The sequence below is a fragment of the Peromyscus maniculatus genome, chromosome 6 (assembly GCF_049852395.1).
Source record: "Peromyscus maniculatus bairdii isolate BWxNUB_F1_BW_parent chromosome 6, HU_Pman_BW_mat_3.1, whole genome shotgun sequence".
Classification (NCBI taxonomy): Eukaryota; Metazoa; Chordata; class Mammalia; order Rodentia; family Cricetidae; genus Peromyscus; species Peromyscus maniculatus.
In genome coordinates, this window is record NC_134857.1 from 41,280,308 (window position 1) to 41,341,255 (window position 60,948).

The 60,948-nt window shown below is 43.2% G+C and overlaps 1 protein-coding gene across 1 annotated transcript; it reads right to left on the reverse strand.

The window, feature by feature from the left end:
* Positions 1 to 9,081: 9,081 nt before the first annotated feature.
* On the reverse strand, positions 9,082 to 44,832 carry Mindy4b (MINDY family member 4B). Its single transcript, XM_076573765.1, has 12 exons — positions 44,726 to 44,832; positions 44,466 to 44,499; positions 42,592 to 42,759; positions 34,228 to 34,347; positions 32,751 to 32,842; positions 30,158 to 30,323; positions 29,475 to 29,540; positions 26,240 to 26,310; positions 24,117 to 24,189; positions 23,295 to 23,456; positions 10,924 to 11,104; positions 9,082 to 9,358 (listed from the first exon to the last, which is right to left on the reverse strand). The coding sequence occupies exons 1-12, from the start codon at positions 44,830 to 44,832 to the stop codon at positions 9,216 to 9,218; spliced, it is 1,383 nt and encodes a 460-aa protein (XP_076429880.1). The 3' UTR covers positions 9,082 to 9,215.
* Between the last annotated feature and the right edge of the window lie 16,116 nt (positions 44,833 to 60,948).

A 60,948-nucleotide genomic window follows, 5' to 3' on the forward strand; every position in this document is an offset into this window, starting at 1 on the left:
GTGGCTTTACCCAGCAGGTCCGAATAGAGGATGATCAGGACCACGGGCCTGAGTGCAGGTGTCTGAGATGGTCTGCACTTGGCTGTGCTGGGGGAGGAGGTCTTTTGCTCCACCCCTTGGCGTCTCTATAAAAACCCTGGACCAGAGACAGTCCGGGCCCGTTGGAATAGGTTCCAGGCCCTCTCGAGGCTATCCTTTATTTTCTATCTGTTTATCTCCGCAACATTCTCTGCTATAAATCCTTCTATCTAATATTTCCTGCTGCTCGCACTCAAGAAAACTCTGGGAAGCTGTGGGGGTGGTGGGTAAACGCCCCACAATAACCCAATTTTATTTTATTTTTCCTGTTACATATACTTTAATCATGTTTTCCCAAAAGTAGCCAGCCACTGTCCTCAGAGGTCAATAACTACAACCAGTGTACAAAGGGGAAAATAGCCCTAGACATTGGCATGGAATGTTGCCCTGCGATTCTTCTTCCCTCTCTTTCTTTCCTATGTGGTCTGATGGCATATGCCAGCTTCTTTCTTCTCTTCAAACTGGTGCAGACCCATGTCTGCGCTGTGCTTGCTGCTTCAGTCTCTATGAGTTCACGTGAGTCTTGCTCAGTTTTTCTTTTTTTTTTTTTTTAATAGAGATTTGCTCTCCTGGTGTTCTCCTCCTCTCTGGCTCTTACACTTTCCTCCTTCTCTTCTGAGGGATTCCCTGAGCTCTGAGGGGAAGGATTTGATGGAAACATCCCATTTAGAGCTGTACATTCCAAGATATTTGGTTTTACCCTAGCCCTCTGGGCTACCTGGTCTCTGGTTCTTGGTGTCAGGTATGGGTTCTTGTAGCATAAATCTTAAAAATTCTTATTAATAAAATCACACCTGAGGCCAGTTATTGGGGTGAATACTGGAAGGTCAGAGAGACAGAACAAGCCATAACTATCTCACCTCGCCGGATCCTCAGTTGGTATTGTCTCCTCAGACTGGAGGCCTCTGAGTTCTCATCTGGAATGGGTCTCAGCTGAACTGCTGCTCAAAAGCCTGAATGCTTAACCAGCCAAATGCTTAACCAGCCAAATGCCTCTAGTTTCTGGTCCTCACGCCTTATATACCTTTCTGCTTTCTACCATCACTCCCTAGGATTAAAGGCATGAGTCATCATGCCAGGCTGTTTCCAATGTGGCCTTGAACTCACAGAGATCCCAGATGGATTTCTGCCTCTGGAATGCTAGGATTAAAGGCGTGTGCTATCACTGCCTAACTAGTGGCTTTTCTGTTCTCTGACCCCAGATAAGTTTATTAAGGTACACAATATTTTGGGGAACGCAATACCACCACAGGTTCTGTCTTGTGGTTCATGCGGTGTCAGATATGGGTTCTAGATCATGGAGTAGGCCTCAAGTGATTGCTTGATTACTCCCACAAGTTTTGTGCCGCCATTGCCCTAGCATATATTTCAGAAAGGACAGATTATGGATGAAAGGTTTTGTGGCTGGGTTGGTATTTACATTTCTCTTTTGGTAACCTTCAGAGTACCTTCCTGTACCAAAGACATTAAAAGATGGGGTGAAGGTTCTATGTAGGCAGCAGCTCAACCTCTCCATGTTTGATGGATTGTGTGGGTGTTGTCTTCAGCAATGGGGCCTTGCTGTCCATTTGTGAAGAAAATTCTATAAATGTTGGCAATGACCTGGGTTGTTTACAGGAATTCCATGAGACCCTTTGGCAAACAACTCAACTGGATGTAACCCAGTTATGGTACCGGAGGCTCCATTTAGTGACAAGGGATGGCCAGCCGGGACTCTATCTCCCCCATTATTTGGAGACTTCATTATGATTGTTTTCATAGATTTTAGGAGGTTTCTACTGCACTAGGATTCCATTAGCACTCCTCAAATGCCTCTCAATTCCAGCTGTCTTTCCCCACATTCCGGAATCTCCCTCAACTTCATCTTTCCTCCCTGCCTTCTGTTCCCCTTACTCCTGTCCATAATCTACACATAAAATCTATTCTAATTCCCCCTCTCAGGGAGTTTCATGTGTCCTCCTAGTTCCTTCCTCTATTCCTGACCTCTCTGGGACTATGGATTGTAGCTTGGTTATCATTTATTTATGAGCTAATATCTATGTATAAGTGAATGTACATCGTATTTATCTTTCTGGGTCTAGGTTACCTTGCGTAGGATTGCTTTTTTTTTTTCTAGTTCCATCCATTTGTTTGCAAACTTCTTGATGTCATTATTTTTAAGCAGTTGAGTAATAGTACATTGTGTAAATGTGCAACATTGTTTTAAATGCAGTCTTCTGTTGAGTAACATCTAGGTTATTATCCAGTTTCTGGCTATTATGAACATGGTTGAGTAAGTGTCCTTGAGGTAGGATGAAGCATCTTCGGGTATATGCCCAAGAGTGATAAAGCTAGATCTTGAGGTAGATGATTCCCATCTCTCTGAAGAACCACCACATTAATTTCCACAGTGGTTGTATGAGTTTGCACTCCCACCAGCAATGGATGAGTGTTTCTCTTATTCCACATCCTTGCCAGCATGAGCCGTCTATCACGTGTTATTGATCTTAGCCATTCTGACAGGTATAAGATGAAATCTCAAAATAATTTTGACTCCAAGTTCCCTGTTATTAAGGATATATTGACCATTTCTTCAAGTGCTTCTCAGCCAACTGCATTTCCTCTATTGAGAATTCTGCTTAGATCCGTACCCCATTTTTAAATTGGATTATTTGTTTTTTGATGTCTACTTCCTTGAGTTCTTTATATATTTTGGATATTAGCCCTCTATCAGATGTGGAATTGGTAAAAATCTTTTCCCATTCTATAGGCTGATGATTTGTCTGAATGATGGTATGCTTTGATATGTAGAAGCTTCTCAGTTTCTGAGGTCCCATTTAATAATTGTTGATCTTAGTGCCTGCACTAACAGTGTTCTGTTCAGAAAGTCCCCTGTGCCAATGAGTTCAAGGCTATTCCCCACTTTATTTTCTATCAGGTTCAGTGTATGCAGTTTTATGTTGGGGGGGGGGGCTGGAGTTAAGGAAGGAAGTTGGGAGGGGTAGAACTGTGGGATCCACATGATATGGGGGTAAGGGGAAATGGAAGCCTGGAGTGGGTGCTTTGCTGCAGAGCTTGGGGTAAGATTGAGAGACTGGGTCTGGAGGGACAGAGGGAGAGGTGAAGGTCTGCAGTCGGTCTACCTGGTTCCCTGGCAGGGGTGGCTTTTGGGTTAGCTGGGAGAGCTGCTGGGTTTGGGTCACAACCCAATTTTAGAACATCATGATCATCTCTCAAAGAGGCACTACCTGTCCCCATTTTCCCGCCTTTACATCTCTGAGCACCCTCTAGACCTAGGAAACAGCCAATCAACTCTTATCATCCACTTTTGTCTGTTACAGTGATTTGCTATACACTAGCTTGTGTAATGTGTGAACTTTCACTTGGTGTAAGTTTTTCAAGTACATTTATGGGATATCCAACTATGATGTGGTCATCTATGTATGTTATTCCTTTTTATTTCCATTGCAGATTCCATTGTATGGGTACATTGCATTTTAAAAAACATATTTATTGCACGTGTGTGCATATGTGTGTTTGTGTTTGTGTGTGTGTGTGTGTGTGTAACTTTCCCACCTTTACTTGGATTTGTTAATACAATTGAAAATGTCACTCTTACAGCTCCACCTCGTGGACAGTAGTGAAAATACTTTCTTTATTGTTTGGTTCAGTCACTAAAGGGAAGAAAATGATACGAAATTTTGCAGACATTTATCATATACCGGCCACCCCAAGTCCTTCTTGGACAGAGGTTTGAGATGGACATTTTAAATACAGCTCAGCTATGGGGTGCGGTGTATCTCGTTGGTAGAGCGCTTGCCTAGCATGTGCGAAGCCTTCCATGCTCTCCGCTGTAGGATCCGAAGCTCAAGGCTATCCTCAGCTACAAAAAGATCAAGGCCAGCCTGGGATCCGTGAGACCCCACACCTCATCAACAAATAAGTTAGTAAATGAATTGAGTGAAACTGGATGCTCTGAAAATAACTGGTTGAATCCACTCAAACTCGGTCCTCTCTGATTTGCAACACAACCATTCACTAAAATACCTTTTATTTAGATTCTTTCTGGTGACTACTGCTAACACCTTAGGGTTTTATGACAAGATACACTTCTGCAGTTCAGTTTTTCATTTATTTTCTTGAGATCAGGCTCTTTTAGTTTTCCCTGAGTGCTGGGGACTGAACTCCAGGCTGAATTCATGTGAGGCGAGTGGTCCACTACTGACCTACACCTCAGACCCAGTTCAACACGTTTTTTTAATAGCAAGCCAGATGGGAAACACCTGGAAGAGCGTGGCTGCTCACTCGGGCTTTGCTGACCTCATCTTGGGTCTGGGCTGCTTTTCTCCATCTTGTTTTCTCTTTGACTGGTGCCATGTTCTCTAGGTGGTCACTCACGCTCTGTTCTTCAGACTGGCTTCTGTGGGTACCTGGGAAGTGTTTTCCCCATGTGAAATTGGTCAACCTCCTTTCCCCCTCCTTCCTTCTCTTTCTCCCTCCCTCCTTCCCCAAAGAACAGCAGACCAGAATATCTAAAAATTTAAATTTAAGCACAATGCAATCAGCATGCAGGAAATGCCCATATTCTACTTGAGGTCTGTCTTCCTCTGAGAGGTCCCTTGGATTTCTTACATCAGTGCAGGTCCCCATGACTTGATCATGTCCCCCAATGTTGGTCCAGGCCCCGTGCAGTCCAAACCAGTTCTGGCCAGTGGGGAGAGCTTCTCTCTCCCCCTCTCCTTCTCTCCTTGCCTATATCCACCTCCCCCTCTTTGGGGAGGGAGCAACCTTTCACCAGTTACCAAACCAGAAACTTAGAAGTCAACCCTCTTGCATCTTTCACTCCTTCCCCTCCCAATGCAGTCTACCTAGCTTACTCTTTCTCTGTGTATTCCTCGAGGGACCCACTCCAGTCTCCTGTGACCGCCCTCAGTCGGCTCTCATCATCCTCACCCATGAAGCCCTAGCCAACAGCCAGCCAGCCAGTCTCGGCACGCACTCTGGGTTCTTGCCAGTCTGTTTTCACACCAAGGCATTTGTTCAAAATGTAAACGCTGCCAGGCCTATTAAAAATCCTTCAGGATTCTAATGCCCCCTAGTGTAGAATGCCATCTGGTGGGTCCTCGCCTACCAGTCCAGCTGTTTCTCACCCACTCTTCACCTTGTCCTCTGCCCTTCAGCCCTGCTGGCTTCTCTGTTCTTCTGGCAACCCCACCACAGAGCTTCATACCCACATGTTCATCTTCCACTCACCCAGTTACCTCTGCTCAGCCTTGCCACCTCAGCCTAGCTGACTCTTCCTCAGAGATACCTTTCCCCAAGCTTCTTGTAAGACTGGCACAGCAGACTCCCTTCCCTGTAAACACTGACCTCAGTTCTCAACTTGGAATCATTATGGTGGGTTTTTGACTCATGCCACCTCCTCAGGGATGTCTCAGTCCTTGAGAGGTGGGAGGAGGGAGGAGGCTTGCTGATCTTGCTGTGTGTTTGGTGCTGCTATTTGGGGATGTTCTAGAAACTTTGGGAATTGAAGTCTAGGTAGATGGACTGGGTCACTGAGGATGTATCCTTGAAGCTACACATTGTCCTACCCCCCTACTAGTGTCCTGTTCACCATGATATGAACTACTGTGCTCTGGTCCACCACCCCCCCCACACACACACCAAGATTGAAACCTATGAGCCAATGAGCCAATAGAAAGAATTCCTTTAAGTTGTTATCAGATATTTTGGTCAAAGTGACAGGGATACTAGAAGTTGAATGAATGAGTGAATGAATGAATGGATGGATGAATAAAAGATGATGTCTCAAAGGCAATTATGACAGGTAATAATATTGTTTGCCATTCATGTGTAAGTAAGATCAGGTCCAGGTGTGACTGAAGGTTGCATTTGGTCGGGACAGCTCAACACAATTCTGATCCAGTTGCTTTGGGTTATTTCTGCAGGATAAGGTGCAGGAAACCCAGGCTTGCCCATCCCTTGCCTAGTCCTAGCTTGTCTAGTGACATCAGTAAGCTTATACTTGAAAAAAAAAATAACTGGTATTTTCCTTCTGATAGTAAATTATTATTCTGAGGGATATTCTAGTCTAGGTTTCTCTTAATTAGGGCTTATATCGCTGTAATAAAATCATAAGCATAAGCAACTTGAGGATGAAAGGATTTATTTTCATTTACAGCTTGTAATCCATCACCAAGAAGTCTGGGCAGGAACTCAAGTAGAAACCTGGAGGCAGGAGCTGATGCAGAGGCCATGGGGGAGTGATGCTTATTGGCTTGTATCCCATGGCTTGCTTAGCCTACTTTCACAGAGCACTCAATACTACCTGTTCAGGGATGGCTCCACCCACAATGGGCGGGGCCCACCCACATCAATCAGTAATGAAAAGAAGCCACTAATAAGTTGTGTACAGGCAAAGCTTAAAGAGATATTTTCTCAATTAAAGGACCCTCTGCCCAAAAGATTCCACCTTGTGTCACACTGACATAAAACTCACCAGAACAAGGTTGATATTTCCAAAAGACAATATCTCCATCTCCTCATCATTTCATTCTCACTTAAAGGCATGGTCAGTTTAGGTCACTATTAAGAAAAGTTAATATATTCACCTTCATGGAAACAGCCTTTCCCTTGTTTGAGAAGCTCATGGGCAAACAATAAAGTCATTTCCTTCAAAACACAAGATGTTTAAAGGTAAACTGATAGCTCAGGAAATGTAGGGCTTGTGGGGAGGGTGAGAAGCCTTGAGTGAATGGAGTCCCGAGTCACTGTGTGTTGTTGACATGGGCATGGTCATGTCAAGGACCATAGCTTTAGACCAGGAGAAAATGGCAGAGCCTCCCTGCCCCCTTAGGGTGAGGCTCAGAGAGATGGCAAAGTCTTTCTGGGGTTGGTGTGTGGATGTCAATAGTGCAGAAAATGTCCATCATGGGTTTTCTCCCCAGATACTTATGGCCTGAGATGGCTCCCCTACGGAGACTGCTCCTACCAAGATAGGCTAAACCTGTCCCCTTGACCAGCCGTATATCATAAACCTTGCCTTCTCATTTATCAGGGCACAATAATCCTGCCTCCTTGTTCAGCTGTGTAGAATAACCCCACCTCACTACTTTCCTGAATGTAGCAAATATGCTGAGCTTCCATGCTATTGAGGCTTCCATCCAAGAGCCCAGTCCACCCATCCCAGCTTTTCTGTATGTCTGTGTGTCTGTCTTTTCTTCATTTGCTCACTACCACAGTCAGGTTCATCCTTGGAGCCATGCTGGGTGCAGCAACAGCTAATTCTCCATCTTAAAAACAAATCCAAATATGAGTGGGTGCTTCACTTCAAGATAAAATAAAAACTTATTTACACAGAATATTGACATGGATACAAAGTGAGGATACTTTTATGTATAACAATTGTTACCTTTATGTATAAACATAGGAACTTAATCTTTCCTTTGTTTATTTATTAAGAGAATTTTGTTCCAGAGATAGTTTAACATAAGTTACAACATATGAAATATGGCAAGCTAATATAGCTATAAAAAAGTAAAAATTCAAAGACCACGGGGAAAAAATCAAAGAATAAATAAAGTCAGAAGTAGAAAATAAAGGAATTGGGCTATTTCCAGCATGCTGTTGTAAGGAGCGCTTCGGGCGAGAGTTGCTGTATTTTCTCAGTCGTCATCACTGCTTTTTCCTTCTACAGAACCCTGCATCTGTTTATGTAGCAAGTGCACCTGTGCTCAGCCACACAGGAGGGACCACAGTTGATCTCAGAGAGTCATGAGCCCCTCGAGGACCTAGACTGTTCCTGGGACAAAAGAATGTCCTTATTGCTTGGGACTTAGCAGTGTCTCTTGGACTGGCTGCTTGCTGACAGAATACTTTCTAACATGCCTTCAAGCTTTCTAGTCATCAACCTCCAAAGAGACAACGTAATACTCTTAGAACAAACTCAAATTTGTTTTAGACCCAAACCTCCCCCCAAAATACAATATCGCTAATACCAAACGAGACTAGGCTCTGTAGGGTTCCACTTACTTGTCTAATGTATTTAAAATTCTGGATGAAAGCACCAATGATGAACATACCATGATCAGCAATCTGAGCCATAGGCTTCCTCTTTAAACACAATTTATTGCTTGCTCTGAAGTGTTCTTCTCCACATTCATCTCAGATTATATAATATTCTTGAGCCAAATGAAAGGGCATTTAATAAATTAATGTGGACACTGAGTGCAGAGACATTGTTCCTTGGAATCTGACCTTTGGTTTCCATATCCAAAGTGCTAAATCTGTGAGTCAGCAGAGAGGGTGTGTGATTGGGAAAATGTCTAGAGGCTTCTCCTGTACATCTTCTAGAAAGAATCTATGGTTAATCTGTGAATCTCTTCAGAAAATGTGCAGGCATTTAGCATAAGGGAGAAAGATCACATTCTTTAAGGAAGTTTTTCCCTCCCTGAATGCTGAGATGAGATTTTATTTTTGTAGACTCTTATTTTGTGTAGGAGCAAGACTGTCTCAACCTATGTTTATTGTTATAATTTATATCTAGTTCAGGAGAAAGAAACAAGCAGAATACTGGTAGGAAGAATGTGTCTCTCTGCCTGATGACTTGACCACTTGAGTCTTCAGCGCCCCCCACCCACCCGCCAGAGCTCCAGCCCACAGGGATTAGCCCTCTCTCCAAGCAGGAGGAAGCTCATTTCCACTTTCCTGAGAAGAATCAGCTAATGTGGCTATGTGAAGTATGTCCTTGGAAAGGAACACCACCCTTACCGGGAAGCCTTGAGGAGACTTGAGCTCTTGCCATTGCTAAAAGCTGATGATGTATTCCTGATGACTTCATCCCCAAATGAAAGTGAGCTCCCAGCTTCGGTCTTAGTGAAGTCTCAGAAAAAGAGCAGCTTGGAAAACATGAAGAGGAGAGACCATGTTTTCCCTTCTGAATTAAATGACAGAACCACTATTCAGACCCCGGGATAAAATCATTCTCAACAGCACTCATCATGATTGCAAAGGACAGCCAAGAGAAAAATGAGAAACTGCCAGTGGTATTTTTTAGTGGGGCTCATGAAAGGGGATTGTAGGAATTAAATGCTCACCCCTGCACTGGACCCTGTCATTCCATTTGTTCTGACCCTTCAGACAAGTTTCTAGTTTTCTTTTTAGAAGAAGGGAATCGTTCCATTCCAGTTGACAGTAGCCTCTCTCCATTTAGTTCTGACAGCCATTTCCACTGGAGAAAATCGTCTTCCTGATCCATGTTTATCCTCACGGTGCTCCCCTTCCCAGTGATGGGAGTGAGTGTCTGAGGATGGAATGGCAACATTGACATCCAGGCCCATTGATCTATTCCCAAAGACACCAGCACACGAGGAAAAGAGACAAGGTGGGTGGAGCCGGCCCAGGAAGCCTTAGGACTCAATGGAGGGAATTCTTGCAGATGGTGTGTCGAAATACCTATTCAGAATTCGTCTGTAGGAGCCAGGCTTGCTGTGTGTTGGGATGTGAATATTCATGTCATTTAATGCAGCATGATGTGACACATAAGATCAGGCATTTGTCACTGATATTATCAGGAAACAGGTGAAGGGAAAGCTCCTTGCTTTTTAAGAAGAGATGTTCACTTGGGGGTAGAGTCTAGGAAGGGAACCTGGAAGTTGTTTTCAAGGCCTAGGTTTGTCTCATGTGAGCCAAGTGACATTTGAGAAGTACTTCAAATACCATCGCCATGCTTCATTGATTCATTTAGTGGCTAAACATAGCAACTGTACAACTAAAAATAGATATTAGAGTACCCGCTTCATATGGATGTTTAATGCTTGTGTTACATACGCCCTCAACACAGTACTCAGAATAGAACATGGGGGATGTTTGTAAGCTGAAAAAAAATGGAGCTTACTTCATAGGTAAGATAAAGTAAAAATGATATAGATATAATGTGGCCAATGTCACACTAAAGTACATGAGTTAATATGCATTTCCCATAATTAAAGAAAAAATAGGAGCTACACAGACATGTTCTTAGTGCCATTTCTAGATGCAGTGAGAACAGCAGAAAGTGAGTTGACCCCAGGCTTCTGATGCTAAATGCAAAGTCAGTCATGGACAAAATCCCCAAAATGGAGCCGAGGTTGCTGGGCAGAAGTCAGGTTTGTCCACTGTTACAATCTTGTCAAAGGTGCCAATGTTTAAAGACACCTTAATATTAATCATTTTTCCTCATGAATTTAAGGAATGGGAATTGTAATTGAGACAAAAAAAGAAAAACAAAAGCAAACAAACACAAAAAAACCAGTCTGCCTGTCTGTGTTTCTCCCAGGACCTGCTAAAGGTTTGCTAGAACGTATGCGCGGGGGAGTCCCTGCATCTGGCTCATAGTTTGCCCTCAGAAGTGTCTTTTGAATTAATATGAGCAGAACTGCATTCTTACTTCAGCTGCTCATGTTACTGGATGATCGCCTTGTGTTTGCCTGTGTGCAGGATTGGCCAGGTGGAACTGTGTCTCCTTTGCCTCTATACACCTTTCTTGGGGCATTGGACACCTCAAACTTAAAGACAGGGCCCTGGAGAAAGATTTCTGGAAATCTGACTCCTCAACCTTTATTATCTTATCTAGAATTTATTTTTCTGTGTTCTTTCTAAGGCTAACACACACACACACACACACACACACACACACACACACACACACACACACACATTTTTAAGCCCCCCATGACAATGGATTTAGGCCTAGGCTGGGGCTTCATTCTAGAAACTGAGTCTGAGTATGTCTTGCAGTGGTAGCACAAATAACCACACAGCTGTTAAACAACGACAGCCACATCTCTGAGTGCACTAAAGCACACACTTGGAGTCTCAAGTGCTCACCTATTGTAAGTTGCACAGGCTTTTTCTGTGAGGGCTGCCCACTGTAAAAGTGCAGATCAAAGACACGCTCCATTTTCCAGTCTGATAAGAGCTGCCTGTTTGTGCAGAAAAGGATGCTGTAATTTCCACTGATGTTGCACAGCCAAATAGGAAATGTGGGAGTCTTCAGCATGCTGCCCACCTGGAATGGGAGAGGAGAATGCAGATGAGCATCTAGATCTTTCTAAATAACGAAAGATGCTGACACCTTCTCCCGTTTAAAAAGAAGTTCGGAGCTTCTTGTTGCACATGTAGCTTGCTGGCCATTGTATGTGGTATAAAATTCAAATCCAAGGCTTTATGGAGAATGACTTTACACCTACAAATGGTTTGGAAGAATAGCAATGCCTCACTTGGCTCTGAACAGACTGTACTTTTTAAAATGCAGTGGCCTCAGGGAGAAGGCAAAGCTTTTCTAGTTTGGCTTTAAGGTGAGGTAATGTAAAGTGAACTATAAATATAGATGTGGAAAATGAGAAAGCCAATTCTGTCTGTGTCATTGGCTAGTGTAATTGCTCCCAGTGTAATTCCCAAGATTGGGTGATGTTCCATGCAGCAGACGTCAACTTTCTGGTAACACTAACCATTTATATTGGAGGAAAAATCTTCTAGGAAATGTAAGAAAGACACACTTGTGCACACTTAGACCTACGAGTTGGCCTATAGATTAGATTACTGGTGAAGACACAGATACAGTAGAGTATATTGTTGGTGGGTTGGAATGGAGAACAGTGAAGAATTCATCCAAGTTAGGTGAAAGTAGAAAAAGGCAGGCTTAGTGCATGGCGGTGGGCAGAGCAGAGACAGAGTGGCCTGACACAGGATAACGGACTGGTCCTGTTTGTATGTGGGAGCCGCTCTCTTTTCAGTTTCCTCCAGCCTCCTGCTATGCAAATAAGGGACCAAGCATGGCAGTTCTTATTGGTCAATTCTTGGCTCTAGGGTTTACAGGATAGCAACTCTGTTATAAGGACATGGTTGATTTTGATTGTTTTTTTAAAGTGGTAAGATGGATCCTCCAGAGGTTGATACCAGTCGTAATATACGGTTCAGTAGACCATGACACTGTAGTATGTTGCACTGTAGATGGCCTAGAAAGTTTCCAGTTGTATTTTGTGAACTCAAGGGACTCCTATAGTGTCCCAGACTTGTTTGTTCCCCACATTTGTGCTTGATAGAACAGCAAGGCCAATCTTGGGTGCTGGGACTGAGGGTCTTTTCTTAAGGCTGAATAGGTTTGTATTATCACTGTTCTACTGACTGTAGCTGTTCTGTCAGGGCACCGTGGGAGGCAGTCATGAAGGGGAAGTTGGCTGGTCCACAAATAAATGTCTGCTGGCCTGTTCTAAAGGCCCTGTTGACAATGGATTGTCTGCTGGTATTTGCTGGAATCCATGCCAAAGCATCATCAGGACCTAGATTTGTTTCTATATTCTAGGGAAGACAAATTTGACAATTCAGTTAAAACTCTGGGCACCAGACACAGGGATCAGGTAGATGGCAGCCAGTGGTTTCAGAAGAAGGAGCAGCCAGAGGAGCTATTCAAAGTGTTTTTCCCAAGACAGCCAGCCCTGGGAGGCTCTCTTTCAGATTTTAATGGCTTGGCTTTTGAGTCTTTCTTTTTCACTACTTCTTAAACCGTTTTTGACTTGTGAGTACAGTCTAGAGCCAGACAGATGCCTCCTTGAGCAGCCATTACTAAATAAATACCATAGCAGTTTAGGGGGAGGATGGACCAACTCAGTCCTGTATGATTGGAGGACATTTGAGATGTAGTCTAGAGGGCAACTGAAGCCAAAGGCCAGAGACAGGTACCACAAAGAGTTACTAGGTCTAAGGTTCTGGACAGATAGGTTACAGGGCAGGTGGCTAGCCCCAGCACTGGGCAGTTCCCCTTCTTTCATGACCTGTAAGGAGAAGGGTTTTCTTAGGGCCAAGGGCAGTGGCTAAGGCCTGTTTGTGAGACTGGGAGCCTTATCCATACTGAGGCCTGGTTTAGAGATTGCTCTTCTGGACCATGTAGGGTCTCAAAAAGAGGTTTAGCCACAAGTCCAAACAGAAATACAGATATAGCAGTCAGTACCTGCCCTTACCAGAAAGGAACACAGTTGTTATTTATGCCCATGTCCGAGGTTGATTCCTTGACAAGCTGGACAAGTGTCACAGAACTGAGAATCAGGATGTACTTGGATAAAGAAGGCATCCGTGAAGTCAGGGACTAAACCTGGGTATTTGTCCTGAGAGAGTATAAGATTTGGTTCAACAAGATATGGAGCAGCCATGATGGCTCTACGTCTTGTCCAAGTTGGTTGAGGACCATCAGGCCTTTGTCTATGGGTGTTTCCAGGATTTACAGGGGCAGTGTAGGTTGGTGGCCTAAAGTTATGAAAGGAGGCTGTAGCCATCACTGGGCCTCAGGCTTGATGGGGTATTGGGAGCACCAAGGAAAGGAATTAAGAACCTCGAGAAAAACTTTCAGGGGTTTCAGACAGCATCATCCAGGCATAATGATGTCCCAGGCTTCAGGGGAAGCTTTTGAAAACAACTGTATTGCCGTTTCTGAGAAACTTCACATTCAAGATTATTAAAGTAACTTGGAGTCCTTGTTGAATCCAGGAAACTAGAAAGGGGCCACTGATGCAGGGGAGTGAAGCTGAAAGGGGGAATAATGGGGACGCAGGTTTAGGTGGGGAGAGGGATGGGAGGATGTGGTAGAAGGGGGGTGAAGGGGGTAATTAGGGATATTTGAAAAGGTCCATATGGAAAGTATTTTATAATATATGCCCATATATTATATGCTATATGTATATATATGTATGCTATTATAAATTGCTATTGGATATCTACCATAACTTAATGGTGAGAGCCTATTGCTTGAAGACACCACATACTTTGATCACAGGACATGAAAAAAATTAAGTTAGAACTGACAATAAAGCTTCCTCCCTGATGGCTAGCTTTTATAGTACTGGAAGGTGTTATGGAGGCTTCCAGTGGGATAGGGGTGGTCATTAACAGTTTTACCTAGATGTGAACCTGTGGGTTTCAGTAATGACTCAGTTGGCAAGATATCTCATGGGTATAATAGTGGCATGAGTGTTAAAGGGTTAACTAACTACTTTCTGATAGGATTTAAGGTCTGCTCCACAGGAGGAAACACATGTCTGGTACTTTAAATATGACCAAGAACCCATGTTTGGAAGCTCAAAGGCAATGGAGTGACCCAACTGCTATTATTTTGCTAAATGGCCATAGTATCAAACTGTCTTCTAAATTCGAAACTCTACACCCACAGACGAGTGCAAATCTCAGACATCATCTGAGAATTTCTTTGCACAGTGGTTGGTGGTTAATGCAAAAACTCACAACTTACCAAAGTATAGAAAATAAATGTCACTGGAGTGCTCAGACACCAGTGGGACATTTGTATCACCCCTCCCCAGCCAAGGCTCAGGGACCTTCTTTGAGGAAGGGGTAGAAAGACTGTAAGAGCCAGAGGTCAGGGAGGGCTCGATGGAATCAGTGTTATCTGGACACAGTAGGATTTCTGCACTTATGAACTGACAGCAGCAGTAGTTGCCTGGAAAAGATCTGCTGAAGATCAAGCCAGTTAACATTATAGCAGGGAGGAGCTCACAAGCCCCTGCCCCTGACTGAGAAGCTATTGATAGTTGATGGCTTCTGGGGGAGGGACAGCCAATTTTCTTTAAGGGTTTGGCCCCTAGTAGGTTGGCCATACTTCAGTGGGATTAATCAAAAACAATATCCAAAAAATATGTTTCCAAGGGCATAAATTTTGGAAAGTAAAAGTAAGTATGCTGTAGAATAATTCTTCTGTATACTGTAAAGATTTGTCACTGGAATTGGTTTAATAAAAAGCTGACTGGCCAGTAGCCAGGCAGGAAGTATAGGTGGGACAATCAAACTAAGGATAATGGGATGAAGATGAGTCAGAGGAGACACCACCACATGCAGAGGAAGCAGGACATGTAAAAAATGAGGTAACAAGCTATAAGCCATGTGGCAGAGGGTAGATAAGAAATATGAGTTAATTTAAAATGTAAGCATTAGCTAGTAGCAAGCCTGAGCTATTGGCTGATCATTTACAATTAATATAAAGCCTCTGAGTGATTATTTGGGAGCGGCTGCTGGTACAGGAAAACTCCACCTACATAAGTATACCCTCACATGTTTTCCCACTATCTAAACTTAGTTGTAGAATAGGTAACTTCATGGCCTTCCAATTACATACACAGCTTCTACAGAGATGCATAGTTGTGTTTAAGAACCTGGCTGCATCTGAGTCAGGCCTTCAAGTCTCATAACCTGCTGGTGGTGACCCTGCACCTTCAAAAGCCCCTGGGTGTCATAATATTATAGTGCATTTCATCAATGATGTCTATCATTTTTAAAGGCAGGGAAGCACATTTTTCAAAAGAAAGTTTTCCACCATTAAGGTTTAAATATTAAGGATTTTTTTTTAACTTGAGATGGTGGCTCATCAAGTTATAATTGTAGTACTCAGAAGGCAGAGGCTGGAGGATCACAAGTTCAAGATCAGCCTGGGCTGCACAGTAAATCCTAGACTAACCTGAACCATAGAACCTTGTTCTTAAAATAAGAACAAGGAAACAACAACAAAGTACCAAAGCATCTTTGTTTTTTTCCTATTTAAAGAGACAAACATGAGCTACTTAGAAAACACCATGATTTCTGCATGAAGTTGGGAAGAGCAACTGGCCTCAGAGCTTGTGTTCCTGGAGTGGAACAGTCCCACATTACCCTTCCCTTCAATCCTTCAGTGCTGTTTGTTCAGGAACCAACTCTATTTTACAGAAAGCAGGCTTTGTAAGATAATTACATGTGTTATAGACTCAAGTTTTACAGGCTAATAACTCAACACTTTCCCCCCCTCAATAGTTCTATTCAAATTGCTTCGTTTGCTTTAAATTCTTCCGTTGTGAGCAAACTGGAGTTAATTTTGTCGTTAAGTGTTTCACTTTTGGTTACCTAGAAAAATTTTATTATTGTTCTTAAAGTGAGGCTCCTTCCAGTTAATAAGTTAAGAAGGACACATCCCTAACCCAGCCAGGACACACTCACAGCACACGCTCTTCTATCGGCATGAGAATTGGTGCCTCTAATCTAAGGGTAACCTGAACGTGCTGGCTAGTTTTATGTCAACTTGACACAAGCTAAAGTCATCTGAGAGGAGGGAAATGCCTCCATAAGGTCAAGCTGAGAAAATGCCTCCATAAGATCGACCATAGGCAGGCCTGCAGGCATTCTCTTAATTAGTGATTGATGTGGAAGGATCCAGCCCATTGTGGGTGGGGCCACCCTGGGTTGGTAGTCATGGGTTCTACAAGAAAGCAGCCTGAGCAAGCCATGGGAAGCAAGCTAGTAAGCAGCTTCCCTCCATGGCCTCTGTATCAGCTCCTGCCTCCAGGTTCTAGCCCTGCTTGAGTTCTTGTCTCGACTTCCTTTGACGAGGAACTGTGATGTGGAGGTGTAAGCCACACTGAATAAATCTCCCTGTCTGCTTTCCCTGCCCATTTGGCTCTTTTAATGGGCTTACTGAGGATGGGTGGCTGAACCTGGCTTGAGCCACAGATGGCTGTGACCCCCAAGTTTGAAAACAAGCAAGGCCTGCAAAAAATCAAAACAAAGCACCTTCTGGTTGAATCTCGTCAGCCCTCACCCCAACCCCTGCCCTGTTCTTGGCATTCCACATGCCCATGTGACTGACATTTTTCAGTTCAAGCATTTTAATTGTTTTTTGGATAGACATGGTTTACCAGTCGCCCCTCCCCCTTCACAGGATTCTAAATATATTTTATTGGTGAGATTCCACCAGTTCTGAATCTGTGCATGTCGCCATGGTAAGAAGGAAATTACATTTGATACAGTGGTACTATAAATAAAATACCTTTCTCCTGAGGTTCACTCACTGTGTAAGAAGCCAAGTCGCTTGAGTACTACCTTCAGAAACCAAACCCTCTGTAACTCAACCCTTTCTTTAATCCAGTGAAAAATGATAAGGACCGGAAAGATGGACACATTCTGACACCAGAGAGCAAGAATTGAGTCCATGTAGGCTTTCTTTTTGTGCCACTGGTACAGAATTACTTAGGAAGTGCCTTTGCATAAGGCGCTTAACATTGCAAGTCCCAAGGCCCCAGTGTGGTAATATGAGTAAGAGAACAGTGTCAGAAATGTTGCGCGGTCTTCATTGAGCCCTGGTGATTTCATTGAGCCCGTGTCTAACTGTTAATGGCCTGGCTTTCCTCTCTGCCACCTGGAACCCACAGTTGATCTAACTTCTCTGGCAGAGTTTTCAGGTATGTTGTAAAAACAAATTAGATCACGCTTGCAGGGTGTAACCTTGATGACTTAGTGGCAGAGTGTAGTGAGCATCGCTTCATTGGTTATTTTCAAGGTTGGATTTCTTCCCATCAGGCTCTCCAAAGGGAAGATGTAAAGGGAAAAAAGGGTACCATTGGGATGGAAGCAGGCACTGCCAGGGCTGCTGTGGGGATGATTCTGGCAAGACCTAAATGACTTTAGTCCCTTCTAAAACTCAGAGTTGATTTCTCTTCCCACTGGCAGGTGTAATGATCACGTGAACCTCCTAAGGCTTTCCAGATGGTGTTAAACTCAAACTGCTTTATGTTCTCACTTAGGTATTGGAGCCTCACACTAAAACTTGTACCTTCAAATAGAAAAGTAACAGGGAGGCTTCAAAATAGTGCCTCGCCTCGTGGGGTGCTGGCTGCTTCCTGCAGGAAGGCCGGTGGGCTCTAGGGGGCTTGCCATGTCGTCTGATGAGAGCGCCATCCTTTTTTCTTTCTAAATCTCACCCACTGAGCTGTGACACTGGGACAGAAAGATGTGTGTGTTTCTGCAATCCCTGCAGTTTTATCACAGAGGAAGAAAAAGACTGACTTGGGAAGACAAAGGCAGAGCTACAGAATGGGTTTCTCCTCAGCCACAGAACCCAGCTGTCAGGCGGCATGCAAGCTGCCTTCTGAACTTAGAAGCCTTTCTTCTGCTAGGTTCTCCTCATCGGTGCGAACACATGCTATTCAGATCTATTGCATCCACCCCGGACAGGACCCACCAGATGCCCTGAAAGCAATACACACTCAGTTGCACAACTATGGGTCTCATGCAGCGCCATCATACCTTGGAGCAGAAAGGAAGGGCCCTGGCTGTGAAGGGTCTTTGAGCCAGCAGCATGGGTAACTATCCTGAAACCTTTTCATTTCCTTTCTCAAGCAAATGCCCGCTTTGCAAGGTGTTTCCATCCCAGGCTAGGATGTTGTGAAATATTTGATTTCAGGGTTGACTGGAGTCAGCGCAGGTGGGTACTTGGTAGGCACACATCTAATGAGGGGGGAAAGTGTTGATACCTGATAGCTGTGATCTACCTGTCCAGAAGCTGGATGGGGGCAAACACTGTAGAAAGCATGTGATTCATAAACTCATAACCTGTGATTCATAAACTCATAACAGCTTTAGCTTTAAACTACTCAGCTGTCATACATTTTAAACCCCCTGCCACTGTCAAAATGTTAGAGCCCACCACAGTGCATCTGTAGCAAATACTAAAGGTTGTGTAAGATCAATCTGCATTTCTAGCTGATTTTTGAAAGTGCTAATTATAGCATACAGTTCCAAGAACTAGTATTTCTACATTTATAATTTATTGGAAAATGACTGGTATGAAACAGCAGAGACCGTGAGCTTTGAGTGTAGATAGAATAGGACTCACAACCCTGCTCTGACATGTAACTAATCAAGGCTTTGGGCCAAGGTCTTCTAACTCCCTCTGGCCTTTCTAATCTCTTAACTGGAACTGCAACCAACTGGAGTTAGGATTATAGTTTTGAGTTATAAATGGAACAAGACGTCATTGCTAGGAGAAAGTCGGGCAAAACTAAGAGCTCTCTGCCCATGGCTCTCAGCACTACAAAGAATGAAGCCACTCCATAATATACCCCCTAACTACTATCCACCAGGGGTAGTGAGAAATATACATGAGTATGTGTGCAAAATTACGTCAATGCTTCATGAGCTGGGAATTGTTTTTGTCCTGATACAGGGAGATGCTATGAAAAGAATGAAAAAACAAACAAACAGACAAAAAAAACAAAACAACAACAACAACAACAACAAAACACAAACCAACACCCCCCCCAAAAAAAAACACTTAATGTAGAATCAACTGTGTAATGTGCATGTTTTGTATATCCATGTTTCAGAAGCTTAAGAAAGATGACTGTCAGCCTGTAGCTGCTCTATAGCACATTTAAAAAAAAAAAACCAAACTCCAAGTGCATGACAGCAACATCATCATAAACGTCCTTAGGGTTTCAAGCCATTAGTGTACAATTTGAGGCAATTTTCACTGAGGGCACATTTGCAGGCATCTCCCTGGGGAGAGAACACTGAGTCCAAAAACGAAGGATGAAAAGTCACATTAGTCACTTTCCCCAAAGCTGGAAGCATTTTAGATTTGATTTCAATGTAGATCTTAAAGTGACCCCAGGCAGTCTCCAGCCTCTGCCCTACTTGGAATTGGCAAGCAAGCCTTTGGATGGCGCCCTGTGGTCTCCTACATCGTGCCCTCTCCCCAGCAGGAAAGCTCTTATTTTTTTCCCCTATGTGCTGTGTGCGCTCAACTACCTTTAAGGTCCTTGAAAACATCCCCCTTCTTATTAGAGGATATTTTAGGCTCTGCAGGTAATTTTCTTTAGAGCATAGTTTAGTGCTGGATCCCTGCAAATTCTTCACTCTGATGCGCTCTACCTCTTCGTGGTGGCATTTTCTCTGATGTGGTCCTGTTCCTCAGACCAGCTTAGCAGCTGCTTTGCAAACACCTGTTCAATTTTAGCCTCAGATAAAGCCGGCAGCTTGTTCCCAAAGCCTTGTAAACGTTAAAAGGGAACAAAAGGCTGCCCACCTCGCCAGCACTGACGAGGCGAGGATATGCTGTTTCTTGTAGGGTCTGTTGAAATAGCTGGTCTCCCAGTTCTCCTCACACCATGGAGTTAATCACAAAGCCAGAAGATTTTATTTAATTTCCTCCTTCCTTTAGAATAGTAATTCTCATCTAGGGACAATTCTGCCCCTGCCACCCCCGGTGGACATCTGCAAATGTTTGGGGGTGTCATAATGGGGGTAGAGCACCTGGTATCTAGTGGGTGCCGCACAAGAACTTGCAATGCACAGCACAGCTCTACAGCCATAGACAAATATTCACAGTACCCAAAGATGAGAAGCACTACCTGGGACAGAGGTTTCTAGTCCTCACTGACTGTTAGGATCACCTGTGAGATTTGACTTCCTGTCCCAGGGTCCCTCAGATGAAGAACACTGTTTGGGGTCAAAATGGCTTTTCACTTATAGAACTCCATGCAAAATGAAAAGGCAGGTACTCTTGTTAAAAACTTAGCAATGCAGAGCTCTGTGTGACAATACAGGTGCCTTACTCATGAAGTTAGTGCTCATGAAGAAGTTTGAGGATATCCCAGGCATCAATAATTTCCAGAGCTTTCTGAATGGGCTTAGTATGCAGTCAGGTTGATATCATTGCTAACTAGCATTTATCACTTGTATTGTTCTAAAACAGCAGTTCTCAACCGGTGAGTCAACACCGCTCTGGAGGTCAAACAACCCTTTCACAGGGGTCAACTAAGACCATCGAAAAACAGATATTTACAGCATGATTCATAACAGTAGCAAAATTACAGTTATGAACTAGCAATGAAAATAATTTTATGGCTGGGGGTCATCACAACACGAGGAACTGTATTAAAGGGTCACAGCATCAGGAAGGTTGAGAAGCACTGCTCTAGAATAATCAGCATATGCTTCCTGTGGCCCACACAGGACTCATTTTTGTATCAGGACACAGATCCCCCCAACTAAGCGATGCTGAATAAGCCTAGCTCACTGAAGCATTAGAATGCTATTCATTGTCATCTGCCAAAAATCTCATATGTGCACAGAACATTTTGGCTTTCCATAGGGATTAAGATTCAAGACTCTGTTTGCTTCCCACCATCCTAGAGCTCAGAGATCGGGAGAGAGTCATCAGTCATCAGCTCAGAAGGATAAGACTGGGCAGGTCTTGCCCCTGCTGAGGGCTCCAATATCTTATTTTTCTACCTCTGTAGGAACTACCTTGCCTTTGCACCAAGGCTTCTAAACATGGGAGGGGTTGTCCACTGCTGGCATGTGACATAGAAGCCAGTGGCATGAGAGGAAACTTTTAAAATGAACATTTATTTATTTAAATGTATATGGGCCAAACAATTGCTTCGTTTGTCTCACCACAGAAGTAAAGGTTAAAAACGATCTTAAAACTGGGTTGATTTAAGAAAAAAACAGCAATAGTAGCACAAGTGATGTAGGGGCATGATGCAAGTTATAAACTACAATCCTGTGAAAGAGCTTTGTCATAAAAGACGAAGCCCGAAAATTATTGTCATTTTTGTGGTCCACCCTTGGAACTTGATCTAGCAAAATTTCTCCATGTTTTACAAAACAGAATCTTAGCACATTGCTGAGATCTGAGACATACAGAATGTTAGACCATAGACATGCAGTGATTATGTATGGCTAACAGAAAAGCAAAATACATAAAATGAACCCTTATTTCCGCCTGAGTTTTCTTCATTATATTTACTGAAGTCTAAAGTGAACCCCCAGCTTTTCTAGAAAATGTGATTAGGGACTTTATGACTATAATCCATCTGTTCTCATCCAGGATGTACCAAAGTTTAGTCTTTACCATTCATGTAGTGGTATTCTTTGCAGCCATTAAATGCACTAAGGGCTGGATTCTTACTATGTTGTGGATGATTGATTGATAATAAAACACTGATTGGCCAGTAGCCAAGCAGGAAGTATAGGCATGACTACCAGAGAGGAAAATTGAGAGAACAGGAAGGCAGAGAGGAGGAGACGCCAGCCTGCCGTCCAGGGAGCATCATGTAAAGGCAGCAGGTAAAGCCATGGAACACGTGGCAGTATATAGATTAACAGAAATGGGCTGAGTATAAGAGTAAGAGCTAGCCTGAGCTAATGGCCAAGCAGTTTAAATAATATTAGCGTCTGTATGTTCATTTTATAAGTGGGCTATGGGACTGCCAGGGCTTGGCGGGACCCGGAGAGAAAAATTCTAGCTACATTACTAGCATACAAAGATAAATGTGAGAAAGGTTCCAGGACAGTAACATAGGGTTACAGATGAGGAAGAAAAAGAGAAGAAACATTTCTGAAAAGACAGACCACTGGATTAAATAATTAAGGACCAATAAGGAAACTTTCAAAACTCATTTGTGCATAAAAGCTACCAGCCTGCCATGGTCAGGTGCTATTTTCTTGATGTCATCCAGACACATGCATGAGATGCTGGGTTTGTGAATAACACACACACACACATTAGCAGGACACAAGTAGAACAGTAGGTGAGACTATGGTTTTGAAGGCAGCTTGTGAGAAATTCTGTACACATGAAGTGGGAACAGGAGAACTGACAGACAGGCTAGGTGGCTGAGCAGGGCCTTGTTTGCCACCAGGGTTAGGAGAGGATGGACATGGGCGCCTCCATCAGAGGGAACTGCCTTCCAGGTAGTGTCACGGTTACTCCAGAGAAGTGCTACTTTCCACAGCCCTTGCTTCTGCTGGGTGTCAGGATGAAAACCGTGTTGCAACACCTCCTAAGCAACTTCGGTTCAAGGTCAGAGAAGAGCGTTTGCCCTTTCAGTCTCCATCCTTTGTTCTCAGCTTGTCCATGCTTTGCTTCCTGGCTATCAGAAGTTGTATATCTGCTGAGCTGAAGATGTTTGTGACAGGCATATCAAAAATGGGGGGCCCCATTCTAGTATTTAAAAGAATACTAGAATACAGGAAGCATATGTATTCTCATTTGCATACGTAAAGGATTGGGAGGACACCAACCGCCTGGCAGTACTAGGGCTGTGGCTACCTGGAAACTTCCGTCCATCTGTGTATTTCAAATGCTTTTTCAATAAGCGTTCACATGTGACTTTCATTATATATACTTGGTAGGCATTAAAATATGTGAAATAAAGTATGAAGAGCATAGAATTGGATGCTTCCATTTAGATCCTGAGTGTGTGTGTGTGTGTGTGTGTGTGTGTGTGTGTGTGTGTGTGTGTGTGTGTGTGTGTGATGGGAGTGAGTTATACCAAAGGTACCAACAGGGAAAAGAGGTTCAGATTTGAATTAACATAGACACTTTTAAACCTGGCAAAATACTTGCATTCCGGTCATAGAGATAAGAGTCAAAACACACTAACCTGTAAGAGTCGGTCACCCTCAGAAGCGTCCTTACCCCACTGCAAGTAGCCGACATCACTGCGGGTCAGGACTCCGTGTAATGTTTCCCCAGACCTTCCTTTCTCATCGCCGTTGAAGACATTTGGACTTGCTCTCCCAGTCAAAACCATGTTTATAACTGCCTAGATTGAATGTTTTGTTAATATTTATACTTTAGTAGCAATGAAATGAAGACCATTTCCTTTAAAAAGTATGACAGAAATGGTCTGGGATGCAGCTCAGTGACAGAGTGCTTGCCTGTCTGTCAGGCCTAAGGGCCTAGATTCAACCCTCAGCACAAAAAGATAAAACAATCATGTTAAATGCCCGTTTTACTAAAAGAAATGCAGTTATGCAAGCACAGTTCTGGAAAAGCACATGTGTGATATGAAATTGGTAGAATTAAAATGACATTTTTTTTTGTTTTTACTTTTTTCCTGAGTCTTAACCTAGAACTCACCCCTCCCCCCACTTACTAGTCAGGTTTTCTTCCTTTATATTTGTTTTAAATGTTTCCATTGCTGTGACTTAGGAACATGGAGCTAAAATGTTGCATGCTGTTTGTTTTGTCAGATCTTAGGGATACGTGGTGAGTCTTGTCAAGGCATCATCTCTGTTTCTAAGATCTCTGGCTTTTGTGGGTAATCCGGGAAGGACTGTTGAAACCAGAAGGCAGGGTCTGATAGCAGTATTTCATCTTTCAAAGACAGCACGACCAGGTTTTGCTCAAGAAGAAAATGGAACTTACTTAGAGAGCAAGCCTGATTCAGAGTCTACAAAAGAAACCCCGTCTTCCCACCTACCTGCCTGCACAGGATGCTTCCAGCACGGGACTGCAAGAGATGAGTGGTGGTGACATCCAGGTCCTTCTGAAGCCTGCAGGATGAGGGGAGCTGTCAGCACCTGGCCCCAAACAGTGATCACATCGGGGAATACAGCAGGAACAAGGCCACTGTCCCTTGCTCATGCCCTTCATGTTTCTACATGTCTGAGGACTAGGACCAGGGTTGCAGGGGTGATGGAGAAGCTATGGTTTGGATGGTGAAGTAAGGAATAAGTGGTCAGGAAGGAAGACGCATACAGACACATACATGTCCTACAATAGAATTCCTGTGTATGCTCTAGATGGATTCCAGGCTCACTAGAGAAGAGGCTTGTTCTATACAACCGATGTTTCCAGACAGTGTGACACATGACCACACCAGAGAGTGTTGGCTTAAAGCGGGACTGAACAGACTCGTCAAGTGGAAACCAGAGTGGCTGCAGCTTCATTTCCTGTCTTAAAGATCAGAGACCAGGGGTTGGTTCTACCCTTGACCATATAAAGCGGTCTGTGGCTCTTGTCAACGGAGAGAAATATAGTGCTGAGATGGAAACAGTTTGTGTTCTTGAGTTGACTTATCCAGAGATTGGAGGGCATGCCCTCTGTAAATGACATGTAACTGAGGATAGTGCTATTCAAAGTACAACGTAAGAGAAGGTGGTATAGATTTGAGCATTTACATTTTAGTAGTAGCAGCTAAGCACGGTGGCACAGTGCTATAATCCCACCTATCTGGGAGACTAAGGCAGAAGGATGATGGCAAATCTGAGTTCAACCTGGATAATTTTACAAGAGCACGCCTCAAAAAATAAAATGAATCTTTTTTAAGTGGCTGGGCATTGTAGCTCAGTAGCAGAGTTTGCCTAGTGTTTGTGATGCCCTGTGTTCTAATTTCAGTATGCACACGCACGTGTGTGTGTGTGTGTGTGTGTGTTTCACACACACACACAGTTTATGGTGATGCATTTATTTAAATGCATGGTTTTAGTTGTTAATCTTGGGGTTAAACCTTAGGCCTCATACATGCGGGTCAAGTGCTCTAGCGCTGAGGTAGATCCTTAGTCCCCTTTTGATAAAACCATGACACACCTATGGAGTCAGAGGACAACTTGTGAGGATCCATTCTCTCTCACACTCTGATTCTGTGGCTCACATTCAGATCCCAAGGCTTGGTGACAAGTGTCTCTTACCTGCTGACCCATCTTGCCAGCTCCCTAGCCCCATTTCGCTCCTTATTTTGAATTAAAATGACACTAAGTTGCCCATTCTGTCCTTAAACTTACCCTGTAACCCAGGCTGACTTTGAACTTAAGATTCCCTTGACTCAGCCTCCTGAGTGACTGGGTTTATAGACCTGTGAAGGCATGTCTACTACATCTTTATCATAGTAAATGACTTAAAGAATTTGCTTACTTATTAATGTTGAAGACACTAATGGGAAGAATATTAATGTTTAAAAACAGGTCTACACTTAAATACGTGTTGATTTAAAGAACTTACTAACTAAGTAATGACCAGCCCATACAAATATGATTGTCACAAAAGACAAGCTTCAGGAACACTGCTGCAGGTCTTGTAATTCTTCCCTCCCAAGAGCCCCTATGCCTTGTCTGACTCTCAAAATCATGTGTTTCTTTCAGAGTCTGTAAAAAAGTCTACCTCTTTCATGAAACTACTGTGTATTCTGGAGGACCCTTTCTCCTCTGGAATCCACCAGGACTCATTATCTCTATGCCATTTGGGATGTCAGGTGCTGCCTGGGTTTCATCCACTATTTCTGGGTATATCTGCTGTCTTCCCCAGAGTGGAACCCACAGAAGATGAGCCCCTCATCGTCTCTTATTATATTTTCCATGGTGCCAAGAACAGAACTTTGCATAGCATAGACAAAAATTAGACATCTGAGGGGTTTTTGTGGATAATAAGATATTCACAAAGGACACCTTGCCTACTCATATGGATGAATCAACTAAAGAAAAAGACATGTGGGCAGAAGACTAACCACTGGATAAAATAGGGAATGAGAATGTTTTCCTACCAAGTTCACATCTATGTGATCCCAATCCTGTTGGCAATGCCTGCATGGACGTTTGTGAAATTTACCTCTCAAACGTTCTGGAGAAGACCAGGCTGTAGAGGAACAGGATGACACCATGGCTTCTTTCCCCTTGGAACTGTGAAAACCAAGACCGACACCTTTGCTTAAAAGCACTGTGCATAGAGGGCACACATGTGGGTATGACTTCAAGGTCTAAGAAAAGCCCGCCCCTTTCCTAGTGACTGGAAGAGCGGAGGTTCTCTTCTTCCCAGTCACTCCCTTCTTCTTCACTCGAAGGCCACCCATGGGCCAACATTCTCTTGGTCTTCAACTTAGCCTTTCCTTCTTCCCCTTCTGTTTAGTGGTCCTCTTTAAATCCTGGCTAAGATGGAGTCTGTTCCCTAGCAGGACCCTTGGTGCCACACTGCGCTGACCTGCTTTGCTGAATATGTCTTTTCTACCTCACGGAATATGTCGGGTACCTCACTGAGTTCAGAAGAAGCAGGGGACTCACAGAAAGAGCTTTGGCATTGACAAGTGAACAAAGACAGGTTTCTTCATCAGCTTCTTCAGTTTTATCTGCAACTTTCACAACTACTACATTCTCTTCCCCCAACCCCTGGGATCTGTTGCAAAGGTTAAATGGAATAATGTACGGTACACATCTTGGTTCTTGGAACATTCTGAGTCCATAGACTCTGTCCCTCTTTAAGGCTGTTCTACCTAGAACTTTGAAAAGGTAATTTGTGACTCCATGGATCATATTGAAACTGTCTGATCAAATCAATCCTCTCCAGGGCTAGCCTTATCTTAGCTTTCTGTCAGCTTTCTCCTCACTGCAAAGCAGCCCCTTTGCTGGCCTTCCAGGTGTCCAGGCCTAAAGCCTCCTTTGAAGGCACAGCAACAGGAAGGCTTTTGACAGGACACATTTCGTTTTCTTCATGCATTAGCGTGTCTACATTTATATCTGTATCTTGGTAGAATACAGAACCCTCAGGCCTGAGAACGGGTTCCAGAGACATAGGCAAAAGACAGGACTTCAAATGAGTGTTCTTTGGGGTATAAGAGATATGGGAAGTGTGGGGCCTGAGGCTAACTGGAAAGCTGTTGTGTATTAGTTACCTCATTGCTGCTACAACAATACCACAGACTTGGTGGCTGAAAACAACACTGAATGATTATCTAAGGCTCCAAACCCAGCATGGGCACAGCGGTTCTAATGGAGTTCCTAGTCTAACCCCTGGAGTGTGGCTTTCTCCAACTTTAAGAATCTGTCCTCATCTCTTCTTCATGGCCCACCACCTAGTCTTTTCTCTATTCTTATGCCTCCCTAGCTTTCCTACCTCCTTCTTCCCATTGGTAATGACACTGGTTAATTAGGCACACAGTGCAATCCAGTGTCCTCCCCCATCTCAAGATTCCGAGTCACATCTGCCAAGTCCCTTTTACCAGGTGTGACTCTCCATCACCCTGTCAGCATATCTGTTGGGATTAGCAGCCTGTCAGTTAACTGAAGACGTAAAAGAATGTAAGTTCAGGGTTGCCGTCTTTTCTGGGACGAATTTTGATTCCACAATTCTGTTGTGAAATTTCCCGATTGTTTTTTTTTGACATGTACAGATTCAGATGCCTGTACCACTAAGCAGGCTGGCACTCTGCTCATATGAGACGATGTATTTGATTTCCTAGGGTAGCTTTCACACTTTATCAGAAAATCGAATGTCCTAAAATAATAGGAATCCATAGCCTAACAATTCTGGGAACTGGAAGTTTGAAACCAAGGTTCAGAGTCAGGCAGTACTTTCTCTGAAGGCCCTGGGACAGGGTCCTTCCTGAATCTTCAGGCATTGCTTGCTGAAGCCATTGGCACTCGTTGGATCGCAGGCCTATTACCCAGACCTCTCTCCATTTTAGCTATGTCTCATGGCATGCTTCCCATGAAACAGCCCGCAGATTTCCCCTTTTTACAAACTATCAGCTATTGAATTCCAGCTCACCTGATGCAGTCTGACCTCTTGCGAACTCAACCACATCTTTAAATGACTACATTTTCAATCAAGATCGCATTCCTGGGAACTTCAATCTGTGTTTTTGCAGGGCAGGAGGAAGGGGCCTAGGACCTCAGCATTTCACTTGACTGAGGAGGTGGGGTGGGGGGGGTCACCTGACAGCAGTAGTCCTCCTGCCCACAAGCAGCCCTCAGAGCTCTACGTTGAAACCTCTGTCTAAATAAAACGGGGTGCAGGACAGATGCAATTGATAGTAAGTAGACTTTGAATAAGGTCTGTTGATTACAGTGTTGTAGCCAGAAGGTTTCTCTGGTCCTGCCTGGAAGGGATGCTCCCCTCACTCAGGAAATCGTGCCTGGTCCTCCTTAGCCAGCTTGGGTTGGCTGGCTCGGGTGGCCCTTATGCCTCCCCACCAGCACAGCATAGTCCTCATGGACTTAAGACATTTTCTAATCATGCCTGCCCAATTCTTAGTTTTGGATGGGGGAACCTGTTTGTAGCCTCAGCTCAGATTCCTGACCAAAACCCTGTCTCCATTAGTTTAACCAAGATAATCTACAGTGTGGATGTAAGTACCCATGCCTTAGTTCTGTGCCTCTATTGCCTTTGCAAGGGGTTTTTATAAATCTCTGTTCTGCCCATGTACTCTGCAGCGCTTGGCTTCATGGTTAGCCTGCTAATTATCCGCTGCTTACACTGGAGGTCTTTAATTCTTTAGAAAATCCTGTTTTGTTTTCTTCTCCTCTATAGAAAAGCCTTTAAATACCACCTCCCACTTTTCTGCCATTCTTATCCACTACTTTGTCCCCTCTTTACCCAGGCTGGAGAAGAGGCAGTGCAGTGGTGGATGTTGTGAAGGTGCTCAGAAGAGGTGAACAGAAGCTGCCTTGCAAGGCCCTAAGTCTCTCACTTGAAGTCAATGTGACACGTCTTTGACACAGCTTAGTTTGCCTCCACTTTTGTTTGTTATTCACGAGATGAGGTGAGCCTGCTTTAACATTTTCCTCCCCTTCAAAGAAATCCTGGTATCTGGCCTGAAAGGTGCTGTTTTCTAGGATTGATTAGCTGAAGGACAGAGGCGTCCATGAGTGGCTTCTGTGTGATCTGGCCTCTGTCCAGGCTGTGAGGAGGGAAAGGCAGGCTTGTCTGTCTCCTGTTCTGCCCTTCCTTAGCCCTCAAAATGACCTGGTTTTCTTAACAAGCACCATTAGAAATATGCTTTTTAAAAGAATGAAGATCTAGGTAAGATCAGTTCCACATAAAGGGATTACCTCAACATTTAAACACTTACACATTGTAAATGATCATAGATGAATTTCTCAGCGGCTTCTTTCTCTGAAAATTCAAACAGCTGGAGCTATAGATCGGGAATTGAAGATAAAATGAAAAGGAAGATGAAAGGCATCCCTCTCTAAGAGATATCATTTCACTGTTATTACCTAAAGGGAGGTTTTTGTTTCATTATAAAATCACATTGTGGAAAACTGACATCAAACACAAGGCCACATAAAACATACATGATAAAGCTGGGTGGTGATGGCATCCCTGTTATATCCCTCAATTTTGAGTCACTATAATATCTCAAATAAAAAAACTATGAGCAGGTTTTTTTTCCCCTGATAGAGTTTAACTGTCTTTATGGTAACAGATAGAGAAATGCAGCTAATGCTGATTTCAGAGGTGGATTTTTCTTTTCTTTTTGTTGGTATGCATCATACTCAGGGCTTTGCAGAACATTTTACCACTGAGATATCCTAAAGTCCACCAGACCAAATGCAGTAGATTCTTGCTTCAAGGGAACTTTAGGAGGAATTCGCCATTTTGGCCACCAGTCACTTACAGCCCTTGGTGACTGCATCCTCTGAAGGTATCTTTGGCTCGTTCAGGTCCTCAGTGGGGCTGGGCTTCCACACCCATGTGCACACTCAAGCTCCACCGGCTCTTTAGCTAACACAATGGCTGGAGTGCACTTACCCTCTCAAGGAAATTGTTGCTGGAGTAGTCAAGAATCGGAGTGCTATTGATGTCTCTGGTGACAAAACAGACGACAGCCTTCTCAGCTGCTCCTGCAGTCCACAGGACGTCGGCCAGAACGGCAGCTAGAGCTTTCTCCTGCTCGCGCTGGCTCAGGTTGCATAAACTGCAATGTGGGCGGGGCCAGGGAATTCAACAAGGGAATGAGCAACCTGGCCTCTGATGTTTATGTCCTCTTGTGAGTATGGGGGACAGCCCGCTGGCTTCCCTCTCAGCCTGCAATGTGAGGGTGTTGCAGGACAGTGTGATCTTCCTGCTTGGGCTATAGCTTCAGTCTCCACAGCAGCACATTAGTTCTCTCAGCGACACCAGCCTGTCTCATTCTATACACCCCCCTGTTTCGTCTCTGAACTTCAAAATGGCTCACCCTGAACTGCTGCCAACTAACGCAGTCATTTTTCAAGTCCAGCCCCAAACAATCCTTGTAGTTTCGCCTCCCACATGTCCACTTTGCAAAACCTGTTCCCCGATGGAACTCCAACCACCCCCTGCACATTTCATTCCCATGCCTTTCCCTCAGGCACGTGCACATTCAGTTTTCCCAATGCCCCCTTTCCACCTGCTCCTGTCTTAAAGAGGTCCACGTCAGCTCACCCTTAGCCACTGCTCACCTCACTCAGTACTTTGCTCGTATTACCTCATTTAACCCACGAAAGTGCTCTGTGGCAATACTAGATTTGTTCCTGTTTTAGAGGTGAGGGAGTGACAAACAGAGGCTGAGTAATTCAGGCCACCCGGGTCCTGAGTCTCTGCTCTTTACTACACAACTCAGGGCACTAACGTGCCCCGAGGACCTCCAGCTTCTCGGGAAGAGGGAACATTCTTTATTCTGCTTTTTTTTTTTTCCTCCAAATTTTAACATTTGGCTCAAAGAGAAACACTGACAGAGGCTAGCAGTCTTTGTATTGTTTGTCTAGCTCTTTGATGGGACAGAATAACTGCAAAGCTCACACAGACAGAATGACAGAAAGACAATGTGCTCACAGGCAGGAGAGGGGACTTGTGACGGGGAAGGTTCTGGAAGGCGACATGGAGCAGGGCTCCCAGAGCAGTGACTTATTTACATGTATTCAGTGTCCTAGGCCAGCCAGCTGCTAGGCTGTGTGCTTATGCAGTGAATGGCTGTGTGTTTTAGCTCAGATCTCTTGTGCTCTCACATGATGAGTGTGTCCCCTGTAGTAGGCGTTTTCTACAGTCCTGCCTGGCCCATGGTCAGGACAAATCTCTCACCTGCCACTCCCGCAGCTGCTCAGACCCAACCAAGTAAACACACAGAGACTTATATTTCTTATAAACTGTATGGCTGTGGCAGGTTTCTTGCTAACTGTTCTTATATCTTAAATTAATCCATTTCTATTAATCTATAAGTTGCCACATGGCTCATGGCTTACCAGTACTTTACATCTCACTTTTTATGGCAGCGTCTGGCAGCGTCTCTCTCTGCCTCAGCCTTCTACTTCCCAGAATTCTCTTTTCTGCTTGTCCCACCTATACTTCCTGCCTGGCTACTGGCCAATCTGTTTTATTTATTAACCAATGAGAGCAACACATTTGACATACAGAACATCCCACGGCAGTCCCCCATCTACTTGGGGTCCTGCTCCTTGTGACTCCTACTTTCCAACTTTTCAACCCCCAAAATGACTAAATGATGTACTTTCCCTTGGGGGGGGGGTGGCCAATGACTGGCTGGGGTGGGAAGTAGAGAAGCCCTGCCTCTCCACTGAAGGTGGGCAGACTGAAGAGCTAAGTGTGTTCCCTAGCTCTGCCTCCCATCTCACTGAGATGTCTGGGGACCACCTCCCCCCTTTGGCGCTTCTCCCTTCTTGTGCTGTTTCCTTGCCCTCTTATAGAGGTCTCCTGAGGGTACCCCCTTATTAAATCGCTTGCATAAAGAATTTGCATCCTGGGCTCTGTTTCTACCGCACGTGGCTATTCCTGGTCTTAGAATGTATTGCACCTTGAACTCCTGTTTTAGGTGATAACTTATCTTGCTGGAGGATGATGCCTTTTTGATGAATTATAGTCCTCTAATATCTAACGTAGGGATCATGAGAGAGGTTTGCTAGTTTCTAAGTTTCAGCTGATTCTGTAAGAAAAGGGCAAGTACAAAACATTGTTCCATTTCTGCCAGTTGAGTAGGAAGATGGCCCCCTCATTTGCCAGTTCCTTACATCACGGCTTGAGTCTTCGTAGGGATGGGAGGTTGGACCTTCCCATCTAATGTGGAAACATGAGCACACCTGAAACCTGGAGTTTCACCTTACTTGGCAGGTGGTCTGCAGTAGAGCATGGAATCTGCCAAGTTTATTCTGTAGGTGAACACTGAATGTGACCTCAGGAGAGCTCTCGCCCCCCCCCCCCCCCGGGGGGGGGGGAACACCCCACTCCTCTGGGAGAACCTGAGCCATTTCTCTCTTCAGGGACTGGACATTGTTCCTGAAGCAACCTGAGAATTTCATTGCGACTGTTTAGCATATGAAGATTCTAGGTCATTAGGCCACCTTTTGTGTGCTAACCACAGTCCTCTTACCTGTGCAGGTTGCAGTCTTTTCGCTCTCTAGAAAACAGTAAGTGTTTGATGATGGATCCTTGTACAGCCATCTGAATGCTCTGGGCGCCTCCCTGAAGTAGGTAAAAAGAACCATGAAGCGGGAAGGGAAGGCTGGAGCGGGCGCTACCACTCTAGAGGCATCCTTGCAAGAAGTAAATCTTAGAACTGGGTGCTGTCCTTGCCTGTGCCTCTCTGCACCTTCCCTTCCTGTTGTCTCCTGGGGCTTAGCAAAGGGACCCGCTCCTCCATGTCCCCCTCTCCGTGGCCTATGACTGGATGCCATCACCAAGCTAGAATCTACAGTGACAAGCTTCCTGCCCTCAGCCTGCTGCCTGGGGGTCAAAGTTCTCTCCTGCCTGCCGTCACTGTGCCTGGCTTCACACCACACTTTGACATGGGAAGGAAGCAAGAGACCAGTTGGCTGGCTACTGAAATTTAGGTGTGACTAATGACTTCTGACATGGATCACTGCATTTCGGGCAAGCCAGAAAGTTTCTAGATTTCCTTCTGCCTTGTAAATCTTTCTGGGGGCTTGAAATTTGGAGAGAAGCCGCATAATGTTATATTTTAAAGACAGCAGGCGAGAGACCTTGGTGAGCTGGAGCCAAGGTGCCCCATGTCAGGTAACAGACAGAGACACGCCATGCAGACAGCGCTCATGTGGAGAGGAGAGAGGGAGGAAGGGAGGGGAAGGGAGGGGGAGGAAGGGAGGAGGGGGGTCGAGGAGAGAAGAAGAGAAGAAGAGAGAAGGCAGTGAGGTGTGGGAGCCCATTCTCGGGTTCCTCGTGGCTTTACCCAGCAGGTCCACATGGAGGATGATTAGGACCACGGGCCTGAGTGCAGGTGTCTGAGATGGTCTGCACTTGGCTGTGCTGGGGGAGGAGGTCTTTTGCTCCACCCCTTGGCGTCTCTATAAAAACCCCGGGGCAGAGACAGTTGGGGCCCATTGGAATAGGTTCATGGCCCTGTCGAGGCTATCCTTTATTTTCTATCTGTTTATTTCCGCAAGATTCTCCGCAATAAATCCTTCTATCTAATATTTCCTGCTGCTCGCACTCAAGAAAACTCTGGGGAACTGTAGGGTTGGTGGGTAAACGCCTCACAGTGAGGCCCCACCTTTTATGAGGGGACTTCACGCATGTGCAGAGAGACCATGTAGCAATGAGTGCTTGAGGTTGTCAGGACCCAGAGCCGGCCAAGGCACTGCCTGTATATTGGCCAGGTCCTCAAGGGGCAGGTCTGAATGCTAACAGAGAAGGCTTGGAGGAATAAAGAGATGCTGACTTGGTTAGAGCCTAAGAAATATTTAGTAACATTAAAAAGTCTTTTATCCTTTATAGTTACACATTAATTTCTACATTTGATTATAATGACACATGCACCCATAAAGAAGCATAGACCAGCAAGATGGGATTAGGAACCGGAAATGACTGAGCCAGCTGTCGCCAGCTGTCACCTTTTCTACTTGTAAAGCAAAAGCCAGATCGGAGAAGGGACGGTGAAACTTGAAATGTGCCCTCCTCCAGTCTCTGCCCAGGACATCGACGGTATTTCCAAAGAGACTTCTTTGCAACATCTGAAAAACGAGGACAAAAGAACAGCCGAAGTAAATGATTCAGCCAAAGGTAATTGGTCTTGGACACAGCCCTCTTGGTGAAGTCATCCTTGTTCTCATCCATGTGCAGATTCACCTCAGACTTGAGGTCCAGTTTTCATTGGGTAAAGTCCTGGGCAGAACTTTCACATCAGGTTTTCCTAAGCCACTGTCCTGGGAATTTAGTATGTCTGGTTGTGTCTCTGTGTGTCATTTCCTGTCAGCCAGCTCTAGCATGTGGTCCAGCACAGGCCACTGCTCTGTTCTCTGCCTCTTGCCCCATTATCTGACTCTGTAATGTCTATTTTTCCCATCACTGAGATCTCCTCTCTTGATCTAGGGGAGGGGATGAAACGGGCAGGACCCCATATTCCTGTCCTTAGTACAATAGTAAGTGATTTCAATGATAGTCACCAAGAAACCTTGGCTATTTTCCTGGATACTTTATAGTACACTGAGATCTGTGAGGGACTTTCCAGAAAACAAAAAATAAGTTGCTATTAAAACCCATGAAGAAAAGGGGAGGGGTCCATTTTGTAGTCACTGTGACAAACTATCATTTTGACTCCTGGGTCCAGGAGGTTTGATCATATCTGTTTATCTGTTTAATCCCATATTTGTGGGGGAGAGACATGACAGAGCAGAACAGGAAGTGTGGACAGGGGAATGTTGGAGGTTGGCTCTTTCCTATTTACCCTCTTACTCTGTCAGGGCCTCCAGCACATGAGATAGTGTCATTCACATTCAGGAAAGGTCTTTCATCACAATATATTCTCTGAGGAAGCCCTCACAGGCATATTGCAAGGTCTACCTCAGTCTCTTAGGTGATTCTAAATTGAGTCATATTGATTATGAAAATTAACTATCTCACTATTCATATTCAAAAGCTTAACAGTCACAGCATGTACATGTACATGGCATGAAATTTAATTACATTAGGAGCCTAACACTCCAAAACTATGCATAGGCTACAATATGTGACATTCCATAGGATGGTAAAAGTGCCATGAAATAAAAAAGGGAGGAAAGAATATTGAAGTTGCATTACTCAGAAAGGCTTTGTGGCAGAGGCCGGATTTGAACTAGGCTGGTAAATGCATGTGTTCAGAATTTTATGTGTTCCAAGCACGGGACTAAGTTTGGAGCAAGTTAGAATGACTATACTGATTTAATTCTGGGTGTAGGTACTGTTACTTGGCGTGATCTGTAAATACCTGGGAGGCAAGCCTGTGAGAGATCATATCAATTGTGTTAACCGAGGCAAGAATGCCCACTAAAAGTGGCTGGGATCCTGGGCTGTGTAAAGAGGAGAAAGTGAGCTGACCATGAGCAGTCATGCTTCTGCTTCCCAGTTTGGGGCAGGTTATGGCCAGCGGCTTCTACTCCTGATGTTTTGACTTCTGCACCACAATGTGCTGCCCTGGTGAGTGGAGACAAACCAGCCCTTTCTCCTTGAGGGGCTTCTGTCAGGGTTTGTTTGTTTGTTTGTTTGTTTTTAAATCACAGTCCATGCTTCCTGGCTGTTTTGCTCTGTCATGATGTCTTTACCATGCTGGAATAAAACTCTGATGCCATGAGCCAAACTTAATCAAGAAAACTTAATCAAAGACACTTAGCATCCTCCTTTTATCTAGATTGGGGAGCTGGAGGAAGAGAAGGGGGGCACTTGCAGTCACCAAGCTAACAGAAACAATGGGGTTGCACCCGTTCCTCTAATATGTCCCCCTCTTTGATTCTGCATGTGCCATCTTCATGCTTCCTTTTGTTTTTGTGTGAAGATCACTGCTCAATTAAAATTTTCATTAGATTAGGCTGCTTTTGGTAATCCAGTGAAGGCTTGTTGTAAAAGGATGCCTTTACCATTTCCTCTAGTGAAAAGCAAAATCACTATACCATCAAAGAAATACAATGGAAGTTGAACAGTGTTAAGGACTGTAGCTGGAGTGTGCTACTGTGTCTTGGCTCTGCATCATTACAGAGGGGGGAGGTTTCAAAGAGGAGTGGTATATACTGTCCTTTGCAGAGTCTGTCCCCCTGGCCTGCAGAGTAGGGAAGGGGATGACCTCCTCCAGGATGACAGCTTTGCAGGATATTATTGATGCCACATCCCTCGGAGCAGAGGTACTCATCCACACTCAGAGATAGAGTCTGAACAGAGAGAGGAAAATAGGCTCACATCAAAGGCATTCTGGATGGAGGGGTGAGACACTGGGAAGGGCAGGGGGTGGACACTGAGAATGGAAAGCACCTGTGGCCCGATCCCACAGGGCTTTAAATTTCATCCTGAGGTGTTTGGTGCCAGTTACAGAATATGAACAAACAGGCTGGTCCAGAGTTATGGCACCTTTTCCTAGCCTTGCACAGAGCAGGTCCCTTGGGTTTGCAGAAGAGTCAGGAGAAGCATGCCATGCCAGCCTTCCCCATGCCAGCCCCTGGGCTGGTTTCACAGCTGGAGGTGATTTCTGTGCATCTATGTGCCTACCTTCAAGGAAAGATTATCTTTATAAAGACTAGAAATGTGTACTTTTCCTTGGGAGCCAGAGCCGAGTAGTGTCTTAAAGAAAAACCCTCTAAGATGGTTCTCAGGGCAAGAAAAAAGTAGCAAACATGCCCAGCAGCTGCTCTTGGAGATACAGGACAGGGAGTATACTGTGGCAAAGAGGCCACTGGCCCACAGTGTGTGTGTGAGAGGCACCACAAACCAATAAGAAGTGTTTCCCCAGACACAGAGCTTAAATAGCCCAGAAGAAAGATTTTGATAAGCCTGCCTCCATCTTAGACTTGAAAGTAAAAACAAACTAGGCTCATTCCTGTTTGTGATTAAATCTCTATTTCTCAAAGATTGAGCTACGACCCACCTTAACTTTAACTACAAATTGTTCTGTTCTGCCTGTTCCAGGAATGTCAAGCATGTCTTTGTTTCAAAAGGTTGTTATGACCACCTGTTGTTATAACCACCTTGTCATGAATACCTCGTTATGACCACCTTGCAACCACGTCTTTCAGGGGGTTGTTATCACCAACTTGTTATGCTTGTGTTCTACTCCTGTGACCCCCCCCCACTTATTTGCCTGCCAACAACCCCATTTGGAAACCCCCTACTCCTGAACTATAAAAACCCCTATCTCATCCATGTCCAATGCTGATCTCTTGAATCTGCCTTTAGACAGAGGAAAAGAGCCTGTGTATACAATTTTTTAAAAAGCTTGCTTTAAGTAACCATTTGCTTTAATTAATTTGGCCATGGCTTGGGTCCGTGGTCTTTCTCCTCGAATCCGTGGGATTAACAGTTTCCAACCCAAGGACTGAGACGCTCCAACTGCCTCTGACCTCACTGACCATGGAAACGTTCCTGTTTCCGTATTGAGTAGTGGGACAGCTGCTCTCATCCTGTCCCACACCACTCGTTGAAGGGGAGGAAGGGGAAGGGGCATTGGGTACCATGAGTGATACGTAAATGCAGCATGTCGCCATCCACATGGAAACACCGCCCGCCCGCCAGTGTGCAGTTGTCTGTGCGGTGTGGAGGAAAGTCCCAACACAGATGGGAAGATACCAGCGGCTGGCAAGAAGAGGGAGGAGTGAATAGGAAAGGTTGGGACTAAGAAGGATCAAGATTCACTTTCAAGTTCAAACTGTCCATGAGCTCAGCCAGATTTCCTGTTGCTGTTGCTGGCTGCCACCCTCAACTTGGCATCACCTTTCAGTTGCACCTCTGGGGTACCCAGGAGCAGGGAGCTGGAGGCCCTCCTAGCCAGTGTGACAAAGATGACCTGACTTACTCGAATAATATTCATTTTCATATCAGATATAACTTATAATAAAATTAATCAGACACACCCTTAAGGATATTCATATGCTGTACTGCCTGGGAACTAGATAAATGGCTATAAAAGATGTCTATAATGGTTATTAGTACTCAACACAATAAAGCACAGTTTAGAGTGTTTCCGTCTTCACTTGCTAGTTTTCTAGTGTTTGTAACATGCACATTCAAACAGGTGCTCAATCATTCTCCCAGTATCCAATATCTGATTCAGTCAATCAATATCCTTACCTATTTGAAGGTGTATGTGTGGCACTTGTGTGAATGATGATCACTGTCATTGTCACAACCATCATCCGTCGTATGACACATGGAGTCAGGAGCGAGAGGACTTTGTTACAAATACAAGACTATTTACAAACATGTAGGCATGGGGTCAACCACAGTGGTTTGTACTTGTATGAGGTCTCAGGGCAAGTGATTTTGACAGGGCAAGACAGTGCAAAAATTTCTCCATCTTGTCTTCTTGCTGAGGCCATTTCAAGTTTAACTGGAATCTGACCTCCTTGCTGGAGAATCCCATGGGAAATTACCCATTCTAGTCTCGGAGCCCAAGGTCAGGATATCCTAGTTAACTTAGCCTTTTTTTTTTTTTTTTTTTTTTTTGTACAGAACTTCCTACAGATAACCACTCTTAGCTCCTGCAAACCTCCTTACCCCACCTCTGCAGCTGCCAAGCAAGATGCCAGGATGTAGGTTTTGTCTTCAAAACCCTGTGCTCTGGACACTCGGGGTAACACCTAGCTAGATCCTGGAATACCTGGGTGTGATCTTAACTGGCTCCAATAAGACTTTCAGTTGGCTGTAAACTTAAGTGTCTTAAGTGGTCATTTCAGGTGGGCTCCTCATAACACAGAGCGGGAGTCATAATGTATGACCTCTAGGTGGGAGGCAGTGGGGTCTTGAGCTAGGGAAAAGAGCATTCTCACCTTGCTTGACTTTCTTCTTTCCCTCCCTAGTCTCAGCTTAGGGATCCCCATTGCTAAAAACCCAGAAGAAGCCAGAGTAAAGGTTTCGCTATTGATAGGGCATGCCCCATTTATAGAAACCCTACAGTTCAGGTTCACGGGCAGAGAGCATGATGGAAGGTTCATAGCAGATTTCACTAATGAGTCCTAAGATGCATCAGAGGGATATGCAGAGGCAGAAAATCAAGAACCCCCTATCTATGAAGCAGACCTTATGCTGGTGCACCAGTCTCTGCCTTCTTACACCAAAGGACACACTTGCTATCCTCTAGCAGAGCCCAGTGCTGATCTCTTGTTATCATTTTTTTAACCATGAGATTTATAGAGAGTATTGCAGCTGTATCAGGGATTTGTTTATTGTTGCCAATAAGTGGTCACCAGAATGTGTTCGAAGCTGGGTGTGAGAGAAGGGTCTGGCCGTGGGAGAGGATGGGGATCTGGGACCACAAGGATGGAAGACTATTGGTCAGGACTGGGTAAGAGCCCGGTAGTCACAACTCTTTCTGTTTCATCAGGGGTTGTTGACTCATCTCATCCACCAAGCCTGCCATAGAAGTCAGGAAGGAAACAAACAAAAACCTCTAGTCTGAGACAAAAGGTGAGAAACAGGAGAGGTGAAATAGAGCAGGTGGGCAGGTTGCTGTAACCAACCCCCATTTCCTAGGGGGATTCCCAGCCAAGAGACAGCCTGTGCCCTGTCGGAAAGCATCATGCATCAAGAGCAGCAGAGCCACACAAAAGACATTCAGAGAGTGTTTTGACTCAGAGGCTCTGATAATTTGCCAGGTGGCTGCACTCCCGAAATGCTGATTAGAACTGGTCAAGCTTCCAAGACTCCTCCCTGGAACAGGCGCGTTCAGAATCCCAACTGTGGCCAAGTCCCAAGGTGTGTTTAATGAATGCTGCCCTTATTCAGAGGACACACTAGCATCTGGGCCACATAATGGGAATACATCCAAATTCATTTTTTTTAAAGAAAAATCAATTCTCTCTACTTCTGGGACTTCCTTAACACTCCATCAACTGTGTTTCCGCTGCACTGGTCTGAGTCTTTTGTTTTACAGCCTTTTCCAAAGGGAAAGAACTGCCTTGGGGAAGGTGGGAAGAGCTCCCTCGGCCTCTGTTTGTTTTTGCTAGTGAGAGGAGCTTCTAGATCTGCACCCTCCTGCCTCCCCAACACAAGGCTTCCAAACATCTGTGAGTGCTTTTTTTATTTTTAAAATGTGTGTGTGTGTTTTTAAAAATAGACAGTACATTGTGCGGCTCGAAAACCAGAGTACAAAATGTGTACTGTGAAAAAAAAGGATTCCTCCCATTTGTCTCCCTACCCCACCCCTGCCTTTGTGGCCTAGGAAGCCTTGCAGAATTTATCTCTTTATTTACAGGCAAATACCAATATAGAATCACAAATTTCTCTCTTTTTCACATAAAAGAGATGGTCTATTTTTTCACACATGTAAATTTTAAAATGATAATCCACATAGAAATTTCTTACAGATGCCAAGAACATTATCTTTATCTTATCAAGTAAAATGCATATACAAGCTGGGTGACCCTCATCCAGAATGTTTGGGATGTCATGGGTTTCAAATTTTGGAATATTATGTGTGTATACTCGTGTGTGTGTGTGTGTGTGTGTGTGTGTGTGTGTGGTGGTGGTGGTGGTGGTGGTAGGATACCTTGGGACCAGGGCTCAGTTATGAATTTGAATAGTTACAGTTTATATAAATCTTAAGCCTATCACACAAAGGCATTTGATAGGACATTTAGTGTGCCTGTTTTTTTACTGCAACATGAGGTCAGGTATGGGACTTTCCTCCTGTCACGTGAGTGCTCAAATCAGTTTTGGGCTTTGGAACATTTTAGGCACCAGGCGAATTTGCTGTAACTTCTGAACTATATCACAGTATGGGCTTCATAACCTCTGAGGCCTACAGCACTCCCAGGATTACCCACTACGGTCCATTCCTTAGAAAGAGAACAGCTTCCTGGAGATGTAACGCACAAGCTGAGACTCCATTTCAGGCTTCACAGCCAGCCATGAAGCAGAGCATCTTGGGTCTTATGAAAACTCTGCTCCTTGTCTGTTCTCCTGTGAGCCAGGGAGAGAAACAAGGGTGTGAGGGAGACGGATCTGCCTGTGAGAAAGCACACCCAACCTCAGTGCCCAAGAGGTGCAGTGAAGATTTTCCATGATGTTCTGTGTGGCATTTCCAGAAGATGTTTTAGTTCCTTGCTCACTGCTCTTAGTGGGCCCTGCCAGAGTGCACAAGGTGCAGCTTCAGGTATGTGGTGGGTCTGACCACACAGCACGTGCTCCTGTTCTTTGCCAAAATGCTTAGGCTGTTTTTGGTTGTCTTTGCAACTGTCCAGGTGCCCATGCCTTTGAAGGAAGTGCTTCTGCTAATGCTAATCCTTACCCTTTGAGGTTCCACAATGTGGCACAGACATTCAGAGGATGGGGAGAGTGTGGGGTGTTATCTTGGAGGCCACAATGTCAATATGATTTAAAGAATCCTATTGGAGGACAACCTAATCAGAGAGAGCTCTCACCCCAGCTGGCACTTTTCCAACTTAACCTCACCTCACTTACCAGCTTTCAGTTGTGTCTTTTGACCATGACAGAAGCTCCTTCGGACACCTGCATGGACCTTGCCTCCAACCCTGGCTTGTTTGGCACTATAGAGGGACTCTGTTTTTATTCCCTGGCTAAGCTTCTGCCAAAACCCTCACTTTCACGAGGGTCAAGACTTGAATTCAGTAAATAAATGTTCTCTGAGGCCAGAAGCTTCCAGGTCACCTTAGAACCTCGAATGTCAGTTTCTTTTTTTGCTTGTTTTGAGACATGGCCCCTCTGTGTAGTGTTGGCTATCCTGAACTCACTACGGAGACCAGGCTGGCCTCAGACTCACAGAGATCCTCCTGCCTCTGCCTCCTGAGTGCTGGGATTAAAGATGTGGGCTGCCATGCCTGGTCTGTCGAGTTCTTTTAAAGTCTATATATTAATTGATAGCTTCCCAAACTGTCTCCTTCTGAGATCAATGCCTTGTTCTAAGACCAGACCTAGCAAACTTTTCTCTCTCTCTCCCGCCTGTCCTTTTCACACATCTGTGGCACTCATCTGTCACTTAGAGGGCCTGTCCTAGTGCATGCTAATTCACAACCATTAGAATGTAGCTCTTGCCCTCCCTCAGAACTGTCAGACTGAGGAGGTAAAGAGACAGAGTCTGTGAGGAAAGGACAGTCACCACCAGTGTCCTTGACAAATACCATAAATAAGTCATTTTAATTATATACTCCTTTTACCAATAGCAGCCATCTGTGGTCTCATCTCAGTAATGCCCTTACGCGACAGGAGATCCAATTCCCCAGTGCTGTTGGCTGGGGGAAGATCGCGTTTCATTTCATGTTTAATTGACAAGCTATACTTACTGTGGCCATGGCTGGGGAGATGGGGAAACCACTCAGTTCTGAAGAGATGGTGGGGAGTTTGGGGAGAGAACAAAAACTACTGGATGGCAACTGTCCTTGTCCTTTGGGCCGAAGCATTCCAGATCCATCTCCAGTTTCCTCCGCACATGTATGGTTGCCATCGTGATTCTGTATGAAATGACACCCACAAGTACAAACAGCTAGTGAAGAGCCAGCTTTAAGTCTCCCAGTGCTCAGAAAGTGTTGTCTCCCTTTTAAAGATATCTAAAACTGTGATAAACAGTAGCAGAAGGGCTGGAAAGGTCCAATGTCTGTGTCAAGGGGGTTTCTCTTGTGCTTTATGGGACTGGGAAGGCGAAATGTAACTATGGAAACATAATTAATGCTATCAAGACCTTGACTTGAAATTATGTTTGGAGAAGAATGCAAATGTCACCATGTCTCATTTGGGGAGGACAACACTCTGTAAGTGCTGATGAGTCATCAGTCTAGGCCAGGTTATCCTTGTTACCTTGTTAACTGGACAAAGAATTGGGTTACCACCCCCTTTAATTCTTTCTGATTTTTATTCCCCCTCAAGGGACTGTGATACACCCATATCTCTTTAAAAAAAATCTATTTTTACACTTGCTGATTGATGCTTGTGGCATTTCTGTGTTAGTTAACATCAACTCTTTCAATGTACTCATTCCTTACCAGTGTTATGAAAACACCTTTCCGACCACGAAGGGCATGCCTTCTTAGTGTTTCTGTACTCCTCGAGGTGAGGATGCTTTCTTATCTCATGAACACAGCATCTGAATCACAGACAGTGATGGGCTGAGATGAATTTTGTAACCCAAATGGGAAATCGTCACATTCATACCAATGGGCTTACCCCTCCTCTGTCAAACCGTACCTGGAGATTTATTTCCTCTGTCCTTTCAAAAATCATCTTATCTTTGGAGTGTCCTATCTCCCCAGTGGTAACTATAAAAATTTAATATTTCCAGAACTAAAATAGAATCATTATCTCCCTGATTCTAATTTAGACTATGGCTAAGGGGGCTTTAGAAAAAAAATAAGGCTTTTGCTCACAAGTTACTCACAACAAGGAAAGTGCTTTAGCCATGTAGTTAAAATATTGACAATTCAATTGCTTGATCACATATATTAGTACCAGGAAAAGTCACCTTAACAGTTTGTGCTGTGTTGGTTCAGAGATTGAAGTACATCCTGAAATTCGAAGTCATTTACCTTCTTACGCTTTTAGGCTATACAGATACATCTTTCATTTTACATTGTATGAGAAACTGAAATAGCCTTTCAACACCCAAATATGCTTTTATTTCCATTATTTAAAAATGGCAAGGGAAAACAAGAAGCCAATAAAGATAATTATTTTTAAAACTACTTTTCTCTAGGCACATGACCACACTCAGTTTTCACAATGTAGCTTGATTTTTACAAGTGTAGGAACTTTCTATTCTAATATCACATTTCCTAAAATAATAGCAATATAGTGTACTTACTGATGAACAATGGCTCTTAAAAGTAGGAAGAGGCTGGGCAGTGGTGGTGCACCCCTTTAATCCCAGCACTTGGGAGGCAGAGGCAGGCAGATCTCTGTGAGTTCAAGACCAGCCTGGTCTACAGAGTGAGTTCCAGGACAGCCATAGCTACCTGTCCCACAAAACAAACAAACAAACAAACAAACAAGCAAAAAGGAGAAAGAAGTAGGGAAAGAAATTTATGAAGAAAAAAGTCTTCCCATGTTAAAGGGCAGTGCCTGAGTGACATTATGTGCATGGAGTAAATGCAAATCATGCTGTTTAATGTGACAGTTTGAAGAAGCCACTAGAGAAACCACACATTGGCTTTGAGAAAGTCATTACCTGAGGATTTGTGTTATTGGTTCCCAACCTGTAAGTGAAAGAGAAAACATCAGGTAAATTACTCAGTCCATTCAAACCTCACATCCTCACACCTCCCCAGACCCTGCCTTGCTAGGGAGTCTCTGTCAACAAATACATTTGTTGGAAGCATTTTAAATGTAAGTCTATAATGAAAATGTGTCACACAGTGAGCATAGGTGACAAACACCTAGAATCCTTATTTTGGAGATGTAAGACAACAATACCTTACCTATGATTCTTACCTGAAGATGCCTCTCCATTTGTCAAGAAATAAAATTTTCCTGGTAATTTCATTTAAATCCAACTCTAGAGGACTTTGTTCCTGGACTGAGATCTCTGTATCCATTTAGATAAAGTGAGGACTTGGAATAAAGAGGCTGTTTGGATGGGAAAAACAGCCTGACAGTGGAGAGGAGAGGTGTCTGGAACACAGCTCAGAGCTCAGGCCACACAAGTGCGGCTCTGAGCAGATTCCATTAAACTTTCATTAGAGGTGGAGTCCGTGTTCGTATTTTTGTCCACTGTATAGGTGCCATGAATATTTAATCCAAGATAGATTTATAAACAAAGGGATTTCAATTACCTGTATCAAATCATTGGAGATAATGTAGTTGATGAGAAACTATGCAGGTGTAATGTCATTGTTCCTTATGCTAGGGTATCTCCTGAAAAGAGTTTGTGGAGCAGAAATATGCAGACACTAGAATTGAAAACCACCATAATCACATAAAGGACAACATTAGCTAACAAACAGATATCTGGTGTAGAATTTAGTGGACAGAAATCAGGAGCAAATGCAGAGGGGCTATATAAAGGAGAAATCTAAAAGACCTATCTCTCCCTGTTGGCTGGATGCATTGTCCTTATAATAATTGGCATAATAAAAATGCATGCAGTTTGGCTGCTGATGCAAAGACAGGGATAAGGTACCAGCAAGTTTTATTCCCTCTTTTGACTACTGAGTGTTAAAACTGAATGTCTTTAGGAGATATTTTCTCTGTAGACTTTTCTGGACATCAGTTCCATAAAATCCTAGGCATCCAAAGAGGTCACTTAGATTTATTGTAACCAAAGTGGTCAGGCCTGAGAAGACTGGTGATTGATATTATTGCAAAGACCTTGAAGCATAGCAAGGCACTAAATGCACAGGAAATTTAGACTTCCACAATCCAACTGAGGAGCACTCCACCACTGTTTCTTAGACTAATTTTGGGTGATGCTAACCATTTCATATTCACATGCCCTGTAAATGTCTACCAGATTTAGTATTCTATTGTAAACCTAAGAGGTATAAATAAATCCTCTCTTATTGCCCCTCTTTAACCATAAATTTTATTCCAAAAAATAAAAGGCCTTTGTGCTTTCCTCTTTATAATTTTACAGTTTCAATGATGGCATCAGTGTTTAATATTTATTAGGCACCCCTAATACAAAAAAAGAAATAAATTGCATAATTCTTGTTCTCAACTAATATAATAATGAGAAATGTTCTCAAAATTCCTATTTAGAAAACCGTATTAAAAAAAATAAATTCTCGATCTGCCATTTAAATTATTTAAAGACTCAAAAACCAGGAAAGGAGAATAAATCAGAAGGCCATTTTTCTTAAGAATCATTATTAAATCTGTGTGTCTGGGGCCATGTTTTTGTTCTAACTTGCATAGAATGCTTTGAAGATAGACACATAAATCCCAGTGATTGGACAAGTTACTAGGAAACCTGAGGGACACTTGCAGACACCAAGGTGAATAAGATGCTCTCTTTCTCTATCATGGAGGAGGCACACACACAGAGGAAAGGTTGTGAGGTAGCACAGAGCATTATCCAGACAAAAAAGAAGGCTAGTTGTACAGCCTCTGGGCTAGGCTACTTATCTGTGGGTCACAGGTTTACCGACCAAAAGCTGCCTTGGACAAATTATTTAATCTTTTTTTGTACATTAGTTTTTCATCTTGGAAATACAAATGGTTTGCTATCTTTGTCTATTGAGATGTCTAATCTATGAACATGGTATAGCCTCTTGTTTAGAGTGTATTTATCTTTCAAATGCTCTATAGACTCAATCTAATCTAAGAATTGGTTAAATCAAATGATGATGGTTATTTAAGAAGACTCATCATTTATGATCATCTCTTGCTTAGCCTCTTTTGCTACTTCTATGCCCAAGTTGGATACTTGGGGATGGCTGGATAGTTCATACTCTTATGACTTTCCCAAGCTTTCTTTTTCCTCTTCAGTTAGGTGATATGGAATATTAGTTGAAGATGTGTTACATTCATTTATATTGTGGAACATTTGTTTAGTGATGCAAAGATAGATGTGTTGCATTTGTTTAACTCTGTGAAGTTGTGTTACTTTGCCTGTCTAAAACTCCTAATTGGTTGAATAAAGAGCTGAATGGCCAATAGCTAGGCAGGAGAGAGATAGGTGGGGCTGACAGGCAGAAAGAATAAATAGAAGAAGAAAAAGAGAAGAGGGAGGAGTGAAGAAAGGAGACAGAGTGGACGATGCTTGGGGCCAGCCACACAGCCACACAGCCAGACATGGAGTAAGAAGTAAAGAAAAGATACACAGAAATAGAAAAAGGTGAAAGCCCAGAGGCAAAAGGTAGAGGGGATAATTTAAGAAAATCTGGCTAGAAACAAGCCAAGCTAAAGCTGGGCATTCATAAGAGAGAATAAGTCTCCATTTATCTACTTGGGAGCTGGGTGGTGGGCTCCCCTAAAAGAGTAAAGAGTGTGGGGGGGAGGGAACTATAGTTAGGAGCTGGCAAGGATTCCACAGGTGGAAAGGGCTGATTCCGGATGCCAAGAGTTAGAAATGGGACTTAGCCACATCAGCAGAAGCCACCAGTCTTTAGTGCATTTGGTCAAAAGCCATAGAGTGTAAGGACTGGATATAAAAAGTGGAGTGAAAAGAGATGTGACTGTGGGGTCCTGGACCGGGGCAGGAGGGCTAGGGCAATGGAAGGCACAGGACTATGGTTCTTTCTTCTATATATACACTTTTTCCCTACCCACGGCAGACAATCACCCAGTGTTCCTGCCCCAAGATTGCTTTTGATGCAATGAAGAAATATGAGTAATTTGAGTATGAAATATAGAATTTCAACCATGAGAAAAGTCAGTATGGATTCCAAGTGTAGAGGTGGAGTGCATAAGATTGTAATGTAGATGAATTTCTCAATGGTCTTATTAAATAAAAAACATGGAGCCAGAAATTTGGGTTAAAGCCTTAGAGAGATCAAGGATATAGGGAAAGCTACAAGCCAACCTTACCTTACCGACTCTGCAACTTCCAAATGGTGCAACTTCCTGTCTACCCAGGCTTTATATGCCTTGCTTTTCTGCCTTCTCTTAGCCCAGCTACCTCACTTTCTCTTCCCACACAGCTCTGTCACTTTCTGTCTGTCTGTACAGACCTCTAGGTCTCTATGGTTGGAACTAGAATTAAAGGTGTGTGTCACCACACCTGGCTCTGTTCCCTAGTTTGGCCTTGAACACACAGAGATTCTGCCTGCTAAGTGTGCTATCACTGCCTGACTTCTTTGTTTACTTATAATGGCTTTCTTTTTCCTGTGATTCTCCAGGCAAGCTTTGTTTATCAAAGCACAAATAAGATATCACCACATTGTAACGGCATCAAGATTTGCTCTACTCCTTTGGAAAACAATGACTAATCTTAATAATCAGCCCTCAGGTCAAATCTGTAAGCCTTGGACTTGCACAAGCATTTTCATTGGCTTGCAAAACTAGCCCCAAACTTTTTCGCTTGCTGTTTTCATGTAACATTTCACAAACAGAAAGATGGAAGCAAGATTTTAGAGGCTTTGGGTTTTATTTTGAAAGTCTTGTTAGTGCTGTTTCTGGAAAAGTCTCTTTAGTAGCAGGTTAAAGACTATTAGTGTTGTTATTCATTTTCTTTGGATCTGCTTTCTGACATGGACTATTCTATATCTATTCCTTCCTAAAACAACTTTGCTAATCTGCATTTTCTAGGAGATGGCTGATGCAGTCTCCTTTTGTTCTTTGGTACTATTGTGGAGAGGGGGAGGATGGTGTCAGGTCCAGGGTCAGATTTCTGGTCTTGTAACAATGTAACCAGAAGGAAGTTACTTAGACTCTTACCTCCTTTCCCATACTCCCCTTGTCTCAGAAAATAGAACCCTAATAATTATGACTCATCAGAAAACTAACTTTTAATCTGTTTTCTTGTCTTTTCAATGTTAAAATTCCCCTTTAATTTTTTGCTATTTGTGTTTTATTTATTTATTTAATTTCATTTTCCGAGTGGCAGCAAGAGCCTTGGGCAGGCAGAACTTTAAAGTCCTGAGAGAGTAAATGGACATTGGTCCTAACTCAGTCCATCGGGCTATTGACCTTTGACCACTCAATAATGGCTGTGGGTCTCAGTCATTATCTAAAAAGCTTTTAAAACTAGGGTAGTTTTGGAAGATACATGTTTGGTTTTGCACCTGATTCCTAAAATCTTGGAAATTCCTGAGTAACAAAGGAGATGATCCTTCTCACAAGCTGGCACTTTTAGAACAGAGGCTAATCACTGGGAAGACTAAGCCTGGATTAGAACTTTGGAACTTTTAGCTGAAACCTCTGACCTCTGGGGAGTGAAGTGTTTATCACCACGGCTAATGGCTCAATTTGTCAGTAATGCCAAAGTAAGAACATCCCTAAGAAACAGGATCTTCGGAACTTCTCAGCTGATAACTTCTCAGCCCAAGCACCAGAAGGGAGGTGTGCCTCCTCCCCTGGGGACAGAGGCTTCTTGCCCTTGGGACCTAACCAGATCTCCCCCTTATGAATGTCTTCATCTTGTTCCTTATTTGCATCTTTTATGATAAATATAAGTAAATGGGCTTTCTGAGTTCTGTGATCCATTCTGTCAAATTACCAAGGTGTCCTGGGGACCATTGTTTTAGACCTAGTGGGTCAAATGTAGGAGGAACCATTACAGATGGGTTGAAAATGTTGCAACGTTGAGGAGTTTCCTTGTGTGTCAGTGGGCCAGGCTGGGTCTCCATCCTTGTTTAGACTTGGTAGACTAATTCTGAGTCTTACATAGTTGATATCAGAACTTCCTTTCTTTTTGGTTTTGAAAGAAGATCTCACTATATAATATAGCCTTGGCTGACCTGGCTATGTAGAACAGGCTATGTAGAACAGGCTAGTCTCAAAATCATAAAAGATCTGCCTGCCTATGCTTCCTGAGTGTCAGGATTAAACACCACCAAACCTGGTCCAGAACTTATTTCTTTGTAGTGATAGAATTGGTTGCTTCAAGACGATGGCAAGAGAAGGAAATTTGTGTCTAAAGTCTCTGACCCTAGGGGGAAGTTATGCATGTATCAAGGATCCGTAGGCATGGATTTGTGGTCTTACTACCTGGGAGGCTGTGGTGAAGTTCCAAGCTAGCCTCAGCTATATAGTAACACCCTGTTTTAAAAATAAATAAATAAATAAATAAATAAATAAATAAATAAATAAATAAATAAATAAATAAATAAATCAAGGAATAGTCAAACAAAAACCAACAGGGACAGCCCTCCCCTCAAACCACATTACTTCTTGAATGGATGATAGGGGAGTAGGGCGCCTGTTATTTCAAAGCACACTGCATTGCTGAGAGATTGCTCACCTTTCTGCACTTCTGAATACTAAGCCGTTAAACCTAAGGACCACATGATGGCATTGAATTTATCACTGGATAGCTCCAGCAATGTGGCACACCCTGTTCTTTGTGTTCCTTATTGTGTTAACAAATGTCTGTTCTGTTATTTTTTTTTTCTTGCCTTGCAGTAACGGACATGTGGGTGTTTGCACTGATAGACTGGAGGCACAAAGGCTCTGCCCGACTCATCAGGTTGGTGGTTCATATCTGCTCATGTTTCAGCTCTGAGCTATTCTCTGTCTGACTTTAGGAGCCGCTCCAGCATCTCAGAGGTGGTGAGGAAGCAAGACAAGACAATCCCTATGTAATATGCTCCTGGTGTACAGACTGTGAATTCTACCCAATTTCCCAGTTGAGCCTAGCTCTCCCGAAGTCCCTTGACTTGGGGCCCAGGGCCTCTTCTGGTCCTGATCTGTTTGTGGTTAGGTTTTGTGGCACTCTGTACTTCTTTTATGGACATAAAAGCATTCTATTTTCTTTGGAAACAGAGAGCTCCTTTGGCAGCAACAGAATTGTAATTCTGAGCCGGATGCCTCAGGTACTGCTAACAAAATCAGAAAGGGGGGAGCAGGATAGCTGAGGTACTCAATAAGAAATAACATGTAACAAGGCTCCTCAAGCCTCCACGCAGGTGGGGGGAGGCCACCTCTCCCGCCTCTTACACCATCTGCTACATCTGTCCAGCCCTCAATGACGACTTAGGTGACCCTTGTTAGCGTTGGGGACACACTGCACGTAGCTTCCCCCATTTCCCGGCAGCTGTGACTGTAAGGTTGTGCCTGTCCTAAGATGGTAGATCAGGACTCCCCTGGCTCTTGTAACTAAATGTAATCAGATCACTTGCCTTCTCCACTGGGAAATAAGTTATAAATAACAAATCAGAGCGCTCTTTCATCAGAGGCTGTGGTTACTAGGAGACAGGCACTGCAGTCAGGTCCTCTGTTGTCATTGAACATCCTATTGCAGTGTGAGCTTGGTTCTTGCCCTTGGCCTTCCGAGCAGTTCTTAAATAGACATTCTTGCATAGTAAATGATTCTTGTGTGGCTTTTAGGGAATGAAGACGGGTTCTAATCTGAACTGCTGCAAAACTTTGGATGAATTCATTCACCTCTCTGGTCCTCCGTTTAAAGCTAATTAAAGATATACATTAATGAGTGGCAAACTATAGCCCACAGTCCAAATTTATTCATCTATCAGTTTTGATACCTCTTGTAATTTAAGAATGATTTTTGTGTCTTAACTTGTTATTACTATTTTGATTTCTTGAGACAAGGTTTCCCTGTGTTGCCCAGGGTGGTCATCTTCCTCAGCTTCCTTCGAGCTGAGATGACAGGCACAGGCCACCATGCCTACATGATTTTTATGTGTTTATATGATTAAAGAACTGAAATAAGAACATTTATGGCATAGAATATTACACTATTTTATAGTATACTATACAGGATACAATTATAGGCGGTATGATAACTTAAGTACATACTGTATGACAACATAAAACTTTATAACTGAAAATCTGTGTCTATAAATAAAGTTTTATTGGAACACAGATACACTCTGGGTTTCTGTACTGTCAATGAGCACTTTTGCACACAATACCAAGAATGAAGAGTGGCAACAGAGCCGGTAGGGTCTGCAAAGCCTAACATATCTTCTATTTAACACCATCTAGAGACTTTGGCGACCCCAGAGCTAGACAGGCTCTTAAATTCTTGCAGTTCCACTTTACACATTGCCTAATTCTCACCACAACTCATCATCTACCTTGAAAGAAATGGTAGGCTCTTGGTGACTCAGGCCTGGGACAGTGGTGGAGGGTGTCTATTACTTTGGCAGGTCCTGCAAAGGACTAGGACATGTGTTGCCCAGGGAAAAGGCTGGATGCTGAATTCAGGCTGCCTTGCTTGCTATCAGTCCAGGCCTCAGACAGGCTAAGGGCGCCCAAGTTTTACCTGAGAGTCAGAGGCTGCAGTGGTTCTGGAATTAGGGTACCCTGGTGTGGCAGAGAGATCCCCAAATATGCAACTGAAACTTACATTAGAGACTCAAGAATCCTTCCCATAAAAGCTCAAGTCACTGCATGTCAAAAGACACATGGCAGCTAATTATAATGAACTGCATATATTTGAAGTCTAAAGACAAAAGGACAATTAGCAAAAATTAAGCACTGCAAGTTTGACAATAAAAAAGTATTATTTTTTATGTGTGATGTTGGTATTGTGATAGTATTTTTTTATTATTATTTTACAACACCACTCAGTTCAACATAATAGCCACAGATTCCCCTGTTCTCCCCCTCTCGCCCCCCCTCCCCCCAGCTCACCCCCCATTCCTACCTCCCCCAGATCAAGGTCTCCCCTGAGGACCGGGATCGACCTGGTAGACTCAGTCCAGGCAGGTCCATTCCCCGCCTCCCAGACCGAGCCAAGTGTCCCTGCATAAGTCCCAGGATTCAGACAGCCAACTCATGCAACGAGCCCAGGACCCAGCACCAATGCACAGCTGCCTCCCAAACAGATCAAGCCAAATGAGTGTCTCATGCATTCAGGGGGCCTGATCCAGTTGGGGGCCCCTCAGCCTTTGGTTCATAGATCCTGTGCTTCCATTCATTTGGTTATTTGTCCCGGTGCTTTATCCAACCTTGGCTTCAACAATTCTCGCTCATATAAACCCTCTTCTTTCTCACTAATTAGACTCCCAGTGCTCCACCAGGGGTCCAGCCGTGGATGTCTGCATTCAGATTCCTCAGTCCTTGGATGGGGTTTATGGCACAACTATCAGGGTGTCTGGCCATCCCATCACCAGAGTAGGTCAGTTCCTGCCGTCTCTCAACCATTGCCAGCAGTCTTTTGCGGGGGTATCTTTGTGGATCTCCGTGGGCCTCCCTAGCTCTCTGCTTCCTCCCCTTCTCACCTTCTCATGTGGTCTTCATTTACCATGGTCTCCTATTCCTTGTTCTCCCTCTCTTTTCTTGATCCAGCTAGGATCTCCCACTCTCTTTCCCTCGACTGTCACCCTTCATTGTTCCCACTCATGACCAGGCTGTTCATGTAGATCTCGTCCATTTCTCCGTGTCTTTTTTTGGGGTCCCGTTTTCCAGGTAGCCTCACTGGTGATGTGAGTAGCAGTCCAGTCATCCTTGTTCCACATCTAGCATCTTCCTATGAGTGAGTACATACCATATTTGTCTTTCTGAGTCTGGGTTACCTCACTCAGGATGATTTTTTCTAGATCCATCCATTTGCCTGCAAACCGTATGATGTCATTGTTTTTCTCTGCTGAGTAGTATTCCATTGTGTATATGTGCCACAATTTATTTATCCATTCTTCAGTTGAAGGGCATCTAGGTTGTTTCCAGGTTTTGGCTATTACAAACAATGCTGATATGAACATAGCTGAGCAAGTGCTCTTGTGGTATGATTGAGCATTTCTTGGGTATATGCCCAGGAGTGGTATAGCTGGATCTTGGGGGAGATTGATTCCCAATTTTCTAAGAAAGCGCCATATTGATTTCCAAAGTGGTTGTACAAGCTTGCATTCCCACCAGCAGTGGAGGAGAGTTCCCCTAGTTCCACATCCTCTCCAGCATAAAGTGTCTTCAGTGTTTTTGATCTTAGCCACTCTGACAGGCATAAGGTGGTATCTCAGAGTTGTTTTGATTTGCATTTCCCTGATGATTAGGGATGTTGAGCAATTCCTTAAATGTCTTTCAGCCATTTGGGTTTCCTCTGTTGAGAATTCTCTGTTTAATTCTGAAGCCCATTTCTCAATTGGACTGTTGGTCGTTTTGATGTCTAATTTCTTGAGTTCCTTATATATTCTGGATATCAGTCCTCTGTCACATATGGGGTTGGTGAAGATCTTTTCCCATTCTGTAGGCTGTCGCTTTGCCTTGTTGACCGTATCCTTTGCTCTACAAAAGCTTCTCAGTTTCAAGAGGTCCCATTGATTGATTGTTTGTCTCAGTGTCTGCGCTACTGGTGTTATATTTAGGAAGTGATCTCCTATGCCAATGCGTTCAAGACTATTTCCTACTTTCTCTTCTAGCAGGTTCAGAGTAGCTGGATTTATGTTGAGGTCTTTGATCCACTTGGACTTAAGTTTTGTGCATGGTGACAGATATGGATCTATTTGCAGCCTTCTACACATTGATATCCAGTTATGCCAGCACCATTTGTTGAAGATGCTTTCTTTTTTCCATTGTACACTTTTGGCTTCTTTGTCAAAAATTATATGTCCATAGGTGTGTGGGTTAATGTCAGGGTCTTCAATTCGATTCCATTGGTCCACATGTCGGTTTTTATGCCAATACCAAGCTGTTTTTATTACTGTAGCTCTATAGCAGAGCTTGAAGTCAGGGATTGTGATGCCTCCAGAAGTTGTTTTATTGTACAGGTTTCTTTTAGCTATCCTGGGTTTTTTGTTTTTCCATATGAAGTTGAGTATTATTCTTTCCAGGTCTGTGAAGAATTGTGTTGGTATTTTGATGGGGATTGCATTGAATCTGTAAATTGCTTTTGGTAAGATTGCCATTTTTACTATGTTAACCCTGCCTATCCATGAGCATGGGAGATCTTTCCATTTTCTGACATCTTCTTCAATTTCTTTTTTCAGGGACTTAAAGTTCTTGTCATATAGGTCCTTCACTTGCTTGGTTAGTGTTACCCCAAGGTATTTTATGTCATTTTTGGCTATTGTAAAGGGTGATGTATCTCTAATTGCCTTCTCAGCTTCTTTGTCCATTGTATATAGGAGGGCTACTGATTTTTTTGAGTTGTATCCTGCTATGTTGCTGAAGGTGTTTATAAGCTTTATCAATTCCTGGGTGGAATCTTTGGGGTCACTCAAGTATACTATCATGTCATCTGCAAATAGGGAAAGCTTGACTTCTTCCTTTCCAATTTGAATCCCCTTAATCTCCTTATGTTGTCTTATTGCTCTGGCTAGAACTTCAAGTACTATATTGAATAAGTATGGGGAGAGTGGACAGCCTTGTCTCGTTCCTGATTTTAGTGGAATTGCTTTGAGCTTCTCTCCATTTAATTTGATGTTGGCTGTTGGTTTGCTATATATTGCCTTTATTATGTTTAGGTATGTTCCCTGTATTCCTGATCGCTCCAAGACTTTTATCATGAAGGGGTGTTGGATTTTGTCAAATGCCTTTTCTGCATCTAGTGAGATGATCATGTGGTTTTTTTCTTTGAGTTTGTTTATATGGTGTATTACATTGATGGACTTTCATATGTTGAACCACCCTTGCATCCCTGGGATGAAGCCTACTTGATCATGGTGGATAATTGTTCTGATGTGTTCTTGGAGTCTGTTTGCCAGTATTTTATTGAGTATTTTTGCATCAATGTTCATGAGGGAGATCGGTCTGTAGTTCTCTTTCTTTGTTGCATCCTTGTTTGGTTTAGGAATCAGGGTAATTGTAGCCTCATAGAAGGAGTTTGGTAATGTTCCTTCTGTTTCTATTATGTGGAACAATTTAGAGAGTATTGGTATTAACTCTTCTTTGAAGATCTGGTAGAATTCTGCGCTGAAACCATCTGGTCCTGGGCTTTTTTTGGTTGGGAGACTTTTTTTTTTTTTTTTTTGATATATATTTTTTATTTTACAATACCATTCAGTTCTACATATCAGCCATGGGTTCCCCTATTCTCCCCCTTCCCACGCCCTCCCCTTACCCCCAGCCCACCCTCCATTCCCACCTCCTCCAGGACAAGTCCTCCCCCGAGGACTGTGATCGACTTGGTAGACTCAGTCCAGGGAGGTCCAGTCCCTTCCTCCCAGACTGAGCCAAGTGTCCCTGCATAAGTTCCTGGTTTCAAACAGCCAACTCATGGAATGAGCACAGGACTTGGTCCCACTGCCTAGATGCCTCCCAAACTGATCAAGCCAATCAACTGTCTCACCTATTCAGAGGGCCTGATCCAGCTGGGAGCCCCTCAGTCTTTGGTTCATAGTTCATGTGTTTCCATTCATTTGGCTATTTTTTTTTCAATAATTGAGTAAAACTGAAATTTATTATATGCCACAGTCGTCCTAGGGACCTCCATGCTATATATATAGCCTCTATGGTTCTATGGGTTGTGGTCTGATTGTTCATTTTATATCTAGAATCCACCAATGAGTGAGTACATACCATAACTGTCTTTCTGGGTTTGGGTTACCTCACTCAGGATGATTTTTTCTAGTTCCATCCATTTGCCTGCAAATTTCATGCTTTCATTGTTTTTCTCTGCTGAGTAGTACTCCATTGTGTATATGTACCACATTTTTTTCATCCATTCTTCCGTTGATGGGCATCTAGGTTGTTTCCAGGTTCTGGCTATTACAAATAGTGCTGCTATGAACATAGCTGAGCATGTATCTTTATGGTATGTATCAGCATTCTTTGGGTATATGCCCAAGAGTGGGATGGCTGGGTCTTGAGGTAGTTTGATTCCTAATTTTCTGAGAAACCGCCATACTGATTTCCATAGTGGTTGTACAAGTTTACATTCCCACCAACAGTGAAGGAGTGTTCCCTTTGCTCCACATCCTCTCCAACATTGGTTGTCATTGGTGTTTTTGATCTTAGCCATTCTAACAGGTGTAAGGTGGTATCTCAGAGTCGTTTTGATTTGCATTTCTCTGATGATTAAGGATGTTGAGCATTTCTTTAAATGTCTTTCAGCCATTTGTAGTTCTTGTTTTGTGAATTCTTTGTTTAGCTCTTTAGCCCATTTTTTAATTGGACTGTTCAGTGCTTTGATGTCTAGTTTCTTGAGTTCTTTATATATTGTGGAGATCAATCCTCTGTCAGATGTGGGGTTGGTGAAGATCTTTTCCCAATCTGTTGGCTGTCTTTTTGTCTTATTGACTGTGTCTTTTGCCCTGCAAAAGCTTCTCAGTTTTGAGAGGTCCCATTTATTAATGGTTGTGCTCAGGGTCTGTGCTGTCGGTGTTTTATTTAGGAAATGGTCTCCAGTGCCAATGCGTTCAAGAGTGCTTCCTATCTTCTTTTCTATTAAGTTTAGTGTAACTGGATTTATGTTTAGGTCTTTGATCCACTTGGACTTGAGTTTTGTGCATGGTGACAGATATGGATCTATTTGTAATCTTTTACATATTGACATCCAGTTATGCCAGCACCATTTGTTGAAGATACTTTCTTTGTTCCATTGTATAGTTTTGGCTCCTTTGTCAAAAACCAGGTGTTCATATGTGCATGGATTAATGTCAGGGTCTTCAATTCGATTCCATTGGTCCGTATGTCGGTTTTTATACCAGTACCAAGCTGTTTTTATTACTATAGCTCTATAGTAGAGTTTGAGGTCCGGGATGGTGATGCCTCCAAGGGTTGCTTTATCGTATAGGATTCTTTTAGCTATCCTGGGTCTTTTGTTTTTCCATATAAAGTTGAGTATTTTTCTTTCCAAGTCTGTGAAGAATTGTGTTGGGATTTTGATGGGGATTGCATTGAATCTGTAGATTGCTTTTGGTAAGATTGCCATTTTTACTATGTTATTCCTACCTATCCATGAGCATGGGAGATCCTTCCATTTTCTGATATCTTCTTCAATTTCTTTCTTTAGAGATTTAAAGTTCTTATCAAAAAGGTCTTTCACTTGTTTAGTTAGTGTTATCCCAAGGTATTTTATATTATTTGTGGCTATTGTAAAGGGTGATGTTTCTCTGACTTCTTTCTCAGCCCTTTTATCATTTGTGTATAGGAGGGCTACTGATTTTTTTGAGTTGATCTTGTATCCTGCCACTTTACTGAAGGAGTTTATCAGCTGTAGAAGTTCCCTGGTAGAGTTTTTGGGGTCACTTATGTATACTATCATATCATCTGCAAATAGTGAAAGTTTGACTTCTTCCTTGCCAATTTGTATCCCTTTGATCTCCTTTTGTTGTCTTATTGCTCTAGCTAGAACTTCTAGTACTATATTGAATAAATATGGGGAGAGTGGACAGCCTTGTCTTGTTCCTGAATTTAGTGGTATCGCTTTGAGTTTCTCTCCATTTAATTTGATGTTTGCTGTTGGCTTGCTATAAATTGCTTTTATTATGTTTAGAAATGTTCCTTGTATTCCTATTCTTTCTAAGACCTTTATCATGAAGGGGTGTTGGATTTTGTCAAAGGCTTTTTCAGCATCTAGGGAGATGATCATGTGGTTTTTTTCTTTCACTTTGTTTATATGGTGTATTACATTGACTGATTTCCGTATGTTGAACCATCCTTGCATCCCTGGGATGAATCCTACTTGGTCATGATGGATGATTGTTTTGATGTATTCTTGGATTCGGTTTGCCAATAGGTTGGGAGACTTTTAATGACTGTTTCTATTTCCTTAGGGGTTATTGGACTATTTAAATAGTTTATCTGGTCTTGATTTAACTTAGGTATGTGGTACCTATCCAGAAAAATGTCCATTTCTTTTAGGTTTTCCAGTTTTGTGGAGTAGAGGTTTTTGAAATATGACCTTATAATTCTCTGGATTTCCTCAATGTCTGTTGTTATGTCCCCCTTTTCATTTCTGATTTTGTTGATTTGGATTCTCTCTATCTGTCTTTTGGTTAGTTTGGATAAGGGCTTGTCTATCTTGTTGATTTTCTCAAAGAACCAACTCTTTGTTTCATTAATTTTTTGTATTATTCTCTTAGTTTCTAATTTATTAATTTCACCTCTCACTTTGATAATTTCCTGGCGTCTATTCTTCCTGGGAGACTTTACTTCTTCTTGTTCTAGAGCTTTCAGGTGTGCTGTTAAGTCACTAGTGTGGGATTTCTCCAACTTCTTTATGTGGGCATTTAGTGCTATGAATTTCCCTCTTAGCACTGCTTTCATAGTGTCCCATAAGTTTGGGTATGTGGTGTCTTCATTTTCATTGATCTCTAGGAAGTCTTTAATTTCTTTCTTTATTTCTTCCTTAACCCATTGGTGATTCAGTTGAGCATTATTCAGTTTCCATGAGGTCGTAGGTTTTCTGTAGTTTTTGTTGTTGTTGAAATCTAGCTTTAAACCATGGTGGTCTGATAGAACACAGGAGGTTATTCTGATTGTTTTGTATCTGTTGAGATTTGCTTTGTGGCCAAGTATGTGGTCGATTTTAGAGAAAGTTCCATGGGGTGCTGAGAAGAAGGTATATTCTTTCTTGTTAGGATGGAATGTTCTGTAGATATCTATTAGGTCCAACTGGGTCATGACATCAGTTAAGTCCTTTATTTCTCTGTTAAGTTTCGATTTGGGAGATCTGTCCAGTGGTGAAAGTGGGGTGTTGAGACCTCCCACTATTAATGTGTGGGGTTTTATAAGTGGTTTAAGCTTTAGTAATGTTTCTTTTACATATGTGGGTGTCCTTGTGTTTGGGGCATATATGTTCAGAATTGAAACTTCATCTTGGTCGATCTTTCCTGTGACGAGGATGTAATGTCCTTCTTGATCTCTTTTGATTGATTTTAGTTTGAAGTCTATTTTGTTGGATATCAGGATGGCTACCCCTGCTTGTTTCTTAAGACCATTTGATTGAAAAGTCTTTTCCCAGCCTTTTATTCTTAGATGGTGTCTGTCTTTGAATTTGAGATGTGTTTCTTGTATGCAGCAGAAAGATGGGTCCTGCTTTCATATCCATTCTGTAAGTCTATGTCTTTTTATAGGTGAATTAAGTCCGTTGATATTAAGGGATATTAATGACCAGTGATTCTTCATCCCTGTTATTTTTGGTGGTAGTGTGTGTGTACTTCTCTTCTTTGGGGTTTCTTGTTGTGGCTTTATCTATTGCCTGTGTTTTCGAGTGTGTATCTGACTTCCCTCGGTTGGAATTTTCCTTCTAGTGCTTTCTGTAGGGCTGGGTTTGTGTAGGTATTGTTTAAATCTGGCTTTGTCTTCGAATGTCTTGTTCCTTCCGTCTATGATGATTGAAAGTTTTGCTGGGTATATTAGTCTGGGCTGACATCCATGGTCTCTTAGTGTCTGCATTACATCTGTCCAGGTCCTTCTGGCTTTCAAAGTCTCCATTGAGAAATCGGGTGTTATTCTGATGGGTTTACCTTTATAGGTCACTTGGCCTTTTTCCTTGGCTGCTCTTAATATTCTTTCTTTATTCTGTACATTTAGTTGTTTAATTATTATGTGTCGAGGGGACTTTTTTTGGGGGTCTAGTCTGTTTGGTGTTCTATAGGCTTCTTGTATCTTCATAGGCATTTCCTTCTTTAAGTTGGGAAAGTTTTCTTCTATAATTTTGTTGAATATATTTTCTGTGCCTTTGAGTTGGTATTCTTCACCTTCTTCTATCCCTATAATTCGTAGGTTTGGTCTTTTCATGGTGTCCCAAATTTCTTGGACATTTTGGTTCATGACTTTGTTGGCTTTAGTGTTTCCTTCGACTGATGAAACTATTTCTTCTACTGTGTCTTCAAGGCCAGAAATCCTCTCTTCCATCTCTTGCATTCCGTTGGTTATACTTGCATCTGAAGTTCCCGATCTTTTACTCAGGTTTTCTATTTCCAGAATTCCCTCTGTTTGTGTCTTCTTTATTTTTTCAATTTCCCTTTTCAGTTCTTGGACTGTTTCCTTTGTTTGTTTCATTACTTTTTCATGATTTTCTTTCAGTGCTTTATTGTTTTCTTGCAGGACTTTATTGTTTTCTTCCAGGAGTTTATTGTTTTCTTGGAGGGCTTTATTGTTTTCTTGGAGGGCTTTATTGTTTTCTTCTAATTTGTTTGCCCTTTCCTCTAGTTGTTTACAATGTTCTTCCAATTTTCTTGTCTTTTCCTCTACACAAGCCTCTA

Excerpts from the sequence above, each read along its gene's own strand:
- Mindy4b (XM_076573765.1), bottom strand. The coding sequence starts at position 44,832 with ATGGATACAGAGATCTCAGTCCAGGAACAAAGTCCTCTAGAGTTGGAT. Across the intron at positions 34,348-42,591 it reads TCTCCCCAGCCATGGCCACA|ATGTTGCAAAGAAGTCTCTT; the intron begins GTAAGTATAGCT and ends CTCGTTTTTCAG. Across the intron at positions 11,105-23,294 it reads AGGGTGACCGACTCTTACAG|GTGGGCAGCATGCTGAAGAC; the intron begins GTTAGTGTGTTT and ends CTCCCATTCCAG.